The 66,678-nt window shown below is 42.2% G+C and overlaps 2 protein-coding genes across 4 annotated transcripts; one reads left to right on the forward strand and one right to left on the reverse strand.

Moving 5' to 3' along the window:
• Window positions 1-14,913: 14,913 nt before the first annotated feature.
• On the forward strand, window positions 14,914-25,019 carry ANKRD39 (ankyrin repeat domain 39). 2 transcript variants are annotated; one of them, XM_063448598.1, is made up of 5 exons: window positions 14,914-15,084; window positions 15,237-15,340; window positions 16,834-17,037; window positions 23,244-23,393; window positions 24,530-25,019. In XM_063448598.1, exons 1-4 carry the CDS (start codon window positions 15,069-15,071, stop codon window positions 23,391-23,393), a joined length of 474 nt encoding a protein of 157 aa, XP_063304668.1. In that variant the 5' UTR covers window positions 14,914-15,068; the 3' UTR covers window positions 24,530-25,019. The 2 variants fall into 2 exon arrangements, with proteins under 2 accessions (XP_063304668.1, XP_063304669.1); XM_063448599.1 differs by lacking the exon at window positions 24,530-25,019 and having other exon boundaries at window positions 23,241-23,407.
• A 72-nt stretch (window positions 25,020-25,091) lies between these two features.
• On the reverse strand, window positions 25,092-42,353 carry LOC134603020 (metal transporter CNNM3-like). Of its 2 annotated transcripts, XM_063448597.1 has the most exons (9): window positions 40,918-42,353; window positions 40,133-40,276; window positions 39,416-39,568; window positions 39,069-39,238; window positions 38,893-38,989; window positions 33,904-34,004; window positions 29,409-29,544; window positions 26,335-26,411; window positions 25,267-25,354 (listed from the first exon to the last, which is right to left on the reverse strand). In XM_063448597.1, exons 1-8 carry the CDS (start codon window positions 42,302-42,304, stop codon window positions 26,362-26,364), a joined length of 2,238 nt encoding a protein of 745 aa, XP_063304667.1. In that variant the 5' UTR covers window positions 42,305-42,353; the 3' UTR covers window positions 25,267-25,354; window positions 26,335-26,361. The 2 variants fall into 2 exon arrangements, with proteins under 2 accessions (XP_063304666.1, XP_063304667.1); XM_063448596.1 differs by lacking the exon at window positions 26,335-26,411 and having other exon boundaries at window positions 25,092-25,354.
• Between the last annotated feature and the right edge of the window lie 24,325 nt (window positions 42,354-66,678).

Genomic DNA, 66,678 nt, shown 5'->3' on the forward strand with positions numbered 1-66,678 from the left:
TCCTATAAATTCAAATTTAAATCAAAATACCCATAAAGGCACCCAGACTACTTCATCTCAATGAAGTGTTCTGGGTGTACTGTCCCTGTATTTTAACCCTTCGATGTAAAACATTTCAGCTTTGTAGAAACTTCAATAGGGTTAACATACCTCTAGTGGCTGATTCCATTAGTTATAGAATAAAAAAGAAATTGCAATGGCACAAAGATTACTTTTGTGTACTGCATCATTTGGTATATTTTTTTCAGTTCTCAGTCCTGGTGTTGAAGTAACTTGTTTACATACAATATGACTTATATAGTGCAGAACAAGGTGTCAATTGTAGTAAATATAACATTGTACCTATAACTATTACGACATCAGCCAAAAGAAATAAAAAAAAAAAATAAAGCATTAAGCAATCAGATACAGGAAAAAATATATACCCTTATTTTTGTTTTAGCTAACGTCAGGCATTTTTGGATGTTATAGCAAATAATTCCAGGAGGAGGTTAACCATAATCGTTCCCTTGAGCCCATGACCTCCATCTAGCCAAGATTTTCTGCACACAAAGATGTTTACAATATGAGTTTGGTTTCTCAAGAATTCCACTTGCGTCCTAATTCCCAGTCACAGCATTCTTAATGCAGGGCTTGGGAGGGGTTAAATATGATTCTAATAGATAGCTCATATGCTTTATTAGTAAGTAGCATTTATACGGCTTCCAATATGGATGATATATTGATTGTTTTCCAGTATCTGGTTGACAAGTCTTCTTCTGCTTCTTTTGGCTCCACTAAGCTAACAGAAGTGGCAGGAGTTTGTCTAGGCTAGAGCACTCCTGATGTCAGTTGCACAACGCACTCTATCTGTGGTTGTGTGCACACCGCTGCTTACACTTCTAAAACATCTCAATGAATTGTACTCCAGCTCATTGAGAAGTGTGTTAATATAAATCATCATGCAGCTTGATCTCAGAGTGGAGTTTGTACTAGGGAAAATGTCATTCTAGTCTTTCACTAGATCTGCAGCTACTGCAAGCTAATTTCTCATATATACCCTCAAAGAAAATAAGCAAGAGAAAATACATGCATGTTTTCTTTCTTTGGATGTACATCTGCTAAGTTGGTTAACATGTATGTATACTGTATTTCAATAGAGTTGTAAAGGGTTACTATAAACCTTTTGAAGGGGAGGGGTCTTTACTGTATAATATGGGCAGTACGGAGAAGGTCCCCCCTCGGTTTGCAGTATAACCTGCAAAAAAAGAAGTTTGGGCCAGCACTGGCTTGCACATCCCCTCCAATGTCACAGGAGCATTGCACGCTCCAATCACAGGATTCTCATTGAGAAATTTGTGAGTGGACCATTTCGTCGGCTCAGAATGATGCGCACGCTCTGAGCCTGAGATGGGAGGGAGGAAGTGGGGAAGCTGAGGGAGCATATTGTAGCATAGTCAGGTGTTGTTGTTTTTTCAAGGGATAGCATAATGCATAATATTTCCAATCTGGATAGAAATCATTTGGAACAACAACCAGAACTCTGTTCTGTACTATCTTTAGGTATAGACAGTAAAACATGCTGAATGCATATTTATTGGAAATATTGTGAGAAGGGTAGCTGATATTTTTGCTGAAATTCTTCAAAGTTTAAAAAACCCTAAGAGTTAACTACATCACATATATTGTAAATAGAATGATGCATCCAATTAAATGTGTTTAGGTCTGTTATATAGTATTAAAGCGTGGTGAGAGGAGCTATGCTCTTTTTGTATCTTTATATGCAAGATGGTGATACATAAGTATTCATTGTGTGACTTATCATAAACACTGGAGTGTTGTAGCTAGGAGAGTGGCAAGTTATTTTGGTCTAAGTGAGTGCGGGACCCATAAAATTGCCTCCAACTTATGGCCTAACGCCCTGTCCCTTTCAATTCAGTTTTCATCCATGAGAGACCTGATCTGTCAGCTTCAAATGTTGCTAAATAGTAAGTTTTAAAAATAAAGATTCCCAAACCCCTTCCCTCTACAATGTTGGATCACCCTGTTCTTACTGTGTGCATTATGTCCTCGCAATATAAACCTACTAACATAACTTTGTATTTTAGCAGAGAAGAAATCTGATATATCTGCTAAAATGGTACGAAACAAGGAAATCAGCTTGGGAAGCCAAAACATTTTTATCACTGCTAACATTGGCCTATATTTATTATAAACAGTATAGACGTTTTGTAAGTAAGTCCTTTTTCAAAGTAGAATGTCAGCTTAACTGAGATAATCATACCTTTTCAAATCTAAAACATTGAATTACAAATTATCACATTTTTTTCTATCTACTTGGACAATGCTACCATTATGTAGAAACTATAGTGGGGGCTATTGAATCGGGTCTCCATCCACTATAAAGTAATTACTATCATATTTAAGGTCTCACAGTAAGAAAGGTTCACCCTCATGCTGAGAAATAATGAGTTCTGAACTAAGCTCAGTGAGTAGGTTTATTTGGCTCTGGTCTATGGGTTGTGTTTAAACAGTCTGCATGTGTCTAAGCCTCTAAGGGATCTAGACGAGGTGAAAAGAAGACTGAGAGTTCAATGAGTTCCTAACACTGTGTGTTTATTGTCACTGAATGGAATCCTTATAGAGTGGGGGCTTCTGGGAAAATTTTGTCTGGTTGCTAAAATTGTCTTTTCTTTGTGTTCTTTCTTCAATCTTAAAATAAATAAAATTTTATCTTTCAAAATGTTTGTATTGGTATATATCAGGAAGGAGTGGGACTTGAGAAAAGTGCGGTCCAAAGACTGAAACATTGACCACATGTTTTTTTCTTCAACTGCTTGATTAAAAGCAGTGATATTGAATTAAACTAAAGTCACTTGACTTCCTTTTCTATATGTGACTTTATGGGACTCTCCATTGGATATATACACTGAACAAAATTATAAACGCAAATATAAACGCAACACTTTTGTTTTTGCCCCCATTTTTTATTAACTGAACTTAAAGATCTAAGACTTTTTCTATGTACACAAAAGGCCTATTTCTCTCAAATATGTGTTAGTGAGCACTTCTCCTTTGCTGAGATAATCCATCCACCAGGTGTGGCATATCAAGATACTGATTAGACAGCATGATTATTTCAAAGGTGTGCCTTAGGCTGGTCACAATAAAAAGGCCATTCTAAAATGTGCAGTTTTGTCTCACAGCACAATGCCACAGATGTTGCGAGTTTTGAGGGAGCGTGCAATTGGCATGCTGACTGCAGGAATGTCCACCAGAGCCGTTGCCCGTGAATTGAATGTTCATTTCTATACCATAAGCCATCTCCAAAGGCGTTTCAGAGAATTTGGCAGTACATCCAACCGGCCTCACAACCGCAGACCAAGTGTAACCGCACCAGTCCAGGACCTCCACATCCAGCATCTTCACCTCCAAGATCTGCTGAGACCAGCCACCTGGACAGCTGCTGCAACAATCGATTTGCATAACCAAAGAATTTCTGCACAAACTGTCAGAAACCATCTCAGGGAAGCTCATCTGCATGCTCGTTATCCTCATCAGGGTCTCGACCTGACTGCAGTTCGTTGTCGTAACCGACTTGAGTGGGTAAATGCTCACATTCGATGGCGTCTGGGACTTTGGAGAGGTGTTCTCTTCACTAATGAATCCCGGTTTTCACTCTACAGGGCAGATGGTAGACAGCGTGTATCGTCATGTGAGTGAGCGGTTTGCTGATGTCAACGTTGTGGATCGAGTGGTCCATGGTGGCGGTGGGGTTATGGTATGGGCAGGCGTATGTTATGGACAACGAACACAGGTGCATTTTATTGATGGCATTTTGAATGCACAGCGATACTGTGACGAGATCCTGAGGCCCATTGTTGTGCCATTTATCCATGACCATCACCTCATGTTGCAGCATGATAATGCACGGCCCCATGTTGCAAGGATCTGTACACAATTCCTGGAAGCTGAAAACATCCCAGTTCTTGCATGGCCAGCAAACTCACTGGACATGTAACTCATTGAGTATGTTTTGGGATGCTCTAGATCAGCGTATACGACAGCGTGTTCCAGGTCCTGACAATATCCAGCAACTTTGCACAGCCATTGAAAAGGAGTGGACTAACATTCCACGGGCCATAATCAACAACCTGATCAACTTTATTCGATGGAGATGTGTTGCACTGCATGAGGCAAATGGTGATCACACCAGATACTGATTGGTTTTTGAACCCCCCCCCCGGACCCACCCACCCGGGGGCAAAAACAAAAGTGTTGCGTTTATAATTTTGTTCAGTGTATATAGCACCACATGTGGTAAATGTGAAAAATGGAGTTCTAAGAATGGTCACACAACCTGCTTATGGGTTTTTCAGTAAATATCCCACCTTCCTAAAGTACATTTGGGAAGGTAGCATATTAAAATACATGTACTGTGATATACTGAAGCAGAGCATGATCCCCTTCCTTCGGAGACTGGGCCGCAGGGCAGTATTCCAACATGGTAACGACCCCAAACACACCTCTTAGGCGACCACTACCCTGCTAAAGATGCTGAAGGTAAAGGTGATGGACTGGCCAAGCATGTCTCCAGACCTAAACCCTGTTGAGTATCTGTGGGGGCATCCTTAAACGGAAGGTGGGGGAGCGCAAGGCCTCTTACATCCACCAGCTCCATGATGTAAACCATGGAGGAGTGGAAGAGGACTGCAGTGGCAGCCTGTGAAGCTCTGGTGAACTCCATGTCCATGAGGGTTAGGGCAGTGCTGGAAAATAATGGTGGTCACACAAGAGATTGACACTTTGGGCCCAATTTGGACATTTCCACTTAGGGATGTACTCACTTTTGCTGCTAATGGTTTAGACATTAATGGATGTGTTTTGAGTGTCTTTGAGGGGACAGCAAATTTACACTGTTATACAGGCTGTACACTTACTACTTTACATTGTAGCAGAGTGTAATTTCTTCACTGCCGTCACATGAAAAGATATAATAAAATATTTACAAAAATGGCAGGGGTGTACTCACTTTTGTGAGATACTGTATACATGGAAGCATACTATATACATATATGTAGTACAATTACCTAGCTGAACCCAGGTATCTGTACATTATGACGCATTTTAGTTTCCATTGGAGACTAGTAGGTGCCCAGAGGTAAGTAGCTTGGTGCCTCTCCCTTTAATACTCTTCCTGGCTCCTAGATTGTAGGTAGCAAAGGGACTCTTGGGTAGTAATTGATGAAGAGGGAGCCACAAAATTCTAAAGCCTCAGCACCAAACAGAGAGATTGATTACGGGCCTGGCATGGCAGTGGAGAGGAACATAAATGGTTCTTAATATTCTCAATATTATATTATATAGACTATGTATTTACTGTTTTGGGAGTGAAGGGGATACATGTCTTGGTCAGCTGTGCTCATTAAATCATGTGTATTTTTTAAAAAAAAAAAAGAAAATCTGAGAAGAAATAGAAATTCTATCATTAACCCCTTATGGCTGCTAGATCATTTCATGCCTGTGGACTAAATCCAGTCATTGCATTCTGACACCAATACCTATGATTATTCAGTGAGTTACTCTCCTTAATTCTATATTGTTTAGTTTTGTTTTTTCCCAGCATACCATAGCTAAGTTGGGTTTTAGTGAATTTGCAAAAAAAAAAAAAATGAAAAAACACCCATATATAGATCCCAGTCTGACCATAGAACACAGGCAATACTTGGACAGGGGCAGCATTTTTCTTTTTTTTTTTGACAATCTTTATTTTCAATTTTCAGTTTACACATAACGAGCGACAAGGACAGGCTTTAGCTCGTGTTCATCGTCAATAGCATAAAAACGTAACATAAATGAGTGGCATAAGTGGTAATGACACGGCGAGATTAAATTACAACAAAGACATAAATAGGGTGCCTAAGAGTAACCAAACTAAGCAACTGGTAGACATGCACGTACATATTTTTGTAACCAGCGGTTGACACCATTGTGAGGTCTGTACCGTGCTTCGTGGGGGAGGCTTAGGGTGCCTCGGACCCATAGGGCGTACTGAGGAAGACTCCCAGACGTAGACAGTAGCATGTGTGGTGGTAACGGTATCGACACATACCACAAGCGTAGTTTCAACCACATTGGTGAGACACGTAATAAGGAGACACAATCTAATCACATTCATTGGCTAGAAAACATTCAGGTGATCATGATCATCAATACCCGCTGGCAATAGAGCATGTCCTGTATCATGCTATGGGGGGGGGTGAAGGGACTCCTCTAGCCCGTTGGGCAAGTGGGGGCCCACTCCTGATTATGAGTAGTGTCTCGCATGAGGGTAACAGAAACGGGGTGTAAAGTACGTGTAGTTTCAGGAAACATAGAGAGCTAACGCGGGTGGGCGGTGTGAGATTATATAGCCCAAAACAGTGAAACCAAGTGGGGACCACCTGTGGGGTTACTCAGATTGACCTTAGTGGTAGTTGAGTTTCCAGATTCTGCGGCTGTCAGTAACTGGGGCTACCGGTGTATCGGCCTGGAACATGTCACGTAAAGGAAAGGTGGGGTCCCCAGTTTCAAAGGACGGTTTACCTCACCTGGTCGTGGAGTGTTTGCGGGGCGGTCTGGTGATTGTAGGTAGGGTTCGTCTGGGTCTATAGTCTAGGGGTCCAGGTCATACAAGGTCCGTAGTGTCGGGCATTCGTCGGGTTTGGATCCGGTACAGTCAAGGTCGGGGGGTGTCATCAACCCTATATCCGAGGTCGAGATATGGGTGGCAGGCAGTCTAAGCGGGGCAGGGCTTGGGTAACGGTTAGCCTATGTTTCATCGCTGGTAAGTGGGGAGGGTGTGGGGGGAGGAAGGGATGGGGACGAGGGGGGGGGGGGAGGGAGGGGATCCACGGGCTCCGGTCCCGTCCATCATAAGGTACCACAGCCATGGCATCCAAATGTGGTCACATTTCTCTAATCTGCCTTGCAGGGCTGCCGTGAGTGATTCCATGTGATGTATCTCCCCAACCCTGTCTAGCCACCGCTGGAAGGTGGGCGCGCCCTTTTGTCTCCACATGGTAGGTATGAGTGCTATGGCTGCAGTCAGTAGGTGCCTAAGCAAGGATTTTTTGTAGGCAGAGATGGACATGTCAGTATGGTGTAGAAGCATAGTGAGGGGGTGGAGGGGTAGGGTGATATCTGTTATAAGGCGGATAGCTTCTCTGATCCGTGTCCAGTAAGGGACAATATCAGGGCAATTCCACCATATGTGGAGGAAGGAGCCGTCCGGCCCTCCGCAACGCCAGCATTCATTAGGGATCCCAGGGTCTATGCGGTGGGCAACATCAGGGGTCCTGTACCAGCGTGTGAGAATCTTATAGCCTGTCTCCTGAACTTTAGAGCTGATGGAGGTTTTGTGCGTCAGTATAAAGATCTTGTCCCATTCCTGAGCTGTTAGAGTAGTCCCTGTCTCCTCTTCCCATTTTGTCACATATCTGGGGTGTGTCTGGTGTTCGTTGTGTAGAAGCGTCGCATACAGCATAGAGATTCCCTTGTCTGGGTGGGTTCTAGAGATGCATAGGGATTCGAACTGCGTGGGGGGTCTGTGTAGGCACTGTTTGTTTGGGAATGTCTTATAGTAAGCCCGTATTTGAGCATAGCGGAAGTGATCCAGTCCAGTGGGTACCTTATCGCCCAAGAGGTCCGTGAGGGGCCTAAGTTGCTGTCCCTGCAGGAGCTGTCGGAAGCTAAGCCAGTCGGGGTCGGGGAATGAGTGTAGGTCTGCCGGCGTGAGACCTCCTCCCACACCCGGATTGTGTGTAATAGGTGTGAGGGGGCTGTCAGTAGAGGTGAGTTGACGTGTATACCTCAACGAGCACCAGACCCGTAGTGTAGCGTCAATCAAGGGATTGCCTGTTTGCAGTGAGGAAAGCGTGAGGGAGCTAAGCCATAATCGGGAAGGGAGCGCTCCCCTTGCCTGCCCATGTTCCATGGGGACCCACAGTTTAACCGTGGGGTGGGCATGCCAGTCTATCACTCTGAGTAGATGTGTCGCGTGGTAGTATCCTTGAAGGGATGGGAGGCCCGCGCCCCCTTTGCTTTTGGGACGCTCCAATAGCGCCCTGCTGACCCTGCTCGCCTTCCCGTTCCATACAAACTGCCGAATGGCTGTGTTCAGAGATTGGAAGTATGCTCTGGGGATAGTGATAGGAACGGCCTGGAACAGATATAAGAGACGTGGCAGCACGTTCATTTTTACCACGTTGATGCGGCCGAACCAGGAAACGTAGAGGTTCCTCCAACGTTGGAGAGGGGCAGCATTTTTCTATCCTCTCCTGAGTATAATCCCAATACATTTCTACCAACATGATCACATCTTTCTCTAGGGAAAGACAATGACTCTTAATCAGTCTCCAACCCCCTCTAATGGATAGTGAAGAAGGTAATCATATGCATTCTAAATCGTATTTTGCTAATGTTGCATATGATCGCCACTTATGCAGTGATCACATACAAGTTAAGGGGACAAGTGACCCTTGTTAGAAAGGATAGAATCTGCCTTTTCAAAAGTGTTCTCTTTTTATGTGGTGTTGCTATTCCTTTTGGCATTTCCTCATTGCATGTGAGAGCATCATACTCTGTGTGTTGTTGTCACACAGTGCTGGAGGGGGGTCTTAATTAGTATAATTAGTATAATGAGAAGGGCATCTTAATTAGTATAATGAGGAGGGATTTTCCTCATTATACTTGAGAAAGATGGAACTGTACCACCCTCCACATTTCAATGGCAAAGTCGTCCTCCACAGTTAAGGAGCTAAACTAAAGCTACACAGTAAATCTTATAATCACAGGATTTCCACTGGTTTTGTGATTCAGATAATAACTAAAGGTAAATCCGGTGGATTTGATTATCTCACAATATTGAGATTTTTTTTAATTCAACATTCTCAGATTTTCCAAGATTATTTTGCTATCTGAGTTAGATTAGATTAAGATTTTATTGAATAATCCTCTATTAGCAACCTGTTTCTGCTTTGTAATTTAAAACAATGATATCCTGCTTTTCGTTTTTCACATGTTTTATATATGTTTATAACATTTTAATTGTATTATAATGTGGTAAGATTTTCCAAAGTGCAAATACAAAAATGACAATGCAGTATTACCTGCATATCTCAAGGTGGAGAATGTAATCGTATTTGGTGAGACCTCACTGGTGAAACCTCACCTCAGTTTTCTTGGTATCTAGCTATATGCTCTCAGAGAGACTTGAACTTCCAGACCAGAACTGGTGCCATGCTGATGAGACCCACAAAGTTGAAACTGCAGTCTATGACAAATTTCTGTTCAATGATTCTTTTGGGTCATGGTGCATGCCTTGGTGTTCATTGCTAAGAATGCCTGTAGAAATGCAATATCTGATGTGAGGCATACTATTACTATTACCAGTATAAAACTGATTGTAACATGAGACTGTTATCATGAACAAGAAACATTTATTTCTCTTAAAATAAATGGCTTATATGAGCAAAAACAAACGTAACCACGGAGCACTCCTGCTGGGCGCCCTGGGCTGCACCTGTGTTGCTGTTTGATAAATAGAGAGTGAAAGGGATCTCTCCAGCTCCCCACCCTCCTGCCAAGTGGCACAGCTGCAATGGTTTACACTGAGTGCCTTGGACAGGCCACGGCTCAGAACAGCTGTCTGCCACATCATTTGCAGTAGCTGTGCTGTACAATCCGTCATGGTGCCTCTGGTCCCAAGCTGTTTGAATTCAGTCATGAGCCTTTTCTCATGTTCTGTACTAAGAAAATGTGTGTGGCAGGGTTTAGAAAAAAATGATGCAGCTCAGCATTTTCTCTTTGCTATTAAATTGCAAAAATAAAAGAGTAAATGTTTCCATTGTAAGCCATAGAAATTAACGATTACATGTGAGCTGAAATGGTGTTATTCCATAAATACAATTTAAAACAAACAGCTTCTCTTATGGGCCTTTATTTAGTCAGACGTGATTATAATGAACAAACCATTTTTAATATTTATTTATTTAAAAAACATTTTACCAGGAACCATTTTTCTATTTATTTAATGATTTATAAAATATTTTACCAGGAAGCATTTTTACTATTTATTTATTAATAAAATATTTACCAGGAACCATTTTTACCATTTATTTATTTATAAAATATTTTACCAGGAACCATTTTTACTATTTGCTGATCTGCTAATGGATCTGATTTACGCCTGGGAATGAGGCCTTGTATTAGGGGCACATTTACATGGCCATTCACTGAAGAATAGATTGTTGGAAATTCAAAACGAATTTCAAATTTTAGCATAGCTAACGTAGAGAATTGGTCCAGTTTGGCTATTACGATCTTAAATGTAAAATTCACTTTGAATTCACACTTTAGTTAATAGCTCTCTAAGTAGTGAATAGTAGTGAGGTGATTTGACAAAGGAATTACAAAATGTAGGCCAAACCAGCCAAGGTAAGGAAGTAGTGGAATAAGAGACTTTTTACAATCTTGAAATCTTGGCCTCAAATGTGCTCTTCACTGAATAATGAGTAAACGTATTGGCTCTCTCATTTATTATTTCTTGTTTTTTTTAATAGATTTTATTCACTATACAATGTAAAATTACAATCCAACTGATCAATAACATTTTTCAACATTATGGTACTGTTTAAATAACAACCCAAAAACGTTATATTTTTCTCTCCATTTATCAGCATTGGATGGTAAACGATGAAGAAATACATGGAGACTTTCACAGATGCCCTGAGGGGGCAATGTAAGAAATGTGTGCAAACCTGGGCCCTTTGCAAGAATACACATCGTCCAAAAACCGGTGAGTGGCCATACTGGATAGAGAGACGGCAGGCAGAGGCTGGACTGGACCTAGTGGCAGCCCCACGGGCGCTGCGGTGCCTTGCTGCTGGCATGGGAGAGGGGGGGGGGGTTTCAATCAATGGCCATTAAAGTGCACACTTATTAACCCTTAATAGGGAGAACGTGAGGTGGGCAGTAGCACTGTAACTCGGCTGTGCAATACAGAAGAAAATACACTCAAAAATTAGGCTCTGCACTCAATCTCCCATTACTCCATGGTAGAAGCAGTTGCTACAGTATACATCAACCCAACTATATAGAACAAAAGGAAAAAAAGTTACCTGCACACTATTATTTAAATACTTGTGCACATTTAAATACGGTAACTGTTCTACACAACAATTTCAGCTAAAAGGCAAACATTATAAAAGTTTAATAAGTTTGGCAGATGATGCCAAATGGCGCTGCCAGAGATGGGGTTATACCTCTGGCAGCAGAGGGGTTAATCTTTTTATGTGCAGCATTTCATGGCAAAACCCTGCGCATATGTTCTCCAGGCACCATGACCACTTCAGATCACTGAATTGGTCATGATGTGTGGAGTAACCTTGTATCAAGGGTTAGGACAAAAAAAATCAGTGGGACCATCGAACACTTAGCAAATTTAACATCATAAAGGACTTGATAAACCACAGAATACACTTTTCGAACAATTAGCATATATCAACAGTTACACTTCACTATTAAAGGGGTCTAACAGGCAGGCCAGATCATTCAAAAATATAACTTTTTTTGCCTGAAGCTGAAGAAAGCAAGGTGAATGGTTAGTGTAGGACCCACCTAAGAGATTTGCATTGACGTGTCAGGTGGGCTTGTATCTAATGGTCATTGTAGTTACTAAATAATCTCCATTTATTTAAATATGCATAGGGATTTGGGCTAGTGCACAGGTAACTCTTTTTTTGTCAAGGCATGTTTGCAATGCACAAAACTATGCAGCACACTCCATACTAAACATCCAAGCAGAACGCATTGATATGTTGGAGGACAAACCATTGTTGAACAGTTTAACCCCAACTGAGAAGTCTTTGTTCCAGCGCCAAATGTCCCTGCCTCTCTGGACAGTTTTCTAAAAATCTCTAAATCAGAAGGTTCTTGAAGAATCGGGCAGCAGCGCCATTTATTGGTTTCACAATGTAGTAGAGAGGCAAGGAGAGCCGGCAAGAATGGTTTATCCCCGAAAGGTGAGTAAGCACCAGGAACGTCCTGGCACCATAACAACTTATTTTCAATAAAGTTGTTATGGTGCCTAAACTGTTCCTTTGATTTTGCTGTGTCAGTTGCTTATTAGATAAGTCCTTAATTTGGTAGCCACTTACGTATACCAAAATTAGAGATCAATCTACAAAACAGTTAAAAGAGCAAAATTAAGAAAAAGCCCTTTGCTTAGTGGATAAGTCCTTAATGTGCTATCCTTGTGAAAATTAAAGAATCTGAAATAATATTTTCTGATTCTTTTCAAATTCCTTTGATTTTGTTTCAGTTTGTAAAGAATTTGGAAAGTCAAACTTCTGAATCGCCAAATTCTCACTAAATTAAACACAAAACTAATTGCTCATGTTTAATGGGACCTTTGCAGGGCAGAAAAGGTGGTGGTGCACCGAGCACAGCATGATACCCACTGGACCCCATGGAAGCCACTTGCATGAGTCAAAATGGTAAGCAAAACAGGAGGGTGGCTAGTAATAGCTTGTTAATATTTTTTTGTGACTGTGTGTGTGAATGTATGTGTCCCTAAGTGTGAGTATCTATCAATGTGTGTGTATCTATTAGTTCTAGATTGTGAGCTTGTTTGAGTAGGGTATATCAACATTATTTTTGTCTGTCAATTACGTATTGTTAAAAGCCCTATTGCATGATTGTAAAGCACATGCAGAAACTGTTGGTGCTATATGAATGTTAAAAATAACAATAATAATAGTGTGTATGTATCTCTCTGTGTCTGTATTTGTTAGTGTATGTGTACCTATGTCTGTGTGTCTGTTAGTGCATGTGTATCTATCATGTAGATGTAACTATGGCCTGTAGGCCAAAACATTGTATGTCTGGTTCCTGTGTGCCCAAATAAACCTTTATAACACAAGTTCAAGTGATTTTTATATATATATGCTTGTATTGAGCGACAGTGTCATTCGGAAGGGGGGAGGCATTACCCAGGTTTGTGCCCAGAGCGTGCCTCCAAAAATCCCAGGGTCTTAAATAGGTCAATTATTATAATCAGCCTAAACTCCCATGTCTTGGGAATGGCTGGGGACATGTAGGCTAAAGGCACATTGCACATCATGTTACTAAAATTCCAGAATTTGGCAATCATGCTTTAGGAAGACGTCACCAAATTATTATGTGTGTTCTTTGACCTTGGCAACTTTCCTGGGCAGCGAGATCCACTTCATTATAATTGAACTGAGTGCAGTGTCCATAAATCTATTTTCTCAATCATTCAGCCCAGTAAATACTGTTGGAGTGCTTACTAGGATGAGTTGTGCTGCAGCAGGATATCAGAGGGTGTGGCAAACACGATTTTTGCCTAGAGTTCTAAATATCTTTGCATCAGCCCATTCCATGCATTTAATATGTTATATAGCCAGCATATTAAAAAAAATCCTAAACAAACTTAAAACTAACAGTGCTAAAGTGAAAATTCAAGGTCAATTCATACTGAATAGCAAAGTTAAAGGAACACTATTGTCACCAGAACAACTACAGATTAAGATAGTTGCTCTGGTGTTTACTGCCTGTCCCGGCAGGCTGTTGAATGTTAACACTGCCTTTTCAGAGAAAGGCAGTGTATACACTACTGCCTAGGAACACCTCTAGTGGAAATCACTCAGACGGCCACTGGTTGTGCTTCCTGGGTCAGTCGTGCACAATGTGCAGCACTGACGTTCAGCATCACTACATTTTGCATGGAGACGCTGAACGCTGCCAATAGAGATGTATTGATTCAATGCATCTCTATGAGGATATGCTGATTTGTATAGCGCTGCGTTTTGTCACGCATGTGCATTAGCCTCCCAATGCTTTCATACTGGAAAGCATTGGATTGGCTGAGATCATCAATTCTGATATGAGTGAAGGGAACAGAGCTGTGATTTTTTTTCTAGTTCAGCTGTTTTGGTCTGAATTTAGCCATTTAATTTTAATTAGCTCAAATTCAGCGTTCCATGTCATTTCTGACAAAGGACTTTGTGCTTTTGTATTTTTAGAAACTGAGGGAAAAAAAACTGGCAGGGTTATTCACAAAAGTGAGTATTTAAGGTTCATTCAAAGTGATATTCAAATTTAAGGCCAGTGTAGTTTAAGTGGATGCATAGCAGACTTAAAAAATATTCCCATTTTGTCAATTTTGACTTTAAAGGAACACTATAGGATCAGGTATACAAACATGTATTTCTGACCCTATAGTGTTAAAAATACTATTTAGGGGGCCGGCCCCCCTTACACCACTTAAAATGGCTTAAAACGTACCTTTATTCCAGCGCTGTGCGAGTACTTTGTGAAAAATTACATAAAACACCAAATTTTAACTAATTAAAATCAAATGGTTAAATGCAGATCAAAAGTGCTAAAGAAGAAAAACTATCACAGCTATAGTAACAGCTTGGCTATTCTGCCCTGAATTTTGTAATTCATGTTTACATTTCAAAGATTGGTGTTTAGTGAATAACCCTCAGCCAGTTAAAGTGAGAATTGCCAGGAATTCAAAGTGAATTTCAAATGTAAGATTAACTGGAAGTATAGCTAAGCCTAATATAGAATATTTTTTCCAAAATCTGATATTTCGGTCTTAAATTGAAAATTCTTTGCGAATTCACTTTTAATTCCCACTTTATTGAATAGCCCTGCTGATGTCTTTCTGTGCTGCAGAGCATCGGAAATCGTCTGATCTCCTTGCGCCACCTATTGGTAGCTACAAAATGTTGCAGTTGGCCAACTACGTCCCGCCTCCTTATTCTTGCTTTCCGTTGCCAGCAGCTGCCACCTGATTGGTTAAGGCCGTAGCGAATCCTCTCTGCTGATTGGTCACCTTGTTTCTGTCTAGGTGTCATGGCTGCGCCCTAAGCTACACGTTGTTTGTATATTTGTAGCGCAATGTCTGCGTATCCAGGCAGCTGCTCTTCCTGTCAGAGGGATGGAGAGGGCCATGGGGCCGGGGAGCTGTGCTGTGCTGTGTGCATGCTGCTTCAGGAGTGCGAGAGACTGTGGAAGAGATGGACTTCCAAAGAGGTAGCCACAGTTTGCTTTCTTAGGCAGTGTCTAAAATTAACTGATTGTTCTTTATGCCATTGTATGCATACAGCTTTTTACTGCCATATTGGTAACCTGTGCACTATGCTTTTCCTAGTTGTACATTCCTATTCTGTACTATTATTTAACAGGTATATGGGCGGCTGCATTAGATGGAGACACTGACCGAGTCAGGCGTTTTATTGAGAAAGGAACGGATCCCAATCAGCCAGATAGATTTGGATACACAGCGCTGGTAAGAAGCCATTTGTAATGTAATGATGGTAAAATGAACCGTTATGTCTGTTTACATGATCCTCCTAAACTCTTTTCACATGGTAGTGTAGGGATTAAATGTTCAATAAGGTGTCTCGCTCTGGGTAATGATCATAGACCGTGCCTACACAACAAAGTGTCAGTAAAACTGTAGAAAGTTTGCCTTTTTATTAAACTTATTACAATTCCAAATACTGTAAGTGCCCATTACAAAGCAATTTCTGGTGCAAGATACAAGATTCTACACCCCCCCCCCCCCCCCCCCCCCCCCCCCCCTTCCTTCCTTTTTCTTTTCTTTTTTGCAGAAGGAAAAAAAATCTCTTGGGTTTAAAGTGTCACTGTCACTGGCTGGGGACTTAACATAATTCCTGCTGGTGGTCCAGGGGACTGGGAAAGGTTAGATTTAGCTACCTGAACCTGTCCCTCGCAGGCGCTTCCATCTTCTTCCGGCAGGTCCTCTTGCTTCTGGTGCTCATGCGCAAGACTACAGCATTGAGGTCTATGGACCATCCACAGCTAATATCTCTGCGGCTGGAAGATTGACATTTATAGATGGCGGTAGCTCTGCTCGGTGTTTAGAAGTGTCAGGAATAGGAAATCTACTGGGACAACGTAGGGACTGCTTTGTCTCAGTATATCTTTTGACTGGCTTGGAATTTGTATGAGTGTTTTTTTTATAAAGATTTTTAGCTTTATGAAATACTAATTTTGCAAGGGGAGTGGATACAACCAAATTGAAAAGAGAATTGGAAACAATTAAAATTATATTTCTAATACAAAAAAATATATAATTTTATTTTTATGATGCCCCATAAACATCTACAGCTTAAACCCCGTACTCTGCAGTTCCTGACTACATTACAGCCCTTACCATACCTCTGTTCTACAGTCAGTATCCCCCTCTACATCACTTTCTTTTACCCCCTGCACTAGAGCCCCATCATCCAACACTAGAGCTGCTATATCCCTCTTCACTACAGCCCTCAACCCCCTTACACTACTGTCCCATCCTACCACTATATAATGATAGGAGTCATGCTGTACCACCTTCTTTGTATAGATCATTATCATGGGGTGGGGGGATAGATGGCACAATTTTATGTTCTTGTCTCTGTCGCAAAAGGAGCTAATACGGCGCTATTTGAAAACAATCCACAATTGCACTCTAGTCACAGCTTAGCTTTTGTGAATGTTGCTGTTCAGTTTTTAGTGTACCATTAATCACTGTTTAGTGAATAAATCACATTATGTTTATATACTTGCAACATTATTCACTAAACCAGAAACTGCTATTTTTAGTCAGAATTGGAAGAATTCTCCAACTATGTTATTTAACCATCTTGGCTATTTAGAACTAAATTTCTGGTATCTATTCCAAGTTTATTGAATAATTAAAACACTGCCAGCTTTGGTAATCATGAAAAGTGTAATCTTTTGTACAAATGTCGTCTCTTTCTTACTGTCCCTTCTCAGCATTACAGCAGCAGGAATGGTAACATCTTGGTTTGCAGTCTTCTCTTGGATAGTGGAGCAGATAGCAATGCTCAAACTCATGGCGGCAGCACACCATTGCATCGTGCTGCATACTGTGGGCACATCAAGGTTGTACAACTTCTTCTTGATCATGGAGCTGACCCAGCCAGAATGGACTCAGATGGAAGGACTGCTCTTCATAAGGTGAGTGATCAGTCTTGAGGCAGGGTTGGATTCTAAAGGGACACTGTAGTCACCTGAGCAATTACAGCTTTTTGTATTTGTTCTGGTGAGTATAATCATTCCCTTCAGGCTTATTGCAGTAAACACTGTTTTCAGAGAAAATACAGTTTTTACATTAAAGCCTAGAGATGCCTCCAATGGCCACTCCTTAGATTGCTACTAGAGGTGTTGCACAGTGTGCAGTACTGCCATTCAGTGTCTCCACCCTCTGCATGGAGACACAACATTTTCCTCATATAGATGCATTGATTCAATGCATATCTATGAGGTGATGCTGATTGGCAAGGGCTCTGTTTGGCTTGTGCTGTGTAAGTCACATGCAGGGAGGTTTACCTAGGGTTGAATAAACAGTTATTTGTCTCCTAAATGGCAAAAAAATGAACAGTGAGACTGTAGAGACATGATATATACACCAAAACTGCTTCGTTAAACTAAAGTTGTTTTGGTGACTATTGTGTCCCTTTAAGAATAAGGGTAACCTAAAGCCTATAAAACGTACAATTTAAAAAATGAAACCATGGTTCCTTTAACTACAATAATTAATAAAACCTCACTCTCTAGTCTTGTTATTCATACTTTTTAGAGATTAACCCCTTAAGGACACGTGACCTGTCATGATTCCCTTTTATTCCAGAAGTTTGGTCCTAAAATAAATTGCAGTAAACAAAAACATCTTGTACCTATCAAGCCACCCAGATCTAAGACACATATAATTATTTCTTACTGACACATGGCATCTAAATTTAAAAATATACAAAGTGCAATATTTAATCGCAGAACTTGCTTGACATGTCAGATTTAGTGTTTGAGTGGCATTTATTAATGGGAAAGCCTTTGGTAGTGGTCAGTTCTTTAGTCCTTTAGAGCTGACTAAAAGGACCAGCTGTATAAATCGTTCCAGACATGTGAAGCAAATGTAAAAAAAAAGAAAAAGAGGAGGGAACACAAATTAAATAAAATGTTTATATTTGGTTTTGTGTGTTTAATCATTTTATCAAACTAATTAAAACAAATGTCAATGAAATTAGGATCTCCCTTTCTGCCACACTCTCTAGTTGTAGATGCAGTCACTTTCAGCAGTATATAAGGTTCACTGCGCTGTTCCGTGTAGTGGAGATGGCAAGGTTTTCCGCCGGTGTTTCGGCCTTCCAATCTAATGTGGAGAGTGATGGTGGTTGGAGTATCCTTCTTTAGCACTAAATGTGTTTTGGCTTTCTCAATATCTCCTTGGTTTAATTCCTATTTAAAGCCGCCAAGCTATTAGTAGCAATTATAACAATTTGCTTAAAACACTTAAACTATAAATCAAAAATTGTTCTACTGTGTTCTTCTTTTTATATACAAGATTTCAGTACACAGATTTAAAAAAACAAACAAAAAAAAAACTTATTTTAAGAGCTACTTTATTACACTGGTTACCATGGTAACACATGCTTAATTTCTAAAAAAAAAAAAATACATGAGACCCAGGCTGAGAGATTTTTAAAAGTATGACTAAGTGTACTAGTTACATTGCAGAACAAATAGGATAAAGGCTGGAGGTGCTGATTCTAGACTTCCAAAGCTAAATGCATGGCAAATCTGTGGTTCGGGTTGCCGTGGTAACCAATCGTTTAGCTAAAATACAAGAAATACTGAGGAGATAACTGTGGTAATAAGGTATTCTGGTTACAATGACTTCAGATTTTTTTTCTTCCTTGATCCAATCTTAACATCTGGGCAATAATTGTTTAAATTAGAGAGGGGTGCCACGGAAACACAATACTTTGGATTGCTACAGTGCCAGAATGAATTTTCTTAGATATTATAAGTCGGATACTATGAGGGATGATATAGGGTTAAGAGATATTGAGTTTATATAGGCTTTCACTAAGCCTACTTCCATGTGAAAAGTACTATGTTAAAAAAAAAAAAAAAAAGTACTTACTATAAATGGTAATATAGTGTATCTATGGCAAGTTAGTGCTGTAAGTTGTGATAGCAACAAAACAATGTATTGCAAAAGGGGAAAGGAAGTATTATGGCTAATAATTGGAGAGAAAAAATAGAGCTACTAATAAGGGAAAAAGTATATGAGGAATGTTAAATAATACCCAAGATCGCTATTGATAATATTCTAAGTGGAACAGAAAAGGCCTTTAAAGGAGCACTGTAGGGTCAGGAACACAAACATGTATTCCTGACCCTATAGGGTTAAAACCACCATCTACCCTCCCTATATATAGTAAAATCTTACTTGTATTCAAGCCTGAAGCTGCAGGCTTTGTCCCAGTTTCCTTTTGACTTGCCTGCTGACCTCATCAGAAGTGGTAGCCTGATCCAATCACAATGCTTCCCCATAGGATTGGCTGAGACTGACAAGGAGGCAGATCAGGGGCAGAGCCAGCACAATTCAAACACAGCCCTGGCCAATCAGCATCTCCTCATAGAGATGAATTGAATCCATGAATCTCTATGAGGAAAGTTCAGTGTCTGCATGAAGAGGGAGGAGATGACCCAGGAAGGATCTCTAACAGCCATCTAAGTGGCCAGTGGAGTTATCACTAGGCTGTAATGTAAACACTGCATTTTCTCTGAAAAGACAGTGTTTACAGCAAAAAGCCTGAAGGTAATGATTCTACTCACCAGAACAAATTGAATAAGCTGTAGTTGTTCTGGTGACTAGTGTCCGTTTATTATCTGCACATTGGCATATGGACTGGAGTTTGTTCATACTTGCTAGTGTGGTAAGAGATGATAAAATCATATTAATGCTCTATAGCTTAAAAATGGAGTGTAAAATGTATATCCTGCGTAGATATGAGGCTCCCCTAAGGCTTTTAGGAAAAAGATGATTTAGCTCTCTAGTGTATATTTATTTATTTATTTATTTATTTCCTTTAAAATGATTTCCTCTGACGACTACCTTATATATGGCAAGTGCTGCGCACATTAAGCCTTCCCCGTAGTAAAACATTGAATCCATTCTTTCCTGTGGGGTTTTGCACAGCGTAAAGATGTTTTAGTGTTGTTTCACAGACTCTGTTGTCACTCACTGGAGCAGGGCTAGGCAACCTTTAGCACTCCAGATGTTGTGGACTACCTCTGTCATACAGCTGTAATACTGGCAAAGCATCAGGAGAGATGCAGTCATTAACATCTGGAGTGCCAAAGATTGCCTATCCCTGGATTAGTGTTTCATATTGCCTCAGGAAGCAACATCAGCACAAAAACTGTGCCTCAGGAACCTTGTGAAATGGATCTCCGTGGCAAAGAAGCTGTAGAAAAGCCTCACCTCAACATGCACAATGTGTAGGCTCAAGTGTCCTAAAGCACACTACCACCGGACCCTGAAGCTGTGGAAATTTGGTATGATGAGTCATGCTTCACTATCTTGCAGTCTGATAGAACAATCAGTGTGGAGGATGTCAAGAGAATGTGACTAATAGAAATACCTAGGGCCAGACTTCGACAAACATGCAAAAGTGTGGAAATGTACAGTTGGCTAGTAAAGACCTACAGCATCCTCTTATTCTTTCCAGGGAGACCTCTGATTTCCCCAGTTGGCCTTGGCCCATGGCTGTTTTGGTTTGGCATTTGGCCAGATTGTACTTACTATAAAGATTGGTGGAGGAAGGATAAGGGTTGGGCTAATATTTAGATTAAAATCTTAGTCTTTTAGTTTTCCACACTGGAACTAAACAAATGGGTACGTTCACCTTTGTGGAAGGCCCTTTCCTGTTATAGCATGACTGCGTGCAAAGCGAGGACCATAAAAACACTTTTTGACGGCTGTGGAGGAAATTGAGTGGTCTGCACATATCCCTGACCAACACCTTGCTTACCTCACAAATGGTTTTTTTGGTTGATAAAGTGTCAAGAAATGGCAACAGAAAACACCTAGCATCTGACCTGTAACAATGGCACAATAATAATTGGTAAATAAAACAGTTTGAAGGTGTTAAGTGACAAACACAAAAACAGAACAATACAGTATACACAGTGCCCCCTTCACTAATTCCGGTGGAGAGCTGGAAACCTCTCCTAAGTGGGTGTTTCATTAGCTCTCCAAATTAAGACCTGCACTGTTGGGCTTAGCTCAGATAGAGAGCTTCTGGCACAAGTAGTGTACCTGGCTAGTGGTGCCCAGTGGACATCAAGTAAGCAGTAACAATATTCTAAAGCAGTGTGACTCCTGTGGGTTGACACTCCTTGAATATAATCATTACGAGCTGTAGTGGTTATGGTGCTTGTAGTGTTCCTCTAAACTTACGGGATGTGCTGTGAGGAGCTTCCAATTGTGCTTATTGGTGAGCATCGGTGATAAAGGCACTATTAGGAGTTGTAATGTTGCTGTTCTTCATCCAATAAATCTATACATTTTAGACTCATGCTCAGTCTTTTCATTATTCTATTCTGCTGCTGGAGTTTGGTCATCTCTGGACTAGAGGCACAGTGTGACCACACAAGTGTGCCTACCCAATTTTTTTTCATGTACTGAAGGCATCCCCATTTGTTAAAAGGCATCTTCAGCTCATTGAAGTGGTCTTGGTTCAATGTCCCATCTTCCTTAATACTGATCATGTAATTATTGCTGTTTTTATAAACTGCAATAATTACCTGCTAGGGTTAACTCCTCCGCTATTGGCTGTCTGTTTGGACGGCCGGGCTTGAAGGCGTCTGAATGATGCTGGACATCCTCACACTATGCATGAGGACTTCCGTGTTACCGGAATTGCCATAGGAAAGCATTGAATGCGCATTTGGTCTCCCCCGCCGGCTGACGTTGGCATGGGCGGAGCAGAGGTAGACCCAGGTATGTGACAGGGGTTATTAACCCCTTCTACACTGGGGGGGCCTTGACAGAGAGGGGAGGAGCTATAGTGCCAGGAAAACTAGTTTGTTCTCCACATGAGCATCAGATGGTATCTAGCGTCTGATAATTTACTAGCCCTGTCCTAATGAGATGGCACCTCCATAGGAACTGGGTAGCTATGTTAGTTTTAGTAATGGTGACAACTGTTTGACATGTTTCCCAGTTGCCATAGATAAATTCTTCTCCATAATAGTAAGAAGGTCAAAATGACCTCAGAATGCATTATTTATTTTACTTCTTACAGTGGTGGCTGGCTAGCAAGAGCTCGTTAGCTGCCCCACACTTAAACCTCAGGCCAACAAGGGTTCCCCCACCACTCTTTTGCTTTAAGCGACATATCACAAAAGTACACAAGTTAGAAATCTTATTTATATTTTTTTTTAAAATCCTTTTTAACTAGTTCCTCACTGTATGTTAGTAGGCAAATGATTTAGGGATGTGAATGGGGAAAGTTTTCAGTTCAGCATTCCAAAATTCAGGACTTCGGCACTTCTCTTGCAGCTGCTTAGTAGATAACTCCTTAATTCCCACAGTACTAGGGAGTTATCTACCAAAAGGCTGAAAGACCTAAATTGGTCTTTCAGACAAATTTACTAAGAAGTAGTAAAAATTACTTAGTATTAGTAAATTTTGCCCCTACTCGCTATACCGCGACTAGGGGCATGTCTATTACTGACCTTTTTCCTGCTCAATTTGCAGTCTAAGTAAGTTTTGCCATAACAGCCTTGTAATAGGACCCGCTTAGGGGGGTCTGCCTTGACGTTGGCAGGCGGGCATCCCTCCAATGGCCATTGGAGCAACTAAATGACCTCCATTTGTCTAAATATACATAGGGATTAAGGAAAAAGCGCAAGTAACATTTTCTTTTCTTTGGTTTTTACTATATATTGGGGCTGATGTGTGTTGTAGTCCTTGCTGCTTAAGCGCAGGACTTCTCTTTTTGTATTTGTATTTACTTTGTATCACACAGCCTGGTTACAATGCTGCTACCCATCCCATAATCATAGATCAGTTGAAGGCAGAGTTGCAAAGTCCCAACACTTAACTACTGTTCACGATATTTGTACTCTAGTAAATCAATGCCCTGAAGGAAAGCTTTTTAATAATGAGCGGCACAGACTTATTCTGCTGCTGTGATTAAGGCATAGGGCACTGTGTTTTACTTGTTTCAGATGGAGGAGAAATGGAAATAAGGGAAGACAGATACTGTTATTCATTTAAGAACTCTGGCTGCAGGCCACAGAGAAGAGTAGAAAGCTAATGCATTCTTTTGGTGTTTTGAGGATTTTGTCACATTTTAATTTTCCAGTAGGCAGCTGAAGGAGGTCATCGGGAGTTGTGCCACCTCTTCTTCCATCAAAAAGCAGAGCTCCTGGAAATACAGGATTGTCGGGGTCTGAGAGCAGCTGATTTGGCCCCATCAGGAGTGACTGACCTTTTTCCTGCTCAATTTGCAGTCTAAGTAAGTTTTGCCATAACAGCCTTGTAATAGGCTATACTGTCAGTGCTATAGAACAGGGGGTTCCCAACCCAATCCTCAAGTACCCCCTACCAGTCCAGGATTTATGGATTACCCTGTTGTGTCTAGTTTTTTGTTTTTAAAACCTTAGACACAATTGAGTAATCACTAGAATAGATCCTTGACTGCTAGATGTACTTGGGTTGGGAACCACTGCCATAGGACCAAAGAATGCATTGATGACAAAACAGGTTCTTAACAGGTTAAAATAAATAACCTTACTAATATACTGCTTTTAAATACAGACTGCAGAGAGATTGTAAAAGCTTATTAAATTGTGAGTTGTAGAGCACCAAACTGGAATGTTTTAAGACATTTTTCAGTGTTTGTTACAGTCATTCTTATTTGTGCATGGTTTAGGATGCTATGTGCCCATTCTATTCATTGGGACACAGGAATAATGCAGGTGACCCACTTTTGGATCTCCTGATGCTGGTGTAAAAAAAAAAAAAAAAACCCTTTCTTATTTACATAACAATGTGTCCTATATATGTCAAACGTCTGCTTCCTCTGGAGGGGTCTTCTATAACACCTTCATTGCATTCAACTGGAAAGGGGCACAAGAGAACGCTAGCTTATTTAGTAAATATTGATAATGCCCGAAGCCTTTGGGCACAGGCTTTTTGATATTGCTTAGGCAGTGGTAGGTCTCTCTAATTGTGAGTCTCAAATGGTCAAGCTTTTCCTCAACTGGGCTTGTATAAAGCCTTTTTAAGTACACATGGATTAATAGAGTTTTAGCAGGAGCTCTGCTATCATCCCCTTTAAATTAAAGGATCACTATAGGGTCAGGAACATAAACATGTGTTCCTGACCCTATAGTGCTGAATCCACAATTCAACACTATAAGCTAGCCCCCCTATAAAAGTTTAAAACTCACCTTATTTCCAGCGCCGCGCAGGTGTGCCGGTGCTGGCTCTGTCCCCATTGTGACATCAAAATCACAGATTTTTGGCCAATCCCATGCTTTCCCCATGGGGAAAGCATGGGATTGGTTAAAATCAGCACGGTGGCTGATTATTGTACATTGGATAAAATAAAAATCAATTACTGACAGGTGTGTGTTCTTCTTTCACTAGGTTATATGCCACAGGAGAGGTGGACGGACGTGTTTGTCCTGCAAAGTGGCCCAAGGCGACTATAATAAATTGTCCAATAGGTGGTGAATCTGGTAGTGCCTGTTCCAACTACTGATGTCACATAGAAGCTGCAGTTTCATAATGCCATCTACTGCTGCAGGGTGTGAGATTCAAGAGATTTTTTTTTTTGGTAAATACTTTTGATCGGCTTTGGCTTGGTTTCCCCAACTTACATTTTATGTTTGATTATAGAGAAACACAGGAAAGCAAAGCAGTAGAATAGTATTTAGTTTTTTTCTTCCAATTTCCACATTCTCACCATATGATCGGCTTAATACAAAATATACACAGAATGTTCTATAGCTTCTATAAAATATTAATAACCCAACACCTTCTTGCAGACATCCCATCACTAGCACAGCAGCAGGGATGTTTATAAAACCCATTGTCTGCCTGCAGGACTGCGTGCCAGGACGGAAACTTCTGGTTACACTTTCATGCAAAACATGTGCTACTTAGAATCTGATTCCTCCTCGGTACAGGGGAAGCCAGCAAATGTATGGACAGCTTCTTCAAATAATACATGTAAAAAAAAAAAAAAAAAAAGTATAAAATTGCACAATGGAATGGCACTGCTAGGAGGGCATTGAAATTGAGGCACGAAGATGGAGAGAAAAAAAAACATCTGCCCACTTGTAACAAGTCTTCTAAGGTAGGGGAATATCCCATGCTCCCTTGCAGTAAGTTAAGGAGATAATCCCTCCTTCATACTCTGCATGCCATGATTAAGATCTGTTGTATCTGTCACACTTTCCTTCTTCGTTCCTGCAAATCCAAATTCAAGAAGACATTATAAAATGTTTGTTCAGCATAACCCTCCCCCCCCCTTCTTGTCTGTAATATTAAAAAGTAGTCAGATTTATATTCTTTGCTCAAGTTACTCCCTCTTGTATTTTAGGCATTTTTGTCTGTCATTGCACATGATTACTTACAAGCAAGTTGGGGGGGGGGGGGGAGGGAGGGAAAATAAGTGAGAAAAATACTTAGACCATGCACAGTACTACATATTTGTATCTCTATCCAGACTTCCAGACATCTAGTGCTGTTCCTTGAGGATCACTGCAGCTCTGATAGAGCAGAATACTGGGAAATAGTTTAATATCCAATACACAAGGTACAAACCGTGTCAAATCACACAGGTGTGCTGTGAAGGCAAACTCAAGCAAAGCAGGCTGGGGGGGTGGGGGAGGAAATCACTTAAAGCAACTCTGTTCTTTTTGTGATTTAGCATAATAACATTCCTTGGTTACATGTAATTCCTCCTTCCATGTATAACATTACTATTTTCTACAGTATGAGATTATGTAAATCAGAAGGATGTGGTTAACAATCATCCAAGCCACCTATGTATTCAAAACGTCAAGAATCAAATAATGGATTTCAGGTTTTAGCCCAAAATAGCCACACACAAAAATTTGTGCCTAATGTATGCATTTTTCTGATCTTTTTGTACTTCAATAAATAATCCTGGGTGATAAGAGGCTTAAAATCTGAAAATGAAAACTTTGACTGTGCCTTCAGAAAGATGTGCTAATAGAATAAAATAGGCCTCTCTAAATAACTTTTAAAAAGGCCAACTTTTGATAAAACACCCAGATTTTAATACAGAATGTATTATGCTTAAGCCACAGCAGCGTATGATCTTTCAGTGAGGAGAGAGGGGGAAGCTATACTTTGTAAATGCTGTTTGGTTTGCAGCGGTATAGCGGGAGCAAGGGCAATATCTTTTTATATTGAATATTTACCTCCGTGTGTAACAGTACAAGTTGCTATTAGCTGAAACTCTCAATTGTGCCCATAACTGAACAGTTGATTAGTAGTGCTGGAAGTTGAAGAGGAAAGAAAACAACAAGGGAGCAGGTGTAGAAAGGGAGATAAAAATTAAGGAAAATACACACAACACAAATCAACTTCCAGTAATTTAAACAGAGATTGCATTACTATTGCTTTTTAACATGAGGCCTGGCAGGGTAAATGTCCCCACCCTGGATGTGTTACAGGAATGAATCCTCATACAAAGAATATAGTGTATTAAGACATTAAGCTGTGGTACCATAAGCTAGTTTTCACTGTCCTAATTATTATTCCAATCGATTCGTGAAAAAGACATGGCCACACTCGAGGGAAGGAGTCCAATTACAAGTCTTTTTTCTATTGCTGTAAGTGAAGAGATTTGAATTCACTGTCACATGAGTGGGTGAAATGTTAAACTTAACTGACTCGACTGGTGAATATTTTAACTAAAAATAAAAGGTGGGATTGCTAGCTGTTTCCTTCTCATGCACAGTATCATCCCCTGCCCCCAGTCAGAGTTGGCCTAATATTAAAACACGGCTCTTGTTAGTGCAGTTTAGTGTTTTGAACACTAATCCACTCATTGTAGAAATCAAATTTTTCTGAATTCCCCAGGACAGGGGAAAACAAAACAAAAAACACATGGTATCATGCTTATAGTATTTAAATTGAAGACCTAGCTAACTTCTAAAACAGTGTTTTTTTTCTTAATACAAATCATAATGTTTCTTTAAAGTTCACTATGTGCAATCTTGTGGCATCTTTAACCATAACTATACTGTTTCTAAATAAATTATAAAGTGGCAGCTGTTGTGTTGACGTTTTAAAGATGGGGTGGGTTGCCCATCGTGTCTTGTTAGGTTATACCTTCTTAATGGAACACACTGGGCACCATCACAACTTCAAATGAAGTTGTTATGGTGCCAGAAGGTCCCTGGATCAACCTGTCAGACACTTACTTACTTTTTTTTTTTTTTTTTAAAGCCAGTTTTATGAATGGGGATTTGTCGATTTGGCTGAAAGCATCAGCGGCACCGCTGCCTAATTCTACAAGAGCCTTCTGGTTTAGAGATTTTTATAAGACGGAAGGGCAAAGAGGCAGGGAGACTTGACAATGGAATAAAGACTTTGGAGTTAAAGGGACACTCCAGGCACCCAGGCCACTTCTGCTCATTGGAGTGGTCTGGGTGCCAACTCCCATTATAAAAAAAAACTGCAATAATTACAGTTGCAGGGTTAACTCCACCTCTAGTGGCTGTCTACTAGACAGCCACTAGAGGGCACTTCTGAGTTTATAGCAAAGATTTTTGCTAGAGCGTCGCTGGACGTCCTCACGCTGTGTGAGGACCTCCAGCATCGCTCAATTCCCCATAGGAAATCATTGAAAATCTTTTTCAATGCTTTCCTATGGGGAGACCTAATGCGCGTGCGCGTCATTGCCGCTCATGCGCATTAGGTTTCCTCAGCCGGTGGGCGGGATTAGTCTCACCCACCGGCTGACGTGATTACTGGGAGGAGTGACGCCAACCCAAAACCACCGCCGAGGGATATCGGCGGGGTCTCAGGTAAGTGACCTGAAGGGGTTTTCACCCGTTCAGCTACCTAGGATGGGAGGTGGGAGGGAGAGGGGACCTGCAGTGCCAGGAAAACTGATTGTTTTCCTGGCACTGGAGTTTCCCTTTAAACCATTAGAGAACGGATTAACCACTTGGTGAGCCTGCACCACAAACCGCTTGGCACCATAACAGCTTCATTTTGATTAAGTGATGCCTGAAATTTAACCCTGTGAGATGCTATTCCTTGTTCAAAACATGGGGAGCTCTAACATGCAGCTCCGCCGGGTTCTCCTCTCGCGAGCTCTGAGTGTTGCCACAGTTACCACGGCAACACTCCGACTCTCGCGAGAGTGAACTCTAGCAGCTCCTGAGACTGCTTGAGTTCACTTGAACCACCAGGGCTTCTCCACCGGACCACTAGTACTGTTCCCCCATCCCAGGCAAATGTAAGCAGGAATTTATTAATTTGCCCTCCTACTCCCACCACACAATAACTCCCCCCTACACACAAACTTCCCTACATACACACACTACATCCTTCACAAACACAATGCACCGCCATACACACACACACTGGACCCCTCAAAAACACACACACATCATCATTCACAAACCCAATGCGCACCCCCCCCCACACACACACACACACACACACACACACACCCACACACACACACACCCACACACACACACCCACACACACACACACACTACAGCCCCTATCCCGGCAAGTTGTAAAACTGTTCTTAAACCGTTTGACTACTTACCCTGGGAGAGAAAAAAAAACATATCTAATTACACATTCTTTATGCTTTTAAGATCTCTATAGCTCATAACTGGAAATCTATGAACCCTCCATTATGGCAGTCTATTTTAAATCATATAGTCTATCAATATACAATGGAATGTAATTTTGTTTCTACTTCTGGAAAATGTATTTCATATCATGACTCATGGCGCAATAAAACCTAAAGTAGTTTAGCATAAGGTTGGGATATAGGGTTAGGATAATCAGGATTGATACACTGATTTTCCAAGATAACAGGAGTATCCCTTGGATATATAATCCCACGTTCCTACTATCAAGCCCCAATAGTTGCAGTCCTTATTTGTGTATTTTTTTTTCTTCTATATTGTGTACTACAATACTTTGTATGGTATGTATGTATTGCCTTAAAATCTGTCATATTTCTGTACTTGGTATGTATGAATTTATTTCCGTATTTCAATGAAATAATGGATTTAATTGTATTCTATATATTTTTCCTTTTTTGGCAATGTTAAAATTGAAAATAAAATTAAAAAGATAAAAAAAAAAAAAAGATCTGAACTAAATTTATTTTAGAATGTATAAATGTAAAGACAAATCAGTGGCAATGCCACTTTATAATCCTTTGATTAAAATATCCATTTTTAAAGGAACGATTGTTTTCTTTAAGTCTGTATGATGTGTATAATGATTCCCATACCTGAGTCTGTATTCCTGCTGTTTAATAGCTGTGTTTGGCTGTTAGGAAGGATCTTCAGCTCTATACTGTCTGGAGACTGGGGGTTTGTGTGTGAACTTGATGACCTCAGGGCATTCAAATATTGGAGCCGTGAAACCTATAAAAATGTCAAAGAAGAACAATAAATACCCAGGTATAGCGGTCTTATTATTGCACTGATTTGAAGTGGCTGCAGATATCACATGATCTCTTCTGCCTTATTGTCACACAACAAATGCCATTAGTTTTTAAGTGGCTTTTCATGCAATGTGTTGTAAATTTGTTTGTTATTGCACAAAAAAGCCTGATGTCTGTTCTTCAATGAAAACATTTATCATTTCCTTTTCTTTATTTATTTATCTGGCTTTATCATTGCCATTTATTCGGTGATCTGGAAAAGTATTAACATTTTAATAAGTGTCATTATGCATGGAATTGCGATGTAAATTTAAAATTGGGTTTTAACTTTCATCACTTTTACATCATTGACCTGCTTACTCTGTGAGTTTGCGTAGTTTGACAAGTAGAGGACGGGTCATGCCAGTGTGTTGTCCGGAACTATAGTGGTGAATGTGGTCATTGGCCTTGAACATCAAAGAAAAACCCCTCTCCCCCTGCTACCATGTAATGAGCTGCTGAGTACTAAATGCAGGCCACATTTTTATCACAGTACATCTCCAGCGCAGAGCGAATGTACAATAAAAGGGGCCATAGGAGAGGATAGCTACCAAGCTTCTCTGACATGGGGCAGTATCATAGACTTCAAGCATTTTGCATCCTAAACCATATTACCAACACTATGCTTACACCATTAGTGCTGATAATACTGTCCCTTACAGTGTGCAGATTCTGTAGCATCATGGATACATTTTCTTAACACAGCACTTATAATATAGTACACACAAGTTAGAATTATAGAGCAGAACATGTAATGTATGCATTAGCTAGCAGAATGCATAGATCTTATTTAAAGGTTTAAAAAAAAAAAAAAAAAAAAAACTTTGTCCCTGCTGCCACTTGTCAATCAATTTTCAACTTAAAACATCTAAGCTTAGTATTAAGTGGTTTAAAAGTGGTTCTCCAATCTCAGGTTTCTGGAAAGAGATCCACCGTTTTCTCTCTAAGCACATAGAACTCGCCATCATCCTCTCTCCAGGAAGATATCTCCTCCTGGATCTCCCTCAATCCCTACCACGACATGAAATTAAACTTATTTCCCATGTAGCGCTTACTGCCCAACGCACCATTGCCACAAACTTGAAATCGACCACAACCCCCTCCCTCCAAAACATCCTTAGGGATGTAGATAAACAAGGAGCATATGAGAGTCAATTCCCTTGCCTCTTCCCCCAAACCAAATTAATTCCCACAACATGATCGACATGGGACGCATGGAGATGGGGGTCTAGCAGATAAGCTGTAAAAGGTGTAATATTTGCAACTATTGTGTCCCCCTCAGGACCTCAAACAATCCAGCGTAACTAGAAGAGGTTGCTAAACTGGTTAGGCAATGTTCAGATACCACTCTACTGATGCCTTCACTTCCCACAACCATTCAGACCGAATACGATTGGGTAGCCACCGCGGAAAGGACGACTGTCCTAATACTGTGTAAAACTGAATCCGCATACACTGTTTGTACGCAATTGTGATTTTGCACTTTAAGAGTCTCACTCCCCCCCCCCCCCCCCCATTTTCTTCCATTCTGTAACCCGTCCCCTCCTCCCCTTTTTTTATTTTTTATTGTAGTTCAACTTGAAAATAATTAAAAACTTTCAAATGGAAAAAAAAAGTGGTTCTCCTGCATTCTGTCTCAGTGCAGTGTTTTACTGGTCTGTTACCAATGTGCTTGCAATAAAGTGACTGTTTGAAATGTCACCAAGCAGGGCCAATTGCATTATAGGTGTGAGACTGGAGTGTGAAGTTTACAAAAGTTAAAGGGATTCTATAATGCAAGGAATATATAGTTGTATTTGTTTACTCCCCTAAGTGGGTGCAATGCCTCTTTCGACGTCCTCCAATAGGGAAATTGGGCTATTACATTTTTAGGTGCAGCTTCACACTTTGATAAATTATAAATTTACTTTTTTTTTTTAATTCTTTATTTTTCTGTGCAAATTAACAGATACGTGTAACGTGCCACAACAGCACACATATGCTTTACATCAAAGACATTATCGTGGCATATGGAAGTTGCACATTTTTCTTTTTTATAACAGGCATGGCTGACTATTATACGTCATGAGGAATAGAAACATAAATGGTTAATATATTACGCTTAGTTGACTGATAGTATATTAAAAGGTTGTAAGAGTCAGCAGGTTATACAAGCTTAGACCAAAAGGTTATTTAACAAGAGCATTTATATGATTAGACAATCTCTCTAAGTTGGCTAAGAAGATATGCTTAATTGCTATAATGGGTATTTCAAAGATTGGCTGACAGAGGGTTGCTTATACATTTTCAAAAACAGACAAGCTTGCGGTGTTGTGGTGATTATAGAAAGCTTTAAAAAAAAAAACACTATATGCATGACTTTGGTGTTAACTGCACGTTTTCTAAATCAGTGCATGTCATGAGGGGTGTCCAGCATATAAATGTAGACCGCAAAAACAAAACTAATCAAGACCCAAAAACAATAAAACTATAAAACATGTGAGCTGGGTACTCGCTGATTGTGGGAGTCAAAGTTCCGAACTGCAAGTTGGTACAGCGTCCCAGAAGGTCGTGGGTTATTGAGGCATGGCCCCAGCTCTATATTTCCTCTGGGTTCCACGATCTGTCCAGCTTGGCGGTAGTTTGCCAATCCGTGGTTCTCGCGTTTAAGGAGTTAGTGCCCGTCTCAGTTTGGATTGTGGGGCGGCTGAGCGGTGGTCTCGTTAGAATCGCCCTGCTGCCTAGGACCAGCGCTGGTACAGTGGGACGCTGTCTTGGGCTCCCATGCTTTATAATGGGCTGTAGGGCAGCGTTCACTGGGCCGGTATCCCCTTCTTTGTCACTGATGTGTTGGCAGGCTCAAAAATTGGCAATGTCCGTTCATGCGGCGCCTGCTGTTGATGCGGTGTAAGCCTCTGTGTTCGCCGCCATTTTGGGGCCTTCCTCGCTGCACCGGGCCATTGCTGATGGGCGAAGATCCGCCTGAGAGGTGAGTGTTTCGCCATTTGCTGTGGGGACCCTTGCTTTGGGATTAAATTCCTGTTGGCTCTCTGCCCAGATTCATTTCCCTCAGCCAAACCGGGCTGGGTGGCGTGCGGCTGCCATCTTGCGGCCCTCCTGAGGGGCGCTGCCCGGGGGATATCGTGTGCCAGGACAGTTGCCCAGGCCCAGACCGGTGTGAAGATGAGCACCCTTATCCTTGCAGACCGGGATGACCCCCCCGGTCCGGGGGGGGGGGGGAGCGAGACGCCAGCGGGAGACCCGGGAGAGCGGCCGTCTCGTCCCGGCTCAAGCTCCAGCGAGCTCCGGGTCTTTGTCGGGTTGCGGTCGGTGCTTGGGTGGTAACCTCGCCTACCCCAACGGCTGGTGGTCAGTGTGGTGACCGTCTTGGGTCTTTTGTCGTGGTTGGCCTCCAGCTAGCTCCGATTTCAGACCCTGGAGCGGGAGCTCAGACAGAGCACGTCTGATCCCGCCGGCGGTCAGACCCCGCCCCATAAATTTACTTTTTAGTGCCTTTTTTTTTTTTACTACTTGTTTTTTGTGCTTTTTTAAAAAAATGTTCCTCCAATAGGGGGCACGGCGAACACTGCAAGCTTACTAGGCCCTGCCCACAGCAATGGTTTCCTAGTTGGATTTTACGGACACTGGATGTCCTCATGCAAAGCCTGAGGACGTCCAGCATCCGTTAAGCGACCTAAAGTCTGTCAGCCACCTGGAAATGCCTCTAGTGGCTGTCTGACAGCCACTAAAGGCAGTCTTAGCCCTGGAATGTAATCGTTGCAGTTTTTCTGGAACTGAAATGATTTACATTGCAGGACTAAGGGGGACAGGGACAGTGTATCCAGATCACTGCAATGAGATAAAGTGGTCTGGGTGCATATAGTGTCCCTATAACATCCACGGACCTGATGTTGAGGTGCTAAAACACTGTACAGGAGGTAAATAAGATTACCAACTCCTAAAGCAAATAAATATCTAATGTATCTTTGTGACAAATGGTATAGTTGTTGTTTTAGGAGCACCAATCCTCTAAGCTATCCCCTGATGCTTTGCCATGTTCAACTAGCGCAGTGGTAGGCAGCCTTTGGTACTCCAGATGTTGTGGGCTACATCTCCTTAACTGCTCTTACAGCATCATGGTTGTAAGAGCATTTAAGGAGATATAGTTCACCGCTGTTGTAGGTGAACCTGGCATGATCGGTCACATTAATGAAGCACCATATAAACAAAGAAAATGTGAGGAGGAAGAGTATCAAAGCTGCATGTTACAGTCTTCGTACAATCTCATGTCCTTCAAAATCATATACAACATTACTCTTACCTTCACAATCTGCAAATCGGACATTGCTCGTACAGTGTAATCCGGACAGTACAGGCCTGTATCGGAATCGCTCTGCTCACATCCACTGGCAGAGTTGTGACCTAACAAGAGTGAAATCAGAGCAATATCTAAAATCAAAACCTGTTTTGAGAAGTTAAACAGGGATAGACTTTTACTGCAGCTTATTTTTTAGAACAGACAATAAAATGTCCCAGATAATAAATCTATAAGGAAGTGTCTTATTAGATTATGACAATGTTTGGGTGATTTATTTAAACCCCCCAAAATTAAAAGGACACCAAAACAAAACTTGTGAGAACAGGACAAAGGTAGCTTGTTCATCAGTTAGCTAAGGGTCTTCTACTTTTGACTTGTATGCACTTACTTAGGTCACCTAATTTAAATGTGGGCCTTTGCACATGACTACTGGTGGAGGTATCCACTACACCTCACAGGTGAGACACAGTTAAATGATCACCTGGATTGCTGTATCCTTTGGTAATAAATTTGTTGGCATTACAGATATAGGCTGTTCTTTGAGTGCAAACAATGTAATATGCAGTTGGTATAAGTTCTCTCTATAATCGCACGTTTCTTTTAGACCTGAGCAGGGCTTAGCTATTAAAGCAGCTGTCATTTTTTTTTTTTTCCAAAGTTATACATAAGGTAAAGTATGGTCTACTTTTTAATCCTTCTGCATAACCTGCAGGCAGACAAACAATGACAATGGGTGGAAGTTTAGTCACTCTCCATGTCCTTTGTTGTTGACCATCTTGGTTTCATATTCCATTCCTTCCAGCATTACGTCATGGTTCCTATATGTTGCCTCTACTGCAATCCTGAGAGTTGACACAGGTCTATAGTGTACTGGTTTTGCACATGATTTCATATGCATGCACTAGAAAGGGCACGACGACCTGGCACCAAGGCTACTTTATTGAGATATAGTGGTTTGAGTGCATAAACTGTCCCTTTAACCTCTAAATAGCAGATAATTGCAGTGAGACTGTATAGGTAGAATCTACACACTAAAACTGCTTCCTTAAGGTAATATTTTTTTTCCTTTAGAGTATCCATTTAAAGTCAGATATTAAACACTTCACAAGATATTGACAAATGTCTTCTTATCTCTTTATATGGAAAGAGTTGGCCAAGTGCATAACCTCCAAGATGTTTTGAATATTCCAACATACATTCCATAGATATTTAACAGTTATTCATTTTATACAACAAAAAACAAGGATGAATCAAAATATTAATGTAATCTAGATGACCTCAGATTTTACAGATCTAGGATCCCTCTCTCTATTCAAATTGTCTAAAAATATCATGCAGCATTCAAAATAATTTTAGAGAAATTAAAAGTAACAGCAATAAATGCTTCTAAACGTTATGTAAAATCTCATGTCTCCTGAGGATTTCCAATACATTTGGTTTGTTGTTTACAGTGGTAACAATTTAAGGCTTAGGGTTAATGGAATACAGCAAATTAGCATAAACTTAGTTGAGAGGAGAAACATGTAAGTTCTTCCTTAACTCTTAAAGGACCACTGACACCAGCACCAATAACTTAATGGAGTGATCATCAAGGCTCTATAGTTGTTGGGTACCGCTTTATGTTCAGGGGCTAAGCTGTTTTTAAACGGTTTAACTGCAAAATTGCCCACTGCGGATGTTCTCTCCTCCTCCTGGCTGCCCGGTACAGGAATGTTTGACTGAGTGGATGTTTATAACCTATTGCTGGATCCCTACACTGCCAGTATAGGTTTTATCAACAATGGTCGACCAGAGACAGGCTGAGGTCGACCCTTTTCACTCACCCCCAAGGTAAAAACATTCCTATATTAAACGGCAACAAAAGAGGACTGAGGGCTTAATTGACTGAAAGAGTCATCCTAGTAGTATCCATAATCAGCCAGGCTTAGCTCAGTGAAGACATCAAAAGCACCTGGGGGACCCAGGCAAGTTCAAAAATGGTTTGACAAATGACACTGGAGGGAGTCAAGTCACTCTTGGCAACATAACCAGGCTGTAGTGGTTATGGTACCTGGAGTTGAACATCACTGATAAAGAATATATATATGACATATACTGGGCAACAGCACTGGAAATGGCATAATAATGTCAGTATAAAAACAGATTTATCTTCATACTTTTCTTATTAACTCTTCTTGCTCTCCTCAACCCCTCTCTTACTATGTAACACCCATTCCTTTTGGAGGAGTGGGCGTTCCTGTGCAGCGAAAGACTTGGTATATAGCCACTCTGAGCAATGTTATATTCTTCATTTTGATGAATGACTATGACTGCTGTGTGTGTGTATATATATATAAATATATATATATATATATATATATATATATATATATATATATATATATATATATATATATATATATATATATATATATACACACACACACACACACACACACACGCTACTCAAGATTCTAGGGGGTGGAATCTAAGCACCATGCAGAAAAGTCGCATTTGAGTTCTGAGCACCCACCCTGTCTCGCTGATAAGGGATATCCCGGCACAAACAGTATACTCACTAAAGATATATAGTGACCTGTAGAATGTTTCGGTGAGCATAAGGAGTTCCATCCTTCCCAATTTGGAGGATGCCATAAACTTTTCAGACTCAGATGGTCTGATTACTATTACTCTGACCAACCTAGTCAGGTTATTTGCTGAATTTTGGTCTAAGCTTCACCAGCAAATATCAACCTCCATACCTGCAAAGCAGACTGATACTTTACCTCAACCTCTAAATGTCTTGCCTTCCTGGGGTGGTTATGACCACAAGAAAGCATGCACTGGAACTCCTCCACAACTCTGGCAAAATTGGGATCTACTACCCTAGCTGCAACAGGGAGTCCAACTCCCATATAATTTTCACCTTCGGGTCAGGAGGCCACAGCTATGGATCAGACGGTCAACAATTCCTCTATGCTGTTTTGGTCCTCACAGTACCTGGGTCGGTATTTACCCGTCACCAGGCACCTGTTACCACCCGGACCTCTAGCCCTCCTCCTTGGGACATGTTATTCTGATGTATACTTGCTCTCAATGGATTGTATTATTGTTTATTAAAATAGTATTTAAAATAAAATAGAGGGGGGAGCCTAACCACCAACCAGACCAGACGTGTGGGGAAGGAGCTCCTGCGTCTGGTACCTATAAATCAGGGCTTTTCCCGGCCTAATCGCGGACCGGAACACTGGCGTTAGTTGGCCCTACTGAAGGAGTTCCCAGGAGTCGGATGACACTCTTTGTGTCCCTCCGGCAAAGTATCATCGACACGGAGACCCTACTCAACTCCGGAGCTAAGGGGAGACGGCTGCTCTCCTTGCTCTTTAACCAGCTGGGTGAGCTGTTAACTAGGCACCCCCCGGACCGGTGGTGGTCACCCCGGTCCCCGCTGCCGCGAACTGGACAACCTGTACAATTGGGACGCCCCCTGCCCTGAATGACATGGCAACGTCAGAGTTGCACAAGATGCTACAAAACCGCAAGGCCTGATGCCGCACTGTACCAACGCCACCAGCTCACTTGAACATATGCTGTCCCACATAGAGGCAGCCATTCAGCAGTTCTGTGACAAGCTGGTAGAGCGTTGGGGGCTGAAAGCACTGGACTCTCCAATGATTATGGAAAGCGAAGGTCCAGGAAGCTGAAGAGGCCTCACCTAAACAAGCTACCTACTCAGGCTGCTGATGCTCGTTCTCAGGGCCTTCCTGGGCTAAAGGCCAGACGGGTTCCAGCCCCACAACACCACCCACATAAGCGGAGGACTGCAAGACACAAGCGATATGGTAAATTCGGAACCCGCTGCAACTTCCCATCTGGGAAGCACCTAGGCGCCCCATGCTGCCGCGTCCATGGTGAAGAGGTGCAGGCCTTTCTTTCGGTCCGGGGCAAAAGAGGTACCTCACCCTGGTATAGCAGTGCGCACCGCCCTATCAACTACAGTGCACTCATGCGCTTGTCACCCCTGCAGAACTGCCTTACAAATCCTCTGCGCATCCAGATATTGGCTGTCTGCGGACTTACTGTAACCAAATCACCAGGCCCACAAAATACCAGTTGAAGCCATCTTACCCGTACATGCCTATTAAGACGCCTAATAGTTTGCGTTATCAGTTACATATGTTTTCATTTAATCTCTCTAACACACTTACCTTACATACCTCAGCCTTACAGGGGCGATGTCAGCTACAGCGGTATATTAACCTCTTCTTGACTAGCTAATGTGTTATAGTCAGTCTGCTACTTCTGTAATCTTTGTGCACGTATTATGACATATCTTATTACTCATGTCCTACTTAAAAAATCAACATTGTCAGTTCAGCTTATTCAGGTACTACTCTCGATCTATCTCCTGACAGATCTATGATGAGCCTAGTTAGTCTTATCAATACGACCCTATTTGTTTGTCCCTCTACATGCTTCTCTTACTCGAATATTAACTATTCTTAATAAAATGTACCGAGTTTCAAAATGCCACACTAATGTCTTTTCAATTCAATGTCATGATTAAGTTTGATGTTGCTGTTGGGGCAAGGCAAGTTTGAGTTGTTATAGGTGCACAATAGAATAGAAATTGCAGATCCTGGGGATTTTCAGTAAACCAGGGGCATTCTGAGCCAAGTTATTTTTATTTTTTTAATGAATTCAAGTTTTTTTTTTTCTTAAATGCATTATCTCCAAAAATGGCAGAAAGAGATGCCAGGCTGACCTCACATAAGAAATCACTCTTCTAAAACGAATGGGGGGCCATCGGTGCAATCCTGGCATTATAACCACTGTAGCATGATGTTTTGGTGCTTGAAGTGTTCCTTTGAATAGAGAACAAAAAAAAAGAAAAAGAAAAAAAGGAGGGGGGCAATAAATTCTAACTCTCCTACATACTATGCATAGATTGCAAATTTAGTAATAGCTATTCCTTTAATAAAGACTCCGTGCTGGACATGACACAGTTCTCACCTAAGAGGTTGATGCTCAATGCAGCAACACCATAGTAAGTGAATGCTCCATTCTCAAATTTCAAACCTTCCTTCCCAATTTCCACTTGCACTCGTCCCTGGAAAAGATGACAGATAAAATAAGGAATAGGTACTAGAGACTGAGCCCTTCTTCAGCCATAATGCTTACATGCCCACCTGCAGGATGAGAACAAAGTAGTCCACAGGCTGGCTGCGCAGGTACAGGTAATGCTCTGGTGAGAAATGATCACTGTCATCAAACTTCACCTCTTGAGTGATACCTGGGAGCTTTAGCAGGTTCAGTAGGACCTTTTCTGACACCCGGGATGTACTGAATAGATCCACCTCTGCCAAAATAATTGCAAGTAGGTAAGAGTATACAAACGTACAAGAGAAAAAGAGCAGAAATATAGTATATGTAAGTCTGTATAGCAGAAGAAGTGATGGAGATATCTGCTACTTGCATACAAAAATTGAAAGTATATTTTGCAGGCCTAGCTAGGGATAGAAAATAAATCATTTACCTTGAGACAGAAAGCGCTGGGTTGCCAGTAGGAGCTGGGGAGAGATCTTCACTTTCTGCTCTGCATCACAGGCTTTGAAGAAAGAGAGGTCCTCTCCTCCACGTTGAATTGAGACAAGTTCTACGGGTGGGCGTTTCTTTTTTACCTTGCGCTCTACAAAAGGTTGACCGGTGCATTATTTCTGGTTCAGCTTACACTTTTTTTAATGGTTTTACAGATCTCTGATTACTCCCCTCTCCCCCAGAAATGTGATTTTCCAGGATACAGCCAGGAAGACCATATTTCCATTCTCTTTTTTTGTACTATGCAACTATATGCACGTGTTTAACTCAATCTTTATTCTCCCAATGATCATGCAAACTTGGTTAATTACAGGATTATAAAATTATAGATCATGCCAGTAGATCAGATGGGGCATTTGATTTAGGCTCCCCATTACAAAAACAATGATGTTTTTTGGCTCTTCAGGATTGAATTGCATTGAAGAGCTCTATAAATATACAGATTAGGTGTTATATATATATATATATATATATATATTTATATGTTAAGTCACCCCACAGTGTGATATACAAATGACAGCTACATGACCAAATTGCTCACATGATCACCTTTGTTTCTTAACAGGAACATTATGTCAAATAAGGGCATGTCTTCACAACTAGTTTATTACTACTCCCGCTCACATAGCTTTTAACCTTATGCTAAACTCCTTACTGCAATCTTCAGACTCATCCAGAATTTCAGATTTTATTATTTCTTCTATGACATCTTCCAGTGTTACCAGTCCCATCACCTCGTAGAATGGATCCCCCTCTCCTTCATTGTTCACCTTTTGTACAATGGCCAAGTGGGATTTGCCTGTGAAAACAAAGTCAAAATATAGAGAGGAAAATGAAACAGTCTGATGCACATTAGGAAAGCTTACGAGCTATCAAACTAAGCACTCTGTATAAAGGAGCTTTAATGACTATGTCTTAGCTCATGGGCAGTGCCCTCTTTATCTTTTGTATTGGCCTGTGTTTATTGTACAGCGTGGTAGAAAATGCCGGCTTGTTATAAATGCCCCTAATAAATTAATAACAGATTATCACGAATAACTGATATGCTGAATGAGAAGCAAGTTATTGGTGCAATGCACAAACAGTAAGTTTCATGTGATAGAATAGAATGTCATCTAGGTCAAATGCACATTTGAAAATCATAAAATTACAGGGGGGGGGTAGCATATTGAAATCATACTGTAGTACCTCTACCATCACCGCTGGATGCATTATTCCACAAATTCTGCACACTTACTGTATAGTAGTGTTTGCAGACATTTCCCCAGAAGTCATTATCACCCAGATTTAGAACGTGGCTGGTTTGGGCAAATCTCGCTCTCTGACATATGTTTTCCTTCTGTACTTTGCAGTAATCTTTTTACAGAAGACACACTGGCACTTGGCTTTTTTTCAAACACTCAATCACACACAGGTCTGGTAAAGCCTGAGCCATCTCACCCTTTTTAAACTCCTCCAGCACAGCATCCAACTTTGTGTCACTGAATACAAAGTGGACAGGGTGGCTGTAGAAGCGAGTGATGGTGCTTAGAGGAGTGCAGTCATCTGGGTCCACAAAAGCCAGGTCCTTCACATAGAGAATGTCGACGATGTTGGATCTCTCATTCTCGTACACAGGTATACGGGTGTAGCCGCTCTCCATAATGCTGGACATAGTAGTAAAATCCAGAAGGGCATCACTGGGAAGCATGAAGCAATCGCTTACAGGAGTCAATATATCTTCCACTGTCCTGCTCCTCAAAGCTCCCTTACTGAATTCGTCCCTAACAAGTTCGCTGTAGGGGTCCCCACACCGTGCCATTTCCAGAATCCGAAGTCTGAGACGGCAGCAACTGGGATCCTGCCCAAAAGTTAACTCTAGAAGCCATGAAAATGGAAAAGATACAGGTGTGATAATCAGTAAGAAAAAGTGGGTTAGCCACAGGCTCTTGGATGCCAGCCATGGACCCCAGCGGGAACAGATTGCTGCTGGAAGGGCCTCGCCAGCCAACAAAATCAGGCCGGCTGCTGAAAATATTGCAGCAACTATCGACCCCGTCACATGATATAGCAGGACAGCAGTGGCCGAGTTGGCAAGACAGCAGAGAGTGAGCAAAGAAATAAGAGTGTAACTGCCCCATCGTGTACGAAGGTGGTCTAAGCGAGTGGCGGTGAACCTCTCGGAGGGAGTCCCCCAATCCCGTAAGATGCCAAGTTCTGGGGGCTCAAGAGTCAGGGTGCTAACCTGTAGACCACGAAGCACCCCAGAGAGAAGTACAAAGAGAACAATAAGAAAAGCCACTAGCCAAGGTGCCAATGCCTGCTGGGCTGTGGCATCCTGTATTGAAATAGAGGGGTCATTTCTAAAAGTGGGGGGTTCCTGGCTCCTGGATTGAGGAGGTCCACACTGATGCTGGGGGTCTTTTTCAGTCTGGGGTGACTCCTCTTCCCCTCTGCCCAGCACAGTAAGCAGGCTGCCCCCATTGCAAGTACCAACAGAGTGCATGAGGCCGCTTTTCCCTGTGCCCCTGTCCAGGGCCTGCACGGTTACAGTGCCAGACTCTTCACTGTATACACAGAACTCCTGCAGGAGCCGCACAGGGGAATCAGGCTCGGGGAAACAGGAGTGGCCCTCAGGGGCCCCTGCAGAGACCCAGGGCCAGGTGTCATTACTCAGACCTGAACCGTACAGTCGCAGTCGTAAGAAAGATCCAGGCTGAGCCCGTATCACTCCGTCGCTCATCGACAACACAGCACCCTCCACCTGGGCCTCCTCGCTTAACGCAGACAACGTCGGTGACACCCCGAGCCCAGCCATTAGTAGTAGCCGGACAGCTGCAGCCGCCATGTTGGTGGAGGCAGAGCGGCCTCACCACCCGGAGAGTCCTACCTAGCCCCTGCCAGAGATTGCGAAAGCAGCCAATGAGGAAAAGAACAGAATCCAACTGTCCAATCCCGAGGAGGAGGCATGGTGAGGAGGCGTGGCCAGGACGGTAGTGGTTGTAAACAAGGAGGGAGAGCCAGGGCTGGTCATAGCTGCAGCTCCTGCTATTACATGGGGCAATACACCTGGGAAGGAAATAGAGGAGTCACAAAATGGCTCAAAATACATTAGTTCATCGAAAAATTATATTGTATGTTAACAGATTGTACAGAAAATAAGATCTATATCGTTTTTATAAACTACTTAAAAATTGGTTAATAGTGTCAACACAACATTGAGTACAAAATGTTTATTTAAAAAATAATAATAATAATATTGTAGATATGCACCCAATTTAAGCATGCATGATTTAATGAATGGCTTTCCAGTGCTTATCAATTATGTGTAATACAGCTAGAGCATAAAGTATCCGCGTTACAGCATAGCGCTCCTACTACTTTCGTTAGCTCTGTGACATTAAACGAATAACTAAATTTGTGTTCCAGCCCCCCGGTTATAAAAATACCAATTTTCTATTGAAATCAGATCTTTTATAAACTGTCACAAGACCGGCTGCAGACACCTTAAACACTTCAGACAGCTGTAGAGCTTTGTGTGTGTGGAGTATTCCTTGAAAGTCTATTCAAACTACAGGGCTTTTCTTGGAGGTGGATGCCCGCATTCCAGATTATCAAAATTGTCCGGTAGTATCTAAGGCAGGAGTGAACTGCGACTTCTGTGAGTTTTGCAAAATCTGGGGATCTAATGTTTGCCCACATCTGATTTAGGGCATCCAGGCTTCAAGATGCAGTTTTGGTGGAGACTTGTCAAAATGCTGTTGACACTGTAGTGGCACATTTTTGGGGTACTTCAATATACTGGATTTTTCAAATTTCTTGCTCTTTTTGCCCCCTAACCTTCATTTTCACCATTTCAAATTGATTTATGAATATTTCCACCACTTTTTTCAGACAGAAAAGTGGTGTAATTATCACCACTATAGATTTGGCCAACTGAAATAGAATTCACTATGAAGAAAACCACAACTTATCAGATTACTATAATACTTTAATCTTTTCTTTGTTTTATTATTTTTTATTTATACTATTCTGGTCCACACTACTAACTACATCCACCCCCCACCACCACTGTAGACCCAAACCCTATACATTAGATAAAAATCTACCTTGAATCGAGTGCAAGGCAAAACACTCCTCTAGCACGTCCATGCCCCATCTGATCTCTATTTCTTCTCTCTCCCTGGGCCAATCAAACAGTTCTCATAGAGATGCATTTGATTGGACCATTCTCTCCAGCTCAGAGCACTTTTATAAAGACCAGATTTCAGTCTGTCCAGTTGCAATCAAACACCTAAAATTTGGAGCCAAGTGCTAGAAATACAGGACTAAACATATAATGGTAATGTAACGGTTTGTGGTCAATGGTTTCTGTATGCAGAGAAAGGGCAAAGCAAAGTCCCTCAACAAAAAGTCTCTGAATAACCAGTCACGGAGAGCTGGAAAGTCCAGGCACAATGCCATGCAGCACAATGCCAGGACCAAGAAAACAAAAGGAAAATCTACACAGGATAATTCAGGCAGGAACAGCACACAGACAGTCTTTAGCAGATTAATCAAGTAAGCAATGGTTTACTAGGCAAACCAGGACAGGATTAGGCAGATGTTAACCAGGCAATCGTGGATCAGGCAGACAGAGGCTAACCAGGTAATTCACGACAAGATCAGGCAGGCAGAGGTTAACCAGGTCATCCAGGACAGGATCAGGCAGAGGTTAAGCAGGTAATCCAGGATCAGGCAGGCAAAGGTTAACCAGGTAATCCACGACAAGATCAGGTAGAGGTTAACCAGGTAATCCACGACAAGATCAGGCAGGCAGAGGTTAACCAGGCAAACTAGGATCAGGCAGAAGTTAACCAGGCAATCGACGACAGGATCAGACAGGCAGCGGTTAACCAGGTAATCCACGACAGGATCAGGCTGGCAGAGGTTAACCAGGTAATCCACGACAGGATCAGGCTGGCAGAGGTTAACCAGGTAATCCACGACAGGATCAGGCAAGCAGAGGTTAACCAGGTAATCCACGACAGGATCAGGCAGGCAGAGGTTAACCAGGTAATCCACGACAGGATCAGGCAGGCAGAGATTAACCAGGTAATCCACGACAAGATCAGGCAGGCAGAGGTTAACCAGGTAATCCACGACAGGATCAGGCAGGCAGAGGTTAACCAAGTAATCCACAACAAGATCAGGCAGGCAGAGGTTTACCAGGTAACCCAGGACAGAATCAGGCAGAGGTTAACCAGGCAATCCAGAATCAGGCAGGCAGAGGTTAAGCAGGCAATCCAGAATCAGGCAGGCAGAGGTTAAGCAGGCAATCCAGAATCAGGCAGGCAGAGGTTAACCAGGTAATCCACAACAAGATCAGGCAGGCAGAGGTTAACCAGGTAATCCACGACAGGATCAGGCAAGCAGAGGTTAACCAGGTAATCCACGACAGGATCAGGCAGGCAGAGGTTAACCAGGTAATCCACTACAGGATCAGGCAGGCAGAGATTAACCAGGTAATCCACGACAAGATCAGGCAGGTAGAGGTTAACCAGGTAATCCACGACAGGATCAGGCAGGCAGAGGTTAACCAAGTAATCCACAACAAGATCAGGCAGGCAGAGGTTTACCAGGTAACCCAGGACAGAATCAGGCAGAGGTTAACCAGGCAATCCAGGACCAGGCAGGCAGAGGTTAACCAGGCAATCCAGGACCAGGCAGGCAGAGGTTAACCAGGTAATCCATGACATGATCAGGCAGGCAAAAGGCTAACCAGGTAATCCAGGACCAGGCAGGCAGATGTTGACCAGGTAATCCAGGATCAGGCAGGCAGTGGATAAACAGGTAATCCACGACAGGATCAGGCAGGCAGAGGTTAACCATGCAATCGAGGAAAGGATAAGGCAGAAGTTAAATGGGCAATCCAGGACAGGATCAGGCAGGCAGAGGTTAACCAGTTAATCCATATCAAGATCAGGCAAGCAGAGATTAACCAGTTAATCCAAGACAGGATCAGGCAGGCAAAAGTCTTACCATGTTATTCACGACAAGATCAGACAGGCTGAGGTTACCAGGTAATCCACGCAAGCAAAAGGTTAACCAAGGCAGGGGAGACTTGTAACCTGTAGAGAGTTCACAAGACAACTGAGCAAAGAACCCAGGGTGTTCTGGGTTTAAATAGGAGAGAGAAAAAATGGGAGCCCTCCCATGAGGAGGGGACTCTGAGCCTATATAAGTGGATGGTCCCCCTCTAGTTTAGTAGGAGTCCACGCCCCCAGATATGCTAGGATGGATCACCCTGGGTTCTGACACCCTGAGGAAATCCTGGAGCAGTGTAGGCAGGGCCGGATTAACATAGGGGCTGATGGAGCTGCAGCTCCAGGCCCAGGCCCATGGGATAGGCCCATTGATTAAAAAAAAATAAAAAAATAAAAAAAAAAAAGTTTTTTTTTTTTTTTTACTCACTACTCTTAGGGTTGCCAGGTATTTCTCATGTATTTCTTATGGTTGCCAGGTATATTGCCAGAAATATTTCTCAGGTATTTGAGGCCGCCTAGCCGGTGCTGGTATTGCAGAAATAAACAGTATAAACAGAGATTATTCTGCAATACCAGCACCGGCCAGTAGGGGTCGCTGTTTATGTGGAGAGAGGCAGGGATAAGAAGTTACAGCATCTCCCTCCCTGCCTCTCTCTACTCACTGATCTGTGGGGGAGCAGCTCTGCACAGAGAGGCCAGACAGCAGCTCCGGGCCTGCGAGACATAGGGACGGTGAGAGACTTGGGGACGCTGAGACATAGGGACACTGGGGAACATGGGGACCCTGAGACACTAGGGACACAGTGGCCCCATGTCTCCCAGTGGCCCCTAGTCTGTCAGTGTCCCCATGTCTCCCAGCCAGTGTCCCTAGTGTCTCAGTGTCCTCATGTCTCCCAACGTCCCTGGTGTCTCTCAGTGTCCCCATGTCTGTGTCCCTAGTCTCCCAGAGTCCCCTAGTCTCCCAGAGTCCCCATGTATCTGTGTCCCCATGTCTCTCCCAGTGTCCCCATGTATCACAGTGTCCCAATGTCTCTAAGTGTCCCCCAGTGTCCTAGTGACATCGGGACACTGGGAGACATGGGGACAAAGACTCTAAGGGACAATGGGAGACATGGGGATACAAACACTAGGGGACACTGGGCAACATGAGGACACTGAGACACTAGGGGACACTAAGAGACATGGTGACACTGGGGGACACTGGGAGAGATGAGGACACTGGGCGACTTTGAGACCTGGTAGACATGGGGCACTCCCAGTGTCCCCATGTCTCCCAGCCATTGTCCCTAGTATCTCAGTATTCCCATGTCTCCCAGTGTCCCTAGTGTCTCAGTGTTTCCTAGTCTCCCAGTGTCCCCATGTCTCCCAGTGTCCCCATGTCTCCCAGTGTCCCCATGTCTCCCAGTGTCCCCATGTCTCCCAGTGTCCCCATGTCTCCCAGTGTCCCCATGTCTCCCAGTGTCCCCATGTCTCCCAGTGTCCCCATGTCTCCCAGTGTCCCCATGTCTCCCAGTGTCCCCATGTCTCCCAGTGTCCCCATGTCTCCTAGTGTCCCCATGTCTCCTAGTGTCCCCATGTCTCCTAGTGTCCCCATGTCTCCTAGTGTCCCCATGTCTCCTAGTGTCCCCATGTCTCCTAGTGTCCCCATGTCTCCTAGTGTCCCCATGTCCCCTAGTGTCCCCATGTCCCCTAGTGTCTCAGTGTCCCCTAGTGTCTCAGTGTCCCCTAGTGTCTCAGTGTCCCCTAGTATAAAAGAAAAAATCTCAGGAACTCACTGTGATAGATTTAAGCAGGTTTATTGGACACCGCAATGTTTTGACCTGTACCCAGGTCTTTATCAAGTCTCCAGTGTCCCCTATGTATCACAGTGTCCCCTATGTATCAGAGTGTCTCAGTGCCCCATCTCTCCCAGTGTCCCTGGTGTCTCTCAGTGTCCGTAGTGTCTTAGTATCCATAGTGTCTCAGTGTCCCCTAGTCTCCTAGTGTCCCCATTTCTCACAGTGCCCCCAAGTGTCTCAGTGCCCCCTAGTATAAAAGAAAAAAATCTCAGGCACTCACTGTGATAGATTTAAGCTGGTTTATTGGACACTGCAACGTTTTGACCTGTACCCAGGTCCTTATCAAGTCTACAGTGTCCCCTATATATCACAGTGTCACCTATGTATCACATTGTCTCAGTGCCCCATGTCTCCCAGTGTCCCTTCATGTCTCAGTCACCCAGTGTCCCCATGTCTCCCAGTGTTCCCTAAGAGTCTCAGTGTCCCCAGGTCTCCCAGTGTTCCCTAGTATCTCAGTGTCCCCAGGTCTCCCAATGTCTCTCAATGTCCCCTAGTGTCCTAGAGACATGGGGACACTGGAAGACATGGGGACACAGAAATGCCCCATTTTTGTGTATGTGCATCCCTTTCGGCAGTTCTGGTTATGTGATTTGTGTAAGTTGCCCACCCTTTTACCCCATCCATAGACTTCCTTATTTCCTGGACACTGCTGTTAGGGGGTATGGGTTTACTTGAAAGCATGAGATTAGCATAGGGTATGTGTTTTCTCATAGCTGCATCCTATGAGTTTCCCTCCAGCATCATCTCCATCAGATACATGACGCTTAGGAGGTATGACTGTTTTAGTGTTTTTGGTCAATAAGATTTTGTAATTAGGCCCATCATAATTGTCAGCACCAGGCCCACTGGGCTCTTAATCTGGCCCTGAGTGTAGGGGACACTATATACATAAATATATATATATATATATATATATGTCCATACAATGTTAAACAAAACCAGGGGGCGGAGACTGCAAGCCTAACTGAACGGACGCCATATTCTGAAGCTCCTCCACAAATTGCTGAATCCGGCCAAATATCTAGAAAACAAAGACCCATCCATCCCTGCAAGCCATCCAGCTGGCATCCCCAAGCCAGTACGCATCCATAGATGCCCTTCTTTCAACCGCAGAAGCAAACTAAGAGGCGGCGCATGCCTGCGGCCTACCTCGCATCTGCAATCCCAGGACTCAAGGCTTTCCTCAGCGGCCGGACCACAGCGGGACTTTCAGCCTCGCCACTACACACACTGCTGCCCCAGGCAGATCACATGCCTGCAATGGGATGCCGTTCCCAGAGACCAAATGCCACGGCTGACAGCAGGGATATAGGAGACAAGCTCCGGAGACCTGCGCAGCCTAAACAAACTCCCGTAGAGGACCCGACTGTGGAAACCCTAGCCCACGAGGGAACGGTGACTGACACACCAACAGTCTGGCCTGCTCCAGTCTCTTGAGACACAAGACGTGTCAGCCCCCACCACCAGACACGACTTAAAACTACTGCTGGCTAATATATAAAAACTGTGGGCGGCAGACCTCACACACCTGAGGACAGATATCTAGGCGATCACCGACCGGGTACGTGCCGCAGAGGAAGACATTATAGACGTCCAGACAGACATCACTGCCGTTAAAGAAATGGTACAACAATTACAAGCTGATCAGTCCACACTATCCCTGCAACTAATGGCCCTGGAGGACCGGCAACGGCGGAACCATATAAAGATCCGCGGTATACCCACCGAAATCACAGCGGAGGAGCTACCACATTATACACAGAGACTGTTAGCAACCATCCTGCCACAAACGGTGGCCAAAAAAGTTACCATCAATGGGGTATACCACCTAAACGGCTCACCTAACACCACGCGGGATGCCATACTCCGGTGCTTGTCCACTCACGACAAGACACAAATCATGACGGCACTGAGAGGCAAAACACCCCTGACCTTCGGGGGAGCCTCCTTGACTTTTTTCCAGGACCTCTCGAAAAACACGCTCCTATGGCGCAAGTCACTAGGGACTATCACTTCACAACTGCGATCTGCTGACATTCCTTACAGATGGAGTGACCCTGGAACACTGATAGCGACCCACAACGGAACCACTCATGCTCTCACTTCAATGGAGGGGGCACCAGCATTCTTAACAGCACTGGGACTAACCACAATGAAAGACCATCTTCAGCAACCCCCAGAGCAACATGGGATCTGGACTGCACCACCCCATTTGTTCCAAGGGCAGGGGACTCCAGGACTCTCAACCCGTAACAAGGAAAGAGGACTGCACCGCACACCAAGATCGGAAGATCGCCGGGTACTCAACCACAGGTCAAGATGACAACTATATAACCCCACCATTAATCTTATTTTCTTTGTTTTTAAATGCTCTTTTAGTTAAATTGAACTCTCCACATTAGCCAGGGATGCACCAAATACACATTCAGCGACACAACCCTTACCATCCTCCCCCCTCCCACCCTGCAGTCCTCTAGGATAAGGGCAACACAAATCAAGGCCTACAGCTCCGCTCCACGTAACGGTTCAAACGAAATCGATGGGACTATCCCAATCCCAATAGGCCATCTACATAACTTTAACCTTAACGCCGGGAGACTCCTCCAACTTGCTTAGACGTCACACCCTCACGGCCCTAGGGGCCAAGCCACTCAAGCATCTTCCATACACGCACCCCTCCCTAAGGTATACTGGCCCATACACACCAGTCAACAAACAGCAGTGTAGAGGCTACCTGGGCAAGGATGCACCTCACACATCCACTAAGCAAAATAGCAACACCAAGACGCACTTCACTGACCTACCATAGTGGCAAATGGTCAGATCTCCTATATGGCACTGTAGCGTCAAGAAATCGTGTCAAAAGCATACATTGGGGGTATTGTTTTATTCAGAAGAGTTAGCCCAGTATAATTTGGGCTGTTTGATGATGGTGGAAAATATCAAATATACAATATGCCCAGCACAAATTTAATGCTTAAGTAAAAATGCGAAGAATATTTTTTTTACCACAAAGTTTGACATATAACGGCAAAAAAATTATGGCATCTTAAGGCACAATATATGCCATATGAGATACCCTGGAATGTCTACTTTCACAAATGGAAGGCCTTTGTGTGATCATTTGACAACCAAACTACTATAATGAACCCAAAATAAGACATAGGTCCATCAAATCCATCTTTGAATTTTCTAACTGTAGAAACTGAAATAGCGTTGCCTCTTATATGTCATTGTAGCTTCCCAAAATAGTGGCAAAGGCATACAATTGTTGTACTCAGCAGATGTAGCTGAACACAATATGGCATTTTGACCAGGAATAGCACGCATCATCATTACAAAATACACATTCCAAAAAAAAAAAAAAACCTTGTTATATGTGTGTATGTCAAAAAACAGAAAAAACACAATTTTACTACAATATTTAGCAGAGATTGGTGGGGAAATGGCTATGAAAAAAGTGTCAAAATACCCTTAGATAAATAGCCTGTGATGTCTACCTTATATAAATATATAATTTTGTGTAGCGATTTTGTTTTCTGTGATGGCTATTAAAGGGACACTATAGTCACCTGAACAACTACAGCTTAATTTAGTTGTTCAGGTATTATCTATAGCTCCCTGCAGGCAATCTAATGTAAACACTGTATTTTCATTGATTGATAGGAATATCTCCACTGGCCGTCACTCAGACGGCCACTAGAGGGACTTCCTATCACGCAGGGCCCTAAAAAGGCCCTGTACACGTCAGACGTTTTGCGCTCAGCACTTCAGAGGGCGGCATGAATGCCGCCCTCTGAAGTATGTGCGCATGTGTGGCGAAGCCGCGCATGCGCACAAGGGAGCAATGACACTTCCAAATGGAAGCGTCTGATTGCTCCATGTTCGCGCCCGCCTATTTCGTCATTTTGACGAAATAGGGGGCGCGGCTTCACGAGGCTCCCGCCGCTGGAACGAGGTGAGTAAAATTGCCTCCCTGGAGAGTCCCTTTAAAGTCAAACATACCAACTTCTAAAATTGTTTCACATTGAAATGTTATGTTACTTCTTGTATTTTGTGACCTGTAACTTTTCAAATAAGCTGAAATCCTATACATATTATGCGCTTTAAAAAACAAGACACAAACAAATGTATTTATTTTGAATTACTTTACCTAAGCTGTGCATATTATGCACACACTATTATTGCCAAAACTGTGAAAAAAAAAAAGTGTTTTTTTTTTTTTTTAAATTTTGAAAAAAAAAAATTTCATAATAAATGAGGATTTCTATATGTATATGTCACATCAAATTAAAGCCCTTGTGTCCTTACAGGTATCTCCAGCTAATGGGTTAAAGTAGCACTGTCATGAACTTATTCATTTGTTTTTTGAGTTTTTTTTTTTTTTTTTACCCCATCTCCAGACTCCCCAAATAGGTGACCACACCCTTTGTAGTCACCCCAAATAAATGCCTTTAGGTACCCCATTTTACCTTTGTTACTCCTTTATTTCTTCTCCAGATCTATGTCCTAGGCATCGCAATCTTTATGTTCCAGGATGACGTCTGAAATCTGTTATTAACTAATAACTTGTTTTTTAACCAGTGAGTTCTTCATTTGCCCACACTAGCTGCACTGTGAAATTCCTGCGCATGCCCACTGTAGATTTGGTCATTGGCAACTAATCCAAGAAAGTTGGACCTGGCACTGGTCTCCCATGGTGGGGCACCTATTAAAATAATTAAGAGGGGGGACATCATATCCCCCTTCCGTCCACACATGTGCCCCACGAGTGGGGGGCTATTAAACTAAGAGAGTATTCCATTAGTGGTGGGTTGGGGCCCAAAGGGATAAATAAGGGGGACCTATTGTCCCCCACACATTGGCGGAGGGTGGGGGTTAATTGTAAAAATAACTCTCCCCTCCCCAATAAACAAATACCCTACATACCCCACTCATCCTAATAATATTGAATGTGGGGCAATAAACTAAATACCTGAAAATTATAAAAATTAATTGTACTTCCCACTAGACTTTTTTTACCACTAGATACTTTTTACTACCATCTTCTTTTTCCAACCCCCAAAAATATCAAAAAGAAATCCATAACATTGTGTCTATCTATTAAAATAAAAAAATAAACCCGGTGGCAAAATAGCCCAGAGTAGGAAAGAGGAAGTGATTAGGGAAAGTGATGTTTGGTGACATTTAGCACACACTGGCATGATACAATATAGGCTGATGTAATGGCAACACTAGGGTACAAACAGGTTATTGATCCAAGCATACAATACTGTATTGTGTAGCATATTCTGAGCTAGAATGAACAGACATTTGGTGAGATGCAAATGGAAAGATTTTTTGTAAGTCCACTAATACTAATGTATTTATTAAAGGCTTTATACCTCGAGTGGAGTGAGAACTCCCAATACTCTCAGGCATTTACTAGTGCTAATATAAAACAACATAAAAGGGGAGAGTTATGTCATATTTTTTTTATCCCCTCAAAATTGTATTGATTATATAACCTAATACTATAAGAAAGAAATATAAATAACATCTTGTACAGGAGAAATAAAGAGGTAAAGAGAGTCCACCTTGTATCTATGTTCCTCGGACAGGGGTGGATCCAGAACCTAATCTTGTATCTACAATTTACTGTACAATTATATACTCTAAAACTTTGTCTGTAGTTATCATTTAATAACATAGTGGTAAATATAAAACCAAAAAACAATGAGGTTCTATGTAGAGGAGAAACAGAACTGCGTGACTCGGGGAGGACCAAAATGTAGTTCTCAAATATGACTTGATTAACTACCTATATACAAGTTCATGCAAATCCTTAACCCCTTAAGGACACATGACATGTGTGACATGCAGTGGCGTACATACCAGGGTCGCAGGGGTCGCGACTGCGACCGGGCCCGGCCCACCAGGGGGCCCGGCCGCCCCTGCGACCCGGTATGTACCCACAGGGCCAGCCTCTTCTGCTGGGGGGCCCAGGAGCCGGCCACCTCCGGGCCCCCCGAGGCTGGCCCTGCTGTCACCCGGCTGGCTGGCGGGCGCGCGAGGGAGCACTGTCCCCTGGGTGCTCCCTCTTCAGCTCCCTCGCGCACCGCACTGAAACCGGAGCCGGAAGATGACGACATCTTCCGGCTCCGGCATCAGTACGCGGCGCGCGAGGGAGCTGAAGAGGGAGCACCCAGGGGACAGTGCTCCCTCGTGCGCCCGCCAGCCAGCCGGGTGACAGCCTGGCCAGCAACACCACTGGACCCCAGGGAATCCCCCCCAGCTCTCCCACAGGTAAGGAGGCTGGGGGGATTAAATAAAAAAAAAAAAACAGAAAAAACGTGTGTGTGTGTTTAGTGAGTGTGTTAGTGAGTGTGTGTGAGTGTGTGTTAGTGAGTGTATTAGTGTTAGTGAGTGTATTAGTGTTAGTGAGTGTATTAGTGTTAGTGAGTGTATTAGTGTTAGTGAGTGTATTAGTGTTAGTGAGTGTGTTAGTGAGTGTGTGTGTGTGTGTGAGTGGTAGTGAGTGAGTGTGGTAGTGAGTGTGTTAGTGAGTGTGTTAGTGAGAGTGTTAGTGAGAGTGTTAGTGAGAGTGTTAGTGAGAGTGTTAGTGAGAGTGTTAGTGAGAGTGTTAGTGAGAGTGTTAGTGAGAGTGTTAGTGAGAGTGTTAGTGAGAGTGTTAGTGAGAGTGTTAGTGAGAGTGTTAGTGAGAGTGTTAGTGAGAGTGTTAGTGAGAGTGTTAGTGAGAGTGTTAGTGAGAGTGTTAGTGAGAGTGTTAGTGAGAGTGTTAGTGAGAGTGTTAGTGAGAGTGTTAGTGAGAGTGTTAGTGAGAGTGTTAGTGAGAGTGTTAGTGAGAGTGTTAGTGAGAGTGTTAGTGAGAGTGTTAGTGAGAGTGTTAGTGAGAGTGTTAGTGAGAGTGTTAGTGAGAGTGTTAGTGAGAGTGTTAGTGAGAGTGTTAGTGAGAGTGTTAGTGAGAGTGTTAGTGAGAGTGTTAGTGAGAGTGTTAGTGAGAGTGTTAGTGAGAGTGTTAGTGAGAGTGTTAGTGAGAGTGTTAGTGAGAGTGTTAGTGAGAGTGTTAGTGAGAGTGTTAGTGAGAGTGTTAGTGAGAGTGTTAGTGAGAGTGTTAGTGAGAGTGTTAGTGAGAGTGTTAGTGAGAGTGTTAGTGAGAGTGTTAGTGAGTGTGTTAGTGAGTGTGTTAATGTGAGTGTGTTAGTGTGAGTGTGTTAGTGAGTGTGTTAGTGAGTGTGTGAGTGAGTGTGTGAGTGTTAGTGAGTGAGTGTGTTAGTGTTAGTGAGTGTGTTAGTGTTAGTGAGTGTGTTAGTGTTAGTGAGTGTGTTAGTGTTAGTGAGTGTGTTAGTGTTAGTGAGTGTGTTAGTGTTAGTGAGTGTGTTAGTGTTAGTGAGTGTGTTAGTGTTAGTGAGTGTGTTAGTGAGTGTGTTAGTGTGTGTTAGTGAGTGTGTTAGTGTTAGTTTGTGTGTGTGTTAGTGAGTGAGTGTGAGTGAGTGAGTGTGTGTGTTAGTGAGTGTGTTAGTGTTAGTGAGTGTGTTAGTGTTAGTGAGTGTGTTAGTGTTAGTGAGTGTGTTAGTGTTAGTGAGTGTGTTAGTGTTAGTGAGTGTGTTAGTTTTAGAGTGTGTTAGTGTTAGTGTGTGTGTCTGTTACTGAGTATGTTTGTGTGCGTCTGTCACTGAGTGTGTGTCTGTCAGTAAATGTGTGCGTCTGTTCATGAGAGTGTGTGTGTGTGTGTCTAAAGCACTTACCTTTCTCCAGCGCCGGGCTCCCTTGGCGCTGGGGATCTCTCCGTCCCGATCCGCCTCTCAGCTCCGAATGAACATGCGTGGCAAGAGCCACGCGCGCATTCAAACCGCCCATATAGGAAAGCATTACTCAATGCTTTCCTATGGACGTTCAGCGTCTTCTCACTGTGAGAATCGCAGAAAATCCTCTAGCGGCTGTCAATGAGACAGCCACTAGAGATGGATTAACCCTCAGTGAAACATAGCAGTTTCTCTGAAACTGCTGTTTTCAGCTGCAGGGTTAAAACTAGAGAGACCTAGCACCCAGACCACTTCATTGAGCTGATTTGATCTGGGTGTCTGTAGTGGTCCTTTAAGTGTATGTGTTTATGCATGCACTGGCGTACATACCGCGGTCGCACGGGTAGCAGCCCTGCGACCAGGTGCCCGCCCGCCATGTGTTGCGGCCCCAGCCCGCGCAGAGTAAGCGGGGGGGGGGGGGGTGCCCACAGATCAGTTTTCGCACCGGGGCCCCATGGGTTGTGTGTACGCCACTGGTGACATGTCATGATTCCCTTTTATTCCAGAATGGTCCATGTCCCATTTTGGGTCAAACTCTGAGGCACTGTGTCGCCTCTGAATCCGCTGTCATAACTCTCAAACCCTCCTCTGCACTGGACTTCCTAAGCATTTTGAACTTTTTACACAAGAACTTTAACAAAACAATGTTATACTATTTTTGTGTGTGTGTGTTTTCGTTTTTTTTTATCCCTAGCATACACACTTAACTCCCCAATTTCCCATGAACTATCATCCACCACAATTAACTAAATACAAGTAAAAAAATAAATAAATATATATAGTCAGCAGTCAGATAACAGAAGAACTACAACAAAAATATTAATTGTATTGAGAATTTATTGGCCCTGAGTATGAAATACATTTATGCAGTTACCAATACAAAGCAGGGCTGTGAGGGACAATCAGGGCAGTAGAAACTGGTCTCCATTCGAATGCCCCTCTGGTAACACACCCTGCACCTTTTCCGGGGGGTTGATGGTATCTGAAAGCAGAAGTGACCGGTCTGAATATCTCTGCTGCTAGGCCCTGCTGATGGCTCCCCACTGTGGCACTCAGTGAGCAGCACAGAAATGAGCTGAAACTGAAATGTAAGAAAATTACATTTCAGCTGAGGATTTGCCTTTTTGAAAAGGATGAATGCATTGTGAGTAGCTATTTGCATTAAATAAATGCCCACTTTCTTATACCAGGCTCTGGTCTTTTTCATTATCAGATATGGCTGCAGCAGTTGATCAGACAGGTCAACTCCCCCCATGTGTCTATTGTATTGCTTAATGCAGACAGGCAGCCGTCTTGTTTCCGGTCTGCCACAAAATGCGACCCTGCGAGTGTGTTCACTGTGCATGGTAGTCAGAATGAACACCTCCTTTTTGTCTCTGTATTTCAGAGCCAGCAGTTAGTCCTGGCAGAGAGCAGCCGTTTCACGCTTTTTAATTTTTTTCTCTGCCAGTGCGTGTCTTGCGGATAGTTCTGCAGACCACAGTCTCAAAACAAAATATTTTTTGGAGGGGTATGCCATTATAATAATTATCAATGTAGAGGTGGTACCCCTTGTTCAGTAGCGGGTTCATTAGATCCCAAACTATTTTTCCACTAGTCCCAACTACATGAGGGGGATCCCGGTGGCTATCTTTACCATATACTCTGAAGGTATAAACATACCCAATGCTACATTCACATAACTTGTATAGCTTGATTCCATACCAGGATCTTTTGGCTGGGATGTATTGCTTGAACCCCAGTCTACCCTTGTACTTCATGAGGGACTCGTCTATGCATATAGTCTTTTGTGGAGTATAAATTGTGCCAAATTCTTTCTTTAAATGGTTAATTAGGGAGCAAATTTTATATAGTTTATCATACTGCGGATGATCTCTTGGGTGGCACTTTGAATTGTCATTGAAGTACAAAAAAAACGCAGTTTTGATTCATATCTGGGCCTATTCATGGTCTGGGAGAAAATGGGGGTATTGCACACTGGGTTTTTGGACCAGTACATTCGTATGCTGGGCTTTTTTTATAATTCCCATTAGCATGGTTTTAATTCTGGCGCACTGGTGGGGTACCAGCTCCCTTTTGTGGCAAGGTGACTTGCTGCATTTTGTTCCAGATACTGTGCTGCATAAGGATTTGTCTGTGTAACAATCTGCCCTAAAAATTCATCCCCAAGGAACAGCTCCAGAAAATCCTGGGAGATATAGCTGGTCACGTCTGCCTGAATACCAGGAGTGGCATTGAACATAGAGATGGGGTATAGTCAGTTTCTTCATCTGTGTCTGGCACAGTCACCCGCTGCACTGTCTGAGGCAGTGTCGGTTGCTGCACTGTCTGAGGCAGTGTCGGTTGCCGCCGAGTCGGCCGCTAATATATTATATGCCTCCTCGGCACTAAACCTTCTAAAGCATGGTGAAAGTTTAAAATCAACTTTAACTAAATAACGTTTTTGTTTTAGTTTTTAAAAAAACTTTTGAATACTTTTTTTGCTCTCTGAATATTTAAAAAAAAAAAAAGAAAAAAAAAATTTTAAAACTTTAAAAAAAAAATTAACCCCTGCATGTAAAAACAGTCGCTCCAAACTCTGTCACAGCAATCACATGTGCTGGGACAGCGCTATTGGCTGTTGCTGGTCTTCCTCAAAGGCCGAGGCACCCACCAACAAAGTTAACCCCACGATTGATAGTAAATGACGGAAAGTTTCCGTCAAGCATCCTTAAGGGTAGGCCTGCCTTGACAGAAAATTTCAGTCAAGTGTCGTTAAGGGGTTAACGGGCAGTATGTTCAGACAGACACACTACAGCTAATCAGCTTCTATGTAACGGTTAGGTGTTTAAAAGTTCCCTTTGTGGAACTCTCTAGACCAGGGGTTCTCAACCCAGTCCTCAGGACCCCCTACCAGTCCAGGATTTGGGGATTACCTGGGTGTGTCTAAGGTGTTTAGAAAAAGGGGAAAAAACACCTTAGACTCCAAGGTGTTTTTTTTTTACTTTTTCTAAACACCTTAGACACACCCAGGTAATCCCTAAACCCTGGACTGGTAGGGGGTCCTTGAGGACAAGGTTGAGAACCCCTGCTCTAGACTATATTGTAACTTTTCCCACAAATAGCACTTCTATTAAGTGGGACGTTTGCAGTAGCATGTCTTTTAGCTAGATCTGATCAGGTTGACCCACACGCATAGGTTACTGTATATTTCACATGTGGCTGGGGGGAGGGGGAATAGATAAATAGATAGATTCTGGGTGGGCATATGCAAATAATTTTTCAACAAAGAATCACATTTTTGCCTCATTCCATTTTAAACATGGATTCCTTGGTGTTTATGTTTGCTTGACTGCTGATCCAAAAAACCCACCTTCCATTGCTCTACGTAAATAATAACACTATACAATCGTTATGGATAAGGGCAACGGCCAAAGCTTTATGATTTTAACACAGACCAGTTTTCCATCCAACTGCCAGCTGTTGAGAGACTTCTCCTAACAGGCAGATACCACTTCTTTGTCCATGAGTTCATATCAGCCTGCTTACCGCCATCAGCCCTCGGCAGGCTGCGACTGCTCAAGTTGACTCATCAGTTTCCAATGCGCTGGCCAGGAACACCGCTGTAACTGTGACAACGAGAAGAAAGAACAAACCAGAACCAAGAAACATACCAGAACAAGCGCAATACACAGTCAAAACACTATAGGGAGGGTGGGCGGGAAATTAGCACGATCTCACTCCTAACTTTACTGATAAAATGATATCGCCACTCCTCTGAACTGCTTTATATTTAATTTTGCAACAAAGTATCCAAAATAGCCCCCCCCCCCCCCCTTACTGCTTGCCTGCAGTCATGCCCTCCCTTCCTTTTCAGTCCAGGGAGATACTTGACTGCTGATCCAAAAAAAACACCTCCCGTTGCCCTACGTAAACCACACAATAGTTATGGGTAAGGGCAGCGGCCACAGCTTTATTAATTTTAACACAGACCAGCTTTCCATCCAACTGCCAGCTGTTGAGAGACTTCTCCTAACAGGCAGATAACACTTCTTTGTCCATGAGTTCATATCAGCCTGCCTACCACCATCAGCCCTCGGCAGGCTGCGACTCCCCAAGTTGACTCATCAATTTCTTTCAGCCCGCAGCATGCCAACCAGTGCAACCTGGGACACCGTTGTTGTAGTAGAAGACATTATGAATTATAGAAACTACTGATAAATCTAACACTAGATCTAAATTGCTAGGCCCTACACTCCTTTACTCCTCACTTTACTGAGAAACTGATATGGCCCCTCCTCTGAACTACTTTATATTTAATTTTGGAACAAAGTATCCAATATAGCCACCCGCCCTAAAAACACCACGGGAAAGGCTTGCACAATACAAAGAAAAGGAAAACAATACCAGAATTCCTCTAGTAGTTCAAACAGACAACCCAACTCTAGAAGGAGTATATAAATTTATTAAAGAGTTAAAGCCGTTAATTTCATAGGACCCCACACTCAAAGAAAGATTTCCTGAGCCCCCCATACTAGCATTCAAACAACTGCCTAACCTGAGACAGAGATTGGTCCGCAGCAAATTGACCAAAGAACAGGAGCTCACACAGAATGGCACAGTACAATACAACAAATCACTCTGCAAACTGTGTCAATATATATGTGGCAATAACAGTCAGACGCAATAACAAAACATACAACACTAACCCCTAAACGCCGGATGACGTTGCCAGGGACTGGGTACTACCCCCTGATAAATTTACGCCAAATACTGCCCCTTTCACAGCAAATAGTATGCACTTGTTCATAATTTGAATTAATGAGCTGGTTATATTTAAAAAATAGATGTGACCTTTGATACTGCCGTAGCACACATAAGGATTGCAAAATATACAGTAACATCTCCAGTGTTTTTAAAAGGCAGGAAAAAAATGCTAATTGCTACTAGACTTGGTACAAACCAGCAAAAAAATTATCCTACGCCAAGGTTTAAAATATGCCTTTTTAAATACCCTGGGGTGTCTACCTTTAAAATGGTAGGCCTCTGTGGTTTTTTTTTGAACAGCCAAACTGCTATAATACCCCATATTGAAACATAGGCCCATCCAATCAGTCTCTCAAAATTCTACTGTAAATACTGAAATGGACAGGTCTCCTATATGGCACTGTATACAGCTGCATGAAATAGTGCCAAAAAGATTAACTAAACATTCAGTCCTTTGTGGGTTTTTTTTTGTTATTTTTTTTTTAACAGTCAAACTGCTACAATACACCAAACTGAAACATAGGCCCATCAAATCCATCTCTACATATTCTACTGTAAATACTGAACTGGACAGGTCTCCTGTATGGCACTGTAGCTTCACAGAATAGTGCCAAAGACATACAATGGGGGTATCGATTTACTCTGCAGATGTAGCTGAACACAAAATAAAGTTTTGTACAGGAATAGCACACACCAAAGATCTTAGTTATAAGTTTGTGGGTCAAAAACCAAAAGAAAATAAGATTTTACTCCAATATTTAGCAGAGATTGGCGGTGAAACCGCTACATAAAAAGTGTCAAAATACCCTTGGGTAAATAGCCTGTGTTGTCTACTTTATATAAATATATCATTTTGTGTGGCAATTTTTTTTTTTTTTTTTATGGCTATTAAGCTTACAAGACAAACATGCCAAATTCTAAAATTGCTCCACATTAGAAGTTTATTTTACACCTTGTGTTTTGTGACCTGTAACTACCAAAAAAAAACTTAAAGGGACACTATAGTCACCAGAACAACTACAGCTTATTGAATTTGTTCTGGTGTGTAGAATCATTACCTTCTGGCTTTTTGCTGTAAACACGGTCTTTTCAGAGAAAATGCAGTGTTTACATTACAGCTTAGTGATAACTTCACTGGCCACTCCTCAGATGGCTGTTAGAGATCCTTCCTGGGTCATGGCTGCCTAAAATGCATCACGACATTCAGTGTCTCCTCCCTCTGCATGCAGACACTGAACCTTCCTCATAGAGATTCATTGATTAAATTCATCTCTATGAGGAGATGCTGATTGGCCAGGGCTGTGTTTAAATCATGCTGGCTCTATCCCTGATCTGCCTCTTTGTCAGTCATACACTGCATACGCATACACCGAAAACACACACACCGCATACACCGACAACACACACACCGCATACACCGACAACACACACTCCGCATACACCGACAACACACACTCCGCATACACCGACAACACGTTAATGACGTCGGCGTGCGCGTGACGTCACGCGGGAGACGCACGCGTGCATTTTGGGGTTAAAGGCAGTTTTCGGACAATCAGAAATGTAAAGCACTTATTTAAGCTCAAATGTACTATTCCTCATTGCCCTGTCGTTGTTTCCCTAGTGGTTGTGCGAAAATGTGTTCCTGAGCGTTTATATCTGGTATTTGGCTTTGGTTTCGTTTGACTTCCCTGTATTCTGGTATCCCTTATCATTGTGTCCCATTCTGTACCCCCCAACCTCAGCAAGTATCCTGACTATTCTTTGGTGCATTAAGTCCGGACATTCTAAGGCTAGGTAATACGTTACCTTTTAGTCCTAGATGTGACACAATTCTACGTGCTTGATCAATTAGTAATCATGACAGCAGCAGACTGAGAATTTTTAGGCTACCCAGGGTAAACGGAATAAATTTGTTACACCTACTTTCAACATTTATGTGAGCACAATATATTATTGCTTTAGGTACATTTCATACTTTACTTCACTATTTCCTTTTCTTTCTTTAAATCAAATTAAGATTATAAAATGGATAAAGAGAAAACAAGACAATACAAAATATAGATACAGGTTGCGCCAAATAGAAAGTCCAATTAGACATCAGATGATTGAAATATTCTTTGCTGGTAATGATCCAGACTTCAGGTGATTGTAGGCATATGTAATAAAGCAGAGAAATAACCAGTGATTATTTATATGGTGCCATGTAATTGTAACCAGACAAGTTGGAAGCACAGGAACAGAGGGGTTAAGGGACCTGCTCAATGAGCTTACGTGCTAGAGGTGCAGAGTATCTACTGCTAGGTGCAGGACACGCAACAAGAAAATATATGATATAGCACTCACATTTGATAGTGCTAAAAAAAACCTGCTCTGAGTAAAGCATTATACAGGGGTACAATCCCGATTGATTGATATGTAGCTCTAGGAGTCAGTCCCTCGGCATATAGGTGAATATAGAAAACATAAAAGGCAGACAATAGTGTCTGTAAAATATACAATTATGAAAGATAAGAATAATCTACTTACATTTAGTGGAGCAGTAGACTCCGCTCAGGTATCGCTTGGGTGGTATAATCCCCACCAGAAATATAATGTTGAGTAGATCCTACAGAGTGTGTTCTTTCCCAGGATATTGGTAACAGGAGAGTACTTACATTTTTCATGTTCCTGGTGCGCTGATAATATCAAAGGAACTAAAAACTTAAAAGCATGAGAAAGTGTAATAAATGGTCAGACACATAAAATAAATAAATACCAGATATACTTTGATGCTTCAAACTACTATTAAAAAACATTTTGCTGACTAGTGTAAATAGAAAAAACAAGTCTAATTTCGATACGCCCTTCTCCTGATTTTTGTAAATACAAAGTACTTCCAGAGTTGGAAGAAAAATTCTTATATGGCCTATATAACACAGGATTCCATCCTCCTTACCTGCAGTTGAGGTTCCAGTGTTGCAGAGAGACTCCAACTTCCAGAGATCCTCCTCACAACACTAAAGCCAGGTTTTTCGCTCCTCCAGCTCTGTATCTCTACTCCTAATCTTCAGTCCATGCCATCAAAAATAAACTGACTCGGTGGCATTCAGCAGGTAAACTCACAGCAGGTCGCTGTGAAAAGAAATCTCCTAAACCGTAAGCTACTGTGATTTTGGCCACAGTAAATACAATTGTAGGGTATGCTAGGCGAATTTGAGGAATTTTGTGGGTTGTAGCCTCTATGGCAAGTAGCCGGTCCTCTGGCATTTTTGCAGAGGAGCCACATTCGGCCTCTCGTTTGGTTAGGCTGCATTTGGCTTCACAGCATGTGATTTTATCCTATGGTGGCTTCCCTTACCTGTATATTGAGAACTGCGTCAAACCATCTAGTAGGTTGATCGTGATACGGCATGGTCTCTGAGGGCAATTATAGTCGCCCTATAGTTTATTTCAATGGGCCTCTTGCGTTACATCAGTGGGCCTTGTTTAGCCCTACTTGCATATGGGCTTCATTTGGCCTATGTCAAATTACATGAATGGCCATCGACTGTACTGTTCTATGCAAAATCTAGAATGTAGTTGGCCGGGTAGGCCTCCGCTTACCAGCTCAGCTTCTCCCTTATGACCAAAAGATGCACAGATGACATCTAGTGGTCAAAATACAAAACAAAACAAAAATCTGATTTTGATAGAAATATTGTTATGGTATTATAATGGTCAGCTGTCATATCAGGTTTCAGACATCATACCGAATAGAAGAGTTTCCACATTTCAATAAGGGGAAATCTCTAACCAACTAGGATTAAGGCTATTGGTACATTTGACTATTTTATTATTTAATTTGTATTCACTGTCATATGTATTACAATTGTACAAATACTATCGATAAGTATTTGGTCCACCATATACTGGTTATCTCAGGATTGGAATTAGGCCCATCACTGGTTGAAGGAAGTAGGTTTCTGTTTAATTATGTGTTACATGCTATTTAAAGGAGCACTATAGGGTCAAGAACAAACGTATTCCTGACCCTATAGTGTTAAAATCACTATCTAGCCCCCTTGGTCTCCCTAAAGATAGTCCAATCTTACTTGTATTCAAGTCTGAAGCTGCTGCCTCTACCTGTCTGCCTGTGAACTTCCTCTGACATCATCAGAAGTGGTGGCCTGATCCAATCACAATGCTTCCACATAGGATTGGCTGAGACTGACAAGGAGGCAGATCAGGGGCAGAGCCAGAACAATTCAAACACAGCCTTGACCAATCAGCATCTCCTCAGAGAGATGAGTTGAATCAATGAATCTCTATGAGGAAAGTTCAGTGTCTGCATGCAGAGGGAGGAGATACTGAATGTTTGGATGCATTTTAGGCAGCCATGACCCAGGAAGGATCTCTAACAGCCATCTGAGGAGTGGCCAGTGAAGTTATCACTAGGCTGTAATGTAAACACTGCATTTTCTCTGAAAAGACAGTGTTTACAGCAAAAAGCCTGAAGGTAATGATTCTACTCACCAGAACAAATGCAATAAGCTGTAGTTGTTCTGGTGACTATAGTGTCCCTTTAAGCATTTTACCTCTGCAGTGAAGACATTCTCTACTAACTTTGTAATCATCAGATACATTCTTCCCTATTAAGTCAAGGTTCCTTCATAAAATCCTAGCAATTTATAGGAAAGTATGTATACTTACCCTTATTTATTCACAAGACAGATGTATGCAATAAACCAAAAGTGAGCTTAGTACAATCTGGATGTAACATCCAGACTTTACTAATCAAGTGAGTGGAGCGCTAAAGGTATACACTTACCCTAAAATAGGGTTAGATCTCAGATGTATATCGATACATATAAAGGAAACAAAAAATAAAACACAATATAGTGTAAATCCACAAGTGATGGTGTATTTTGGTGATAATTTAAATAATCAAACTCACATTGATTAGAGCTTCAAAGGGACAGGCTCAAATCACTTGCACAGTAGTGTCGTATGGAGACACTGCACCCTTTTGCCTGGAATGGATTTCCTCAAAAGAAAAAGAAAGGGAAACTTACTAGTTTATTAAGTTTCAACCCAAATTAAAAACACAGTGGTTATGGTTGTGCTCACCTTTTCCTGAGCCATTTAGAACCTGGCTCTGGATGATAGACCTGGGTGCCTCTAGAGGGGGTCACCTACCCTTCTTTAGCAGCAAGAGTAAGTTGGAAGCTGATGGGACTTTGTTTAAAACACAAATTTATTGCAACTTTAAATATAAAATAAAAAAATAAAAAGCATCCAGTTGCTTCTATATAAGGTAACAAAGTGTCCCACTAATTAGCTGCAGTCCCGAGATGCGTTTCACCCACACTATGGGGGCTTTTTCAATCGGTATCTTCGTTGTCTTCTTGCTGTGGGAGGACCGACCCACTGGATGAAGAAACCGTCATATTTAAAAAGCAGCAAGAAGACAACGAAGATACCGATTGAAAAAGCCCCCATAGTGTGGGTGAAACGCGTCTCAGGACTGGAGCTAATTTTTGGGACACTTTGTTACCTTATATAGTTTTGAGCCTGTCCCTTTGAGGCTCTAATCAATGTGAGTTTGATTATTTAAATTATCACCAAAATACACCATCACTTGTGGATTTACACTATATTGTGTTTTATTTTTTGTTTCCTTTATATGTATTGATATACATCTGAGATCTAACCCTATTTTAGGGTAAGTGTATACCTTTAGCGCTCCACTCACTTGATTAGTAAAGTCTGGATGTTACATCCAGATTGTACCAAGCTCACTTTTGGTTCATTACTATAATTAGTGGGGATAAGAGAGTATCCACTAGAGTGTGTAGCTGCTTATTTATAATTCAACTATATTTGTAAGCGCACTATACACAGTAACCACCGATCTAGATGTATGCAATAGGTGTGCCTTATGTAATAAAGTTATATTTCTTCATTTAGGTACCCCTTTCCAAAAATCAAACTCAAATAGAATTCCAATCTTGTTACTTCCTTCAAGTTACGAGTCAGTACACAAAACATTTCATGTAATTTTAAAAACATTCCCAGTATAGAATTTAGCTAGGTGAAATGGCTCCAGCATCTCAGCATAAAAACTAATACATTCTTTGGCTTCTCTGCCTTACGTTTTTACTACCAAAGTTTTAGAGTTTTGCCATCTCACTCAAACATCAATTGCTTGCATCATTCCACAATAAGATACCCTTCCTCCTATCCCATGAAGAGTCTATTAAAGGGCATTTGAAAACTCAATGTCACACAAACTCGACAACGTTTGCAAATAGCTCAGAACTTGGGACTGTATCTGCATACCAACCTCATCATAAAAACAGCCATTTGCTTGGCGTTCTCCGATCCAGAGAGTTGACCAAATACTCGGACTCTAATTGTTTCAAGATACAACACCTAATTAATTCTAGTGACTATTAAATGTTATCACTAAAACAGTCAAATAGGTCCTAGAGTAGAAATCACCTTTTATCCATTACATATGATATGGTGTCCAGTAAGGGTACTAGGTGACCTCACTAAAGCACTTACACATAACCTTCCTCACTCCCCTTTACTACCATTACATGGAAATCATCTTACTACACACACACACACATTTATTCTATACCTTAGAATCCTACTAGTTAGATTAGGTAAAATCCTACTTTCTTAGGTCACTCCTTTCACATAGAGGCTGCTTGATCTGCTTCCAGTCACACACATTATAAAGAAAATGGGTTGCTGGAAGTCATTTTGCCTACTGTAGGTACTTACCACAACATGAACAAGAAATCAGACATGCTTTCAATACTATTGCTCTGTAAGTGT

The sequence above is a fragment of the Pelobates fuscus genome, chromosome 3 (assembly GCF_036172605.1).
Source record: "Pelobates fuscus isolate aPelFus1 chromosome 3, aPelFus1.pri, whole genome shotgun sequence".
Classification (NCBI taxonomy): domain Eukaryota; kingdom Metazoa; phylum Chordata; class Amphibia; order Anura; family Pelobatidae; genus Pelobates; species Pelobates fuscus.

What these genes read in the sequence shown, in the direction of transcription:
- ANKRD39 (XM_063448598.1), top strand. An exon ending in GATTTGGATACACAGCGCTG is followed by an intron (nt 15,341 to 16,833) that starts GTAAGAAGCCAT and finishes GTCCCTTCTCAG; the next exon opens with CATTACAGCAGCAGGAATGG. An exon ending in GAAGGACTGCTCTTCATAAG is followed by an intron (nt 17,038 to 23,243) that starts GTGAGTGATCAG and finishes ATTTTCCAGTAG; the next exon opens with GCAGCTGAAGGAGGTCATCG.
- LOC134603020 (XM_063448596.1), bottom strand. Translation starts at nt 42,304, where the DNA reads ATGGCGGCTGCAGCTGTCCGGCTACTACTAATGGCTGGGCTCGGGGTG. An exon ending in CCAGCGCTTTCTGTCTCAAG is followed by an intron (nt 39,239 to 39,415) that starts GTAAATGATTTA and finishes TTATTTTGGCAG; the next exon opens with AGGTGGATCTATTCAGTACA. An exon ending in CCGATTTGCAGATTGTGAAG is followed by an intron (nt 29,545 to 33,903) that starts GTAAGAGTAATG and finishes ACATTTTTATAG; the next exon opens with GTTTCACGGCTCCAATATTT.